Source organism: Triticum urartu, chromosome 5A (genome assembly GCF_056163025.1).
Source record: "Triticum urartu cultivar PI428250 chromosome 5A, HENAU_Tu73, whole genome shotgun sequence".
Classification (NCBI taxonomy): domain Eukaryota; kingdom Viridiplantae; phylum Streptophyta; class Magnoliopsida; order Poales; family Poaceae; genus Triticum; species Triticum urartu.
The window spans coordinates 16658532-16730620 of NC_141877.1; the positions used below are offsets into that span (position 1 = coordinate 16658532).

At 44.4% G+C, this 72089-nt stretch overlaps 2 protein-coding genes and 1 non-coding gene across 3 annotated transcripts in view; 1 reads left to right on the top strand and 2 right to left on the bottom strand.

Annotated features, from left to right (window-relative positions):
* Nucleotides 1-4212: 4212 nt before the first annotated feature.
* LOC147967516 (small nucleolar RNA Z247) lies at nt 4213-4341 on the top strand. The gene has a single exon (XR_015606895.1). It is a non-coding gene; the product is annotated as a small nucleolar RNA Z247 (small nucleolar RNA).
* A 34531-nt stretch (nt 4342-38872) lies between these two features.
* On the bottom strand, nt 38873-40400 carry LOC147967517 (WAT1-related protein At3g30340-like). Its single transcript, XM_087522482.1, has 3 exons — nt 40144-40400; nt 39885-39947; nt 38873-39796 (listed from the first exon to the last, which is right to left on the bottom strand). Exons 1-3 carry the CDS (start codon nt 40311-40313, stop codon nt 39037-39039), a joined length of 993 nt encoding a protein of 330 aa, XP_087378608.1. The 5' UTR covers nt 40314-40400; the 3' UTR covers nt 38873-39036.
* A 31621-nt stretch (nt 40401-72021) lies between these two features.
* Nucleotides 72022-72089, bottom strand: part of LOC125555448 (protein FAR1-RELATED SEQUENCE 5-like) — a 2764-nt gene continuing 2696 nt past the window's right edge. Inside the window, exon 4 of the mRNA XM_087522483.1 lies at nt 72022-72089. This exon is cut by the window's right edge and continues 2146 nt beyond it. Coding sequence (XP_087378609.1) covers nt 72022-72089 — 68 coding nt within the window.

The following is a 72089-nucleotide window of genomic DNA, read 5'->3' on the forward strand; positions in this document are numbered from 1 at the left end:
CCAAGATTTTTCCTCGTTACCGCTAGCTTATTGTATATTTTGCTTTCTATAGATACGCCATTTGTCCCTAATCTGGTTCGCGCTAGCTTATTGTATGTTTATTTTTTCCATTAGGCAGTCGATCATGGGCGATCAAAGACATACCAGAGCGTTGCACATAATAATTGATTTCCTTTTAGACCTGTGAAGAGCAGAGATTGATGAACAGTCATTATGTGTATATATCTTGTATATGTTGATTTCCATAGCTATGCCATTTGTCCCCAAGATTCTTGCTCGTTACAGCTGTATGAGATAATTAATTACTTTTCTAGTTACACATGGAAATCTCTCTCCTGCGACTAGGGCTGCAAGAAAAACTCGAGGCTCGTGAGCCGCTCGAGATTGACTCGTTTTTTGACTCGACTTAAGATCAACTCGAAAATAAACGAGCTGAGTTTGAACACTTTATGTAGATCGACCGAGAAACGAGCCGATCTTAAGACAATGTTGGCTCACTCAATTTTAGCTCGATAGCTCGACAGAATATCATTATGTTTAATGGTCATGCCATATATTAAATGAAAATAAGATAATTCATTACCATATATGATGTCTATAATTTATTTTCCATTTTATTTACCAACGAACATGAAAACTTAATTAAGTGCAGAGAAGATTTAGGACTAATTATGGCATGTGGTCGACTATGTGTTAAATATCCTATATTTTTGATAAAGGTTCCGAGCATATTTGCCTTAATTTTTTTGTTTTCCATCTATATATTTATAATTTTTACCATCTCATTTAGCTCAAAACTAACTCGAGATCGACTCGAGATCGTTATAAGGTGAGCACGAGTCATGTTCTACAACTCGATCTTGAGCTTCATTCAGTTTGAGCTCGCTCGAATTTTCATATGAGTTAAGTTGAGCCAACTCCAACTCACTCGAACTCGACTCGTTTACGGCCCTACGTGCGACAAAAAATTAAGATGGCAAGAGTAAATGGAGCCTAGGTGACCACCACCAACTGGACGTGTTAATTAACCAAGTTGTTTTAGAGCAAGAATAGCGTACGAGTGCTACTGGGCACGCATATACAGTTCATTTTGAGCTCCTTTTTCTAATACTATCTGCATCGACTTTATTACAAGAGTTAATTACACAAAACCACAACTTCAGGTTTTTTTTTGAGGGAAAAACCATAATTTCAGGTTAACTTATAACACTTTACCACAACTTTTGAGTTTTTCTTAATAAAAAACCACAACTTCAAGTCAATTTATAACACTTTACCACAACTTTTGAGTTTCTTTAACACAAAACCACAACTTCTGAACTAATTCTCAACATTGAGCCCAAATCTATCGGTCAACTTCTTTTAATAGCCAATCTGATTGATTGGGTCCACATGTTAGGACCTAAGTCGGAAAAAGGTGGCATGTGCGCATCACCTATGTAGCCTACCATTTCCTCCTCTTGCCATCCCGTACCGGCGCTATCAACTCCACCGATGCATTGAGCAGGGAGCTGGTTGTTGGTGGGGTGGTCGAAATTCTGCCACAGGATGATCACTCCGAGCATCCTTGAAGGCGAGGTTCCTAGTGTCGCAAAGCCGCACCCGTCCGGACTATGGCATGGTCAGGCAGGGCACACGAACTAGACAGAGAGGTCTTGGGGAGCTGCAGGTGAACGCGTCGTCGAGGATACGATGATGTCGTATGCAGACTGCTATGTTACACATATCCAGTCAGCGCCACGTAGGAGGGAACTTGCTACCTAGAGCCTGACATGTGGGCCCAATCATTCAGATTGGTTATTAAAGTGGTTGACCGATAGATTTTGGCTCAATGTTGAGAATTAGTTCAGAAGTTGTGGTTTTGTTTAAAAAACTCAAAAGTTGCAGTAAAGTGTTATAAGTTACCCCGAAGTTGTGGTTTTGTGTTAAAAAAACTCAAATGTTATGGTAAAGTGTTATAAGTTATTCTGAAGTTGTGGTTTTGTGTAATTAACTCTTATTACAATAATAATGGGTGTTGACTAGGTGCGTCATCTTGATTTCAATACATAGTTCAGAAGAGCAATACAGATACTCTGTAAAAAAAAGAAAGAAAATTCATTCTATGTACTATAAAGGACCGAGAAAGCACTTATAGCCGGTGATCTACCAAGGACCGAGCTCTTAAGCAAAGGGATTCTTTGCGCTTGACCAACCAAAAGACAAATACCAACCACCATACCCTTTTTATAAGTAGCACGGCTTCTCCGAGCAAATGGTCAATGACATATTTCTCATTTACCTTTCTATATTCGAGTCACCCAGTATAGAAACTTGCATTACTTGTTCCTCTCCTGCACATTGGAGACATGAACATGGCTGGTACGGAATAGACGGCACCGGGAACTATTGACGGGTCATCAAAACTGCAATGTGCACTCCTGTCTCACGTCACCACAGTTGTTATCACAAAGGAAACACGATGCAGTGATCATAGACAACAAAAAGAGGATAATGGAGCACGAGGAAAGCCTACATGCTATTTTCACCGGTCTGCAAGTACAGTTACGTGAAGCTTAAGTGTAATACAAAATCTGGAACTAGTAGCATGCTGAATCTTGGGGTGCATCTGCCTTGGCCTGGAGTGGCACTACTTAGCACAATAGAAAGAGATGTAGATGAATAAAACTGTTAGGTAATGAGATTCAGCTAAGATGGTGGAGGAGAGCGCACAAATTTCTAAACTTGTTCTCTCGAAATCTATTAGATGGTATCTATGCTCTGTGAAAATATTAAGCAATGCCCCTAGGTCAGATCGAGTATAACCGTCCTTGATTAATTCGGCAGTCTGAGCTCTGTCATGGCCATGATGGTGTGCCGTCCATACATACTCTGTGAGGGAAAATTAATCCATGGTAGGATGTTAAACGCCATGGGTGCAAGAAGGTAGGCAAGCTCGCCACCAGTGAAAATTCTGCTTTTTTTTCGAAAAGGGGATCCCCGGCCTCTGAGTGATAATTCTGCTTTGATCTGCAGTATGCGCAAATGAATGATTGATTGCCTAACTAACCTAGTCTACCTACCAGTGGCTCTAGCTAGCTTCTTATACTTCACTTTTGCAGCTAGGCCTCCTCAATGCATTGAAGGTACACAATATTGCAAAAAATAGTAATATTCCCTCTCAGACTTGTGGACCCACTGGCGGAGCTACAACAAGGCTAAATGGGCCATGGCCCGCCCAATCCAAAGCAAAACAGTAAGGGACAAAGACTTAACTGACCCATGAGAGGAAACATACTGGGTTTTTCTTTGTACTCGCTCGCCATTATTTGGCACTGTAGCTCGCCATTGTGTGAACCACACAAGATTGAGGTGTGTTTGGTTGCCCACCCTCAATTTGTCTACATTGCCTGTGTTGCTCAGTTGGGCCTGGTTAAGGAAAAACAGGGAAAAAAACTAACATCTACATTTCGTTTGGTTGCCCGCGTCTATTAGAATAGTATGTGTACAGGACGTAGAGTCCATGTTGTATACGGGCCTTGAGCCGTTTCCTAGTCTGTATATGATCTCTGTCGTGTCCTATCATGTAACCGATCTCTGACCGATCCATGCAATATAAATATACAGCAAGGTGATCCCAAGGGACATCAAGCCTGAATCAATCGATCTCTTGTTTCTTACATGGTATTAGAGCCTTCTCTTCTTCATCGCATCTAGATGTCTCTCGTTCCCTTCAGCGTATCCTGAGGAGCTTCTTCCTCAACCGCTCAGCCCATGACGACCCTCGGCGACAACTCCCGCGAGAAGCTTGGGCGCGACAACTTCCTTCTTTGGAAGGCGACGGTCCTGCCCCCGATCCGTGCTGCACAGCTAGACGGATATCTCGACGGAACGCTTGAAGCTCCGGCCAAGACTCTTGAAGTCCAGAAGGCCGACAAATCTGGCACCGAGACGGTGCCCAACCCCGAGTACGCTTGCTGGATAGCCCAAGATCAGAAGGTTCTTGGCTCGCTACTGACCTCTCTGTCGCGTGAAGTTTTGACTCAAGTCGTCTCCATGAAGACATCCACGCAGGTCTGGTCAGCCCTTGAGGAGATGTACTCCTCTGTCTCCCGGTCACGAATTATCCAACTTCGGACCCTGTTCGCTGGCACTCGGAAGAACGAGATGACCGCCACCGCGTACTTCACGAAGATGCGGGGCATTGCGGACGAACTTACAGCAGCAGGAAAGAAGATGGAAGATGATGATCTCATCTCTCAAATCCTTGCTGGATTGGATGCAAAATATAATCCTTTTGTCTCATCCATTGCCGCTAGAACCGATGCCTATTCCTTGAGTGAAATTTATGCTTAGTTCATTGCCTTTGAAGCGTGCCTGGAGTCACAAAATTCTGGGTCACAGCAGTATAATTCGTCGGCAAATCTTGCTGCACGAGGAGGACATGGCAAAGGAAATCGTGGAGGCAAAAACAATGGTGGCGGGAACCGCGGTGGCCACGGCAACAACAACCGCGGAGGCTACAACAACAACAACTACGGCAACAACTACAACCACGGGAACAACAACTACCCCCACAATAATCGCGGTGGAGGACGACCAGGACCAGCAGGAGGAGCGAACCTTCCCCGAGGTGAAAGGCCTACTTGCCAGATTTGTGGTAAGGTTGGCCATCCAGCTCATAAGTGCTGGTATCATTTTGACCCAAATTATGTCACTGAAGAGAGATATGGTGGAGCAGCCACTACTTCATATGGAATTGACTCAAATTGGTACTTTGATACCGGAGCAACTGATCATATTACAGGGGAGCTCGACAAGCTGACAACACGTACTCGCTACAACGGTCCTGAACAAGTTCATACAGCTAATGGTGCAGGTATGCCTATTAGTCACATCGGTCATGCAGTCGTTAATTCTTTTGATCATACTCGAAATTTTCATCTTAACGACATACTTCATGTTCCCCAAGCCACCAAAAGCCTAGTTTCTGCTAGTCGTTTTGCTTCTGATAACAATACTATTGTGGAAATTCACCCTCATTCTTTTTTCGTTAAGGACCCAACAACGAAGGAAATTCTTCTGCACGGCCCATGTGAGCGTGGTCTTTATCCATTGAAATCGCCTCGCTCATCTCCTTCCTCCGGTATTCAAGTTTTTGGTGCTTCAAGGCCGTCTCTAACAAGATGGCATGATCGACTTGGTCATCCAGCCTCTCCAATAGTCAAACAAGTCCTTAAGAAGTATAATTTACCATGTTCCGTTGAGTCTACTAGTGAGTCCGTGTGTGATTCTTGTCAAAAGGCTAAAAGTCATCAACTTCCGTATCCTAGGTCTTCAAGTATATCTAGTGCTCCTTTAGAGCTAGTATTTTCTGATGTTTGGGGTCAAGCACCCGAGTCTGTTAGTAGAAATAAGCACTTCTAGGGAAAAGGCTAGCAGCAGCGCAGGTTTTAGACCTATCAGTAGCGCGGGGTGGTGCACTACTGATAAGGCGCTACAGCTAACGAATAGCAGTAGCGTGCCTCCACCCACGCTACGGCTAAATCGAGTTAGTAGCAGCGAGTTCCAGGAGGAGCGCTGCTGGTAATTAGTAGTAGCACTTCTCTCTGCCCGCGCTGCTACTATTATTTCGTATTTTATTTCTTTTTTATTTCATGTTGTATTCGTACACCTTTACATAAATTTTCATACAACAGGAATTTACAAATTATTTTTACATCATCATGAGTTATTACATCACGGGGTGAAAGAACCGTGTGGACTAGTTTCAAGTGGACAGACATTCACTTGAAACTAATCCGCGGTTCTTTCACCCAATAATATAATAAATATCATCATCATATCATTAACAACTTATCATCATCATCATCATATCATTGGTCACTAGTCGTAATCATAAGTACTCCTGACATCTTCAACTCTAACACATTGTATCACATAATAGACATATTGTACCTCATAGGACCTACTACATTCTCTTAGGACCTACTATATTCTCTAAGGTAAAATAGCAAAAAACAAGATAGCCCCTCGCTCTCCATTATGGAGAATGCAGATTATCCTGTCTCCAACTCTTGCCTTTCGCTTAATGTTGCTTCCAAGAACCTCCTTACGAATGTCCAAACATTTTTTTCACTCTTTGATTAGCATGTGTTCACCGGTTTCAGAAATTCGATATGCACAGGTGAGATCCGTAGGATGACCTGGCTGTAGGTTCAGAACTTCAAGGTGACCATTGTAATACATCAGATGAGGCACACAATCCATCGGGATTTTCTGTTGAAAAACATAGTAATAACTTCGTAGTTAGCAATGATGTACTAGTTTTAGAAGTATGCAAAAGATGCACGGATGTCGTAATAGTAAAATATCTTACCAGGGTATCTCCATAGAAGTTATCGTGGTTCAACACGTGCACTAGTGGCACGTATTCACCATAATTTGGAGGAGTTCGATAATAGGTATTGTAATTCTCAAAAAAAGTACAATAAGCAATCAGATGATTTTTCTCCTTATAAGTTAATTCGGAGCCATCAGTGTAGTGGGTTTTGTCTACCATCTTCTGCACATTCTTTGAAGATTCAAAATAAGCTGTCAATGGAAATAAGTTGTCAACTATTTTGAAATAAACAATATAAATTATTTAATAACTATGTTTGAGAAACTCACATTGCGGTAGAATCGGAAGCGTATCAACAAGGACCCAAATGTCCATATTGTCTTGCTCGATGTCAGGATGACCAAGATCTATGGTGACAATCATACCCTCATAAAAACCATACATTTTGCAAAGTGTTTCCCAATTTTGACAACCAAAATGGGTTACGCTCTGAGAATTATACAGATTTACTTCAAAATCGATATCATGATGGGTCCTTAGGTGTATTTTCTTTGTTTGAAAATTTTCATGGTCTTCAAAACCCATCCTCTCCAAGATATAGCGTCTTCCATGGCATGGGATAAGCTAGTCGAATTGTAAAAGATGAAAATTAGACGTTGAAATAGTTGAAGTCATGCTTAATTATGAAAAATAACACTTGTCGTTGTTGCGTACCGTTTCAACATCGAAGGTCTCCTCAAGCTTAATGCTGAAGCGCCGATCTTCGTCCAGCTCAACGAACCTGTCACACATACCTCGATCGTCGTGGCACCAGCTGCACTCCCCCGGAAGACTGTCGTCGTCCAGTACGGCATTTCCTACGTTCATAATTCAAAGATTAAACTTGTACAATTAAATATATGTACTAAAAAACCTAAATTAGATCATTATTTTTCAAAGAAAATCCAGGCCACTCGATATTTCCCACATATTCTAGCACAAGTCATGCCAGAATTCACGAAAAAATCCGGCATGACCTTTGCTAAAAAAGGACATATCGAGCGCCTGAAATTTGCCGGAACGGAAATTAATCAACACTCCGACAAAACATAGGCCACTCGGAGGTGTAACCAAAACATGAAATAATTGCTTAAACTAAAAAATAACACCAAATATGGCATGTTCAACTAGTTCTATTAATTCAACTAGTTCTTACTAAATATAAACTTAGTATAAAAAGAAAAAAAACTAGTTCTTTCTAAAAATAAAGTAGTTCAACTAGTTATTAATTTACTTACTATACTAGTTCAACTAAAACTTAACTAGTTCAACTAAAACTAAACTAGTTCTATTAATTCAACTAGTTCTTACTAAATATAAACTTAGTATAAATAGAAAGAAACTAGCACATCTACTACTACTAATTAATATCTAACTACTACATCTACTACTAATTAACATGTACTACTGCTAATTATACAACTAGTTTACCATCACTACTAGTAATTAATATCCACTACTTCTAAAAATCATTATCTATGAACCCTAAATTAACATCTACTACTACTAAAATCATCTACTAACTAAGCAAAGAGAGAGGGGGTTGGGGAGGGGTGGGGGGCTTACAGAGGGAGAGACGGTGGCGGGGAGGTGCTCGGCGACGGAGGGGCGGCGAGGGCGGGCTTGGGATCGGGAGGGCGGCGGTCCTGGGCGGCGGGCTCAGCGGGCTCGGTCGAGGGCGGCGGCGGTGAGGTCGAGGGCGGCGACAGTGTGGTCGAGAGCGGCGGCGGTAAGGTTGAGGGCGGGCGGCGGCGGCGGCGGTAAGGCCGCAGGCGCGCTCGGGCTCGGGCGGCGGCGACAGGGAGTAGGGGAACAGGCCGGTGGGGGGGAAAGGAGGACTTAGCGAAATTTTGATGCGGGGGTTGGTTAACTCGAACTAGTAGTAGCGCGCGTACAGAAAACGCGCTATAGCTAACTTATCTATAGCGCGTTTTGGGAAAAACCGCTACTGCTAATGGAAGCAGTTATTTCTTTTGCTTAGTAAAAACATCAAAAATATACATTGGTCATCATTGATCTTTTTGTGTATAATCTAAATAGTCAACATGAATCCTCACTGTACCTGTATAGGTACAGGCGAGGATTCATATTGCAACCACAAATCATACACATATAGTTCAATGAAGACCAAGTGCTCGAGATAGGTTGAGAAGCAACATATTTAAGGTGGTAAACACCTTGTTCGCTTAGCAGTATGGGACTAAACTTAATTAGTTACGGTCATACTTACCAGCAGCGAGTTTTGAGCAAAACCGCTGCTATTAAGTTCTTTAGCAGTAGCGCGTCCACGGGAAGGGCGCTACTACTATATCTAGCATGGAGGCAACACCGTGGCAATTATAGTAGTAGCACTCTTTTCACCTAGAGCGCTACTGCTACTCAGTCATTAGCAGCGCTCTTTTCTAAAGCTCGTTGCTGCTAATTAGCAGTAGCGTCTGTTTTTAGACCGCGCTGCTGCTAAGATTCTGTGTATAAGGTTTTCCCTAGTAGTGAAGTATTATGTAAGCTTCATCGATGATTATAGTAAATTTACCTGGATATATCTCTTACGGAACAAGTCCGATGTGTTTCAATGCTTTCATGATTTTCAACATTTAGTTGAGCGACTTTTTAACACCAAAATCATAGCTATGCAAACTGACTGGGGTGGTGAGTATCACAAACTCAACTCCTTTTTTCAACGTATCGGCATTACTCATCATGTTTCATGTCCACATGCACATCAACAAAACGGTTCCGTCGAGAGAAAGCATCGCCATATTGTTGAGGTTGGACTTGCATTGCTTTCTCATGCCTCTATGCCTCTTAAGTTCTGGGATGAAGCATTTCTTTCCGCTTTCTATCTTATTAATCGTGTTCCTAGTCGGGTCATCAATATGCTTTCTCCCCTTGAACGACTCTGTGATGAAAAACCTGATTATTCTTCTCTTCGCGTTTTTGGTTGTGCATGTTGGGCCAATCTTCGACCATATAACACTCGAAAAGTAGCTTTCCGCTCTATTCGGTGTGCTTTCCTAGGCTATAGTAACAAACACAAAGGATACAAGTGTCTTGATATTTCCTCTGGCCGTATATATATCTCCTGTGATGTCGTTTTTGATGAATCTGTTTTCCCTTTTGCCCAACTTCATCCCAATGCCGGAGCCCGTCTTAGAGCCGAGATTCTTCTTTTACCTTCTAACCTTCAAAATCCTACGAGTACTGATCAAGGGGGTGATGATTTGCATGCTCATGTGACTAATCCTACTAATGAACCTGATGGTTGTGTTGACAGTACTCATGAACAGGAAAAACGTCAGCAAAATTTGATGCAAAATGTCTCCGGTGGCAATGATTTTATGTGTAGAGCACATGGCACGGAGAGCGAGGTAGACTGCAGGGGATCACCGGCGAGATCGTGCACGTCTGAACCTACAGCGTCGGGATCGCGCGTGCCTGCAGAACCTGCAGCTGCGGGATCCTATCTCTTTGCAGGCAGGCTGGAAAACCAGGCGCCCATGCCCAGTCACCAGCAGCCGCGTATTGTGCATGGGGCCAGCCCATCCCATGCCCAACCGAGCATGCCCATGCATGAGAATCGTGGGGCAGGTGCATCTCCTGCACGTATGCCCTCGGAATCATGCGCTGATCAGTCCTCCTCAGATGAAGAGGTTGGATCTTCCGTGGCTTCTTCTATCCAGGAAATTGTCCAACCTGTACAACTGCCCTCTGTTTCAGATGGTGCTGTTACACGTTCACGCAACAATATTTTCAGACCCAAGGTAATTACAGATGGACGAGTTAGGTGGTGCAATCTGTGCACGGCAGGTGAACCAAGCAGTATCACCGAAGCTTTTCAGGATAAAAATTGGAAGGAAGCTATGGATGAGGAATATTCGGCATTGATGAAAAATAATACTTGGCACCTTGTTCCTGCTCAGAAGGGTGCAAATATTATAGATTGCAAGTGGGTCTACAAAATAAAAAGGAAAGCTGATGGAGAGATTGACAGATACAAAGCACGACTGGTTGCAAAAGGATTCAAACAAAGATATGGGATTGATTATGAAGACACATTTAGTCCAGTTGTGAAAGCAGCAACAATTCGGTTGATTCTTGCGGTAGCTGTGTCCAACAATTGGAGTCTTCGTCAACTAGATGTGAAGAACGCGTGTCTCCAAGGTGTTCTAGAAGAGACTGTGTATATGAGGCAACCTCCAGGGTATGAAGATCCGACTAGGAGACAATATGTATGTAAATTGGATAAAGCTCTCTATGGCCTGAAATAGGCTCCTCGAGCATGGTTTTCTAGACTCAGCTCAAAACTAATGGCTCTAGGATTTTCCTATTCACGGGCGGACACGTCATTGTTCTTCATAAATCAAGGTGGGATTACAATGTATCTTCTTATTTATGTGGATGACATCATAGTCGCAAGTTCGTCCGATTCTGCAGTTAGCGCCTTGCTCAAAGATCTGCAACGTGATTTTCCTCTTAAAGATTTGGGAAATCTCCATTATTTTCTTGGCATTGAGGTGAAAAGGAAAGATAATGGGATATTGTTGACACAGGAGAAATATGCTAATGACCTTTTGAAGCGAGTTGCGATGCAACACTGCAAGCCATCGGATACACCACTCTCAGTTTCAGAAAAATTATCAACTGAAGATGGTGACCGGCTGAGTGATGATGATGGAACCAGATATAGAAGTATAGTGGGAGCATTGCAGTACTTGACCTTGACAAGACCAGATATTGCTTTAGTTGTGAACAAAGTTTGTCAGTTTCTTCATTCACCCACTAGCGTGTTGGGGAACGTAGTAATTTCAAAAAAAATTCCTACGCACATGCAAGATCATGGTGATGCATAGCAACGAGAGGGGAGAGTGTGATCTACGTACCCTTGTAGACCGACAATGAAAGCGTTAGCACAACGCGGTTGATGTAGTCGTACGTCTTCACGGCCCGACCAATCAAGCACCAGAACTACGGCACCTCCGAGTTTTAGCACACGTTCAGCTCGATGACGATCCCCGGACTCCGATCCAGCAAAGTGTCGGGGAAGAGTTCCGTCAGCACGACGGCGTGGTGACGATCTTGATGTTCTACCGTCGCAGGGCTTCGCGTAAGCACTGCTACAATATTATCGAGGATTATGGTTGAAGGGGGCACCGCACACGGCTAAGAAAACGATCACGTGGATCAACTTGTGTGTCTAGGGGTGCCCCCTGCCCCCGTATATAAAGGAGCAAGGGGAGGAGGCCGGCCGGCCCTATAGGCGCGCCAAGGAGGAGTCCTCCTCCTAGTAGGAGTAGGACTCCTACTAGGAGGGGGAAGGAAGTGGGGAAGGAGAAGGAAAGGGGGGCGCCGCCCCCCCTCTCCTAGTCCAATTCGGACCAGGGGGGAGGAGGCGCGCGGCCCACCCTGGCTGCCCTTCTCTTTCTCCACTAAGGCCCATATGGCCCATTACTTCTCCCGGGGGGGGGGGTCCGGTAACCCTCCGGTACTCCGGTTTTCTCCGAAATCACCCAGAACACTTCCGGTGTCCGAATATAGCCGTCCAATACATCAATCTTTATGTCTTGACCATTTCGAGACTCCTCGTTATGTCCGTGATCACATCCGGGACTCTGAACTAACTTCGGTACATCAAAACTCATAAACTCATAATATAACCGTCATCGAAACCTTAAGCGTGCGGACCCTATGGGTTCGAGAACAATGTAGACATGACCGAGACATGTCTCCGGTCAATAACCAATAGCGGAACCTGGATGCTCATATTGGCTCCTACATATTCTACGAAGATCTTTATCGGTCAGACCGCATAACAACATACGTTGTTCCCTTTGTCATCGGTATGTTACTTGCCCGAGATTCGATCGTCGGTATCTCAATACCTAGTTCAATCTCGTTACCGGCAAGTCTCTTTACTCGTTTCATAATACATCATCTCGCAACTAACTCATTAGTTGCAATGCTTGCAAGGCTTATGTGATGTGCATTACCGAGAGGGCCCAGAGATACCTCTCCGACAATCGGAGTGACAAATCCTAATCTCAAAATACGCCAACCCAACATTTACCTTTGGAGACACCTGTAGAGCTCCTTTATAATCACCCAGTTACGTTGTGACGTTTGGTAGCACACAAAGTGTTCCTCCGGCAAAAGGGAGTTGCATAATCTCATAGTCATAGGAACATGTATAAGTCATGATGAAAGCAATAGCAACATACTAAACGATCGGGTGCTAAGCTAATGGAATGGGTCATGTCAATCACATCATTCTCCTGATAATGTGATCCCGTTAATCAAATGACAACACATGTCTATGGTTAGGAAAACATAACCATCTTTGATTAATGAGCTAGTCAAGTAGAGGCATACTAGTGACGTTTGGTTTGTCTATGTATTCACACAAGTATTATGTTTCCGGATAATACAATTCTAGCATGAATAATAAACATTTATCATGATATAAGGAAATAAAATAATAACATTATTATGGCCTCTAGGGAATATTTCCTTCAGTCTCCCACTTGCACTAGAGTCAATAATCTAGATTACACAGTAATGATTCTAACACCCATGGAGCTTTGGTGCTGATCATGTTTTGCTCGTGGAAGAGGCTTAGTCAACGGGTCTGCAACATTCAGGTCCGTATGTATCTTGCAAATCTCTATGTCTCCCATCTGGACTAGATCCCGGATGGAATTGAAGCGTCTCTTGATGTGCTTGGTTCTCTTGTGAAATCTGGATTCCTTTGCCAGGGCAATTGCACCAGTATTGTCACAAAAGATTTTCATTGGACCCGATGCACTAGGTATGACACCTAGATTGGATATGAACTCCTTCATCCAGACTCCTTCGTTTGCTGCTTCCGAAGCAGCTATGTACTCCGCTTCACATGTAGATCCCGCCACAACGCTTTGTTTAGAATTGCACCAACTGACAGCTCCACCATTTAATGTAAACACGTATCTGGTTTGTGATTTAGAATCGTCCGGATCAGTGTCAAAGCTTGCATCAACGTAACCATTTACTATGAGCTCTTTGTCACCTCCATATATGAGAAACATATCCTTAGTCCTTTTCAGGTATTTCAGGATGTTCTTGACCGCTGTTCAGTGATCCACTCCTGGATTACTTTCGTACCTCCCTGCTAGACTTATAGCAAGACACACATCAGGTCTGGTACACAACATTTCATACATGATAGAGCCTATAGCTGAAGCATAGGGAACATCTTTCATTTTTTCTCTATCTTCTGCATTGGTCGGGCATTGAGTCTTACTCAATTTCACACCTTGTAACACAGGCAAGAATCCTTTCTTTGCTTGATCCATTTTGAACTTCTTCAAAATTTTGTCAAGGTATGTGCTTTGTGAAAGTCCAATTAAGCGTCTTGATGTATCTCTATAGATCTTAATGCCCAATATGTAAGCAGCTTCACCGAGGTCTTTCATTGAAAAACTCTTATTCAAGTATCCCTTTATGCTATTCAGAAATTCTATATCATTTCCGATTAGTAATATGTCATCTACATATAATATCAGAAATGCTACAGAGCTCCCACTCACTTTCTTGTAAATACAGGCTTCTCCAAAAGTCTGTATAAAACCAAATGCTTTGATCACACTATCAAAGCGTTTATTCCAACTCCGAGAAGCTTGCACCAGTCCATAAATGGATCGCTGGAGCTTGCATACTTTGTTAGCTCCCTTTGGATCGACAAAACCTTCCGGTTGCATCATATACAACTCTTCTTCCAGAAATCCATTCAGGAATGCAGTTTTGGCATCCATCTGCCAAATTTCATAATTATAAAATGCGGCAATTGCTAACATGATTCGGACAGACTTAAGCATCGCTGAGAAGGTCTCATCATAGTCAATCCCTTGAACTTGTCGAAAACCTTTTGCGACAAGTCGAGATTTGTAGACAGTAATATTATCGTCAGCGTCAGTCTTCTTCTTGAAGATCCATTTATTCTCAATTGCTTGCCGATCATTGATCAAGTCAACCAAAGTCCATACTTTGTTCTCATACATGGATCCCATCTTAGATTTCATGGCTTCAAGCCATTTTGCGGAATCTGGGCTCACCATCGCTTCTTCATAGTTCGTAGGTTCATCATGATCTAGTAGCATGACTTCCAGAACAGGATTACCGTACCACTCTGGTGCGGATCTTACTCTGGTTGATCTACGAGGTTCAGTAGTATCTTGTTCTGAAGTTTCATGATCATCATCATTAGCTTCCTCACTAATTGGTGTAGGTGTCACAGAAACTGGTTTCTGTGATGTACTATTTTCCAAGAAGGGAGCAGGTACAGTTACCTCGTCAAGTTCTACTTTCCTCCCACTCACTTCTTTCGAGAGAAACTCCTTCTCTAGAAAGTTTCCGAATTTAGCAACAAAAGTCTTGCCTTCGGATCTGTGATAGAAGGTGTATCCAATAGTTTCCTTTGGATATCCTATGAAGACACATTTCTCCGATTTGGATTCGAGCTTATCAGGTTGAAGCTTTTTCACAAAAGCATCGCAGCTCCAAACTTTCAGAAACGACAACTTTGGTTTCTTGCTAAACCACAGTTCATAAGGCGTCGTCTCAACGGATTTTGATGGTGCCCTATTTAACGTGAATGCAGCTGTCTCTAGAGCATATCCCCAAAATGATAGCGGTAAATCAGTAAGAGACATCATAGATCGCACCATATCTAGTAAAGTACGATTACGACGTTCGGACACACCATTACATTGTGGTGTTCCGGGTGGCGTGAGTTGCGAAACTATTCCGCATTGTTTCAAATGTACACCAAACTCGTAACTCAAATATTCTCCTCCACGATCAGATCGTAGGAATTTTATTTTCTTGTTACGATGATTTTCAACTTCACTCTAAAATTCTTTGAACTTTTCAAATGTTTCAGACTTATGTTTCATTAAGTAGATATACCCATATCTGCTTAAGTCATCTGTGAAGGTGAGAAAATAACGATATCCGCCACGAGCCTCAACATTCATCGGACCACATACATCTGTATGTATGATTTCCAACAAATCTGTTGCTCTCTCCATAGTACCGGAGAACAGTGTTTTTGTCATCTTACCCATAAGGCACGGTTCGCAAGTACCAAGTGATTCATAATCAAGTGGTTCCAAAAGTCCATCAGTATGGAGTTTCTTCATGCGCTTTACACTGATATGACCCAAACGGCAGTGCCACAAATAAGTTGCACTATCATTATCAACTCTGCATCTTTTGGCTTCAACATTATGAATATGTGTGTCACTACTATCGAGATTTAATAAGAATAGACCACTCTTTAAGGGTGCATGACCATAAAAGATATTACTCATATAAATAGAACAACCATTATTCTCTGATTTAAATGAATAACCGTCTCGCATCAAACAAGATCCAGATATAATGTTCATGTTTAACGCTGGCACCAAATAACAATTATTTATGTCTAATACTAATCCCAAAGGTAGATGTAGAGGTAGCATGCCGACCGCGATCACATCGACTTTGGAACCATTTCCCACGCGCATCGTCACCTCGTCCTTAGCCAATCTTCGCTTAATCCGTAGTCCCTGTTTCGAGTTGCAAATATTAGCAACAGAACCAGTATCAAATACCCAGGTGCTACTGCGAGCATTAGTAAGGTACACATCAATAACATGTATATCACATATACCTTTGTTCACCTTGCCATCCTTCTTATCCGCCAAATACTTGGGGCAGTTCCGCTTCCAGTGACTAGTCTGCTTGCAGTAGAAGCACTCAGTTTCAGACTTAGGTCCAGGTTTGGGTTTCTTCTCTTGAGTAGCAACTTGCTTGCTGTTCTTTTTGAAGTTTCCCTTCTTCTTCCCTTTGCCCTTTTTTTAAACTAGTGGTCTTATTGATCATCAACACTTGATGCTCCTTCTTGATTTCTACCTCCGCAGCTTTCAGCATTGCGAAGAGCTCGGGAATAGTCTTATTCATCCCTTGTATATTATAGTTCATCACGAAGCTCTTGTATCTTGGTGGCAGTGATTGGAGAATTCTGTCAATGACGCAATCATCTGGAAGATTAACTCCCAATTGAATCAAGTGATTATTATACCCAGACATTTTGAGTATATGCTCACTGACAGAACTGTTCTCCTCCATCTTGCAGCTATAGAACTTATTGGAGACTTCATATCTCTCAATCCGGGCATTTGCTTGAAATATTAACTTCAACTTCTGGAACATCTCATATGCTCCATGACGTTCAAAACGTCGTTGAAGTCCTGATTCTAAGCCGTAAAGCATGGCACACTGAACTATCGAGTAGTCATCAGCTTTGCTCTGTCAGATGTTCATAACATCTGGTGTTGCTCCAGCAGCAGGCCTGGCACCCAGCGGTGCTTCTAGGACGTAATTCTTCTGTGCAGCAATGAGGATAATCCTCAAGTTACGGACCCAGTCCGTGTAATTGCTACCATCATCTTTCAACTTTGCTTTCTCAAGGAATGCATTAAAATTCAACGAAACAACAGCACGGGCCATCTATCTACAATCAAACATAAACAAGCAAGATACTATCAGGTACTAAGTTCATGATAAATTTAGGTTCAATTAATCATATTACTAAAGAACTCCCACTTAGATAGACATCCCTCTAATCCTCTAAGTGATTACGTGATCCAAATCAACTAAACCATGTCCGATCATCACGTGAGATGGAGTAGTTTCATTGGTGAACATCACTATGTTGATCATATCTACTATATGATTCACGCTCGACCTTTCGGTCTCCGTGTTCCGAGGCCATATCTGTATATGCTTGCCTCGTCAAGTATAACCTGAGTATTCCGCGTGTGCAACTGTTTTGCACCCGTTGTATTTGAACGTAGAGCCTATCACACCCGATCATCACGTGGTGTCTCAGCACGAAGAACTTTCGCAACGGTGCATACTCAGGGAGAACACTTCTTGATAATTAGTGAGAGATCATCTTAAAATGCTACCGTCAATCAAAGTAAGATAAGATGCATAAAAGATAAACATCACATGCAATCAATATAAGTGATATGATATGGCCATCATCATCTTGTGCTTGTGATCTTCATCTTCGGAGCACCGTCGTGATCACCATCGTCACCAGCGCGACACCTTGATCACCATCGTAGCATCATTGTCGTCTCGCCAATCTTATGCTTCCACGACTATCTCTACCGCTTAGTGATAAAGTAAAGCATTACAGTGCAATTGCATTGCATACAATAAAGCGACAACCATATGGCTCCTGCCAGTTGCCGATAACTTGGTTACAAAACATGATCATCTCATACAATAAAATTTAGCATCATGTCTTGACCATATCACATCACAACATGCCCTGCAAAAACAAGTTAGACGTCATCTACTTTGTTGTTGCAAGTTTTGCGTGGCTGCTACGGGCTTAAGCAAGAACCAATCTTACCTACGCATCAAAACCACAATGATAGTTTGTCAAGTTGGTGCTGTTTTAACCTTCGCAAAGACCGGGCGTAGCCACACTCGGTTCAACTAAAGTTGGAGAAACTGACACCCGCTAGCCACCTTTGTGCAAAGCACGTCGGGAGAACCGGTCTCGCGTAAGCGTACGCGTAATGTCGGTCCGGGCCACTTCGTCCAACAATACCGCCGAACCAAAGTATGACATGCTGGTAAGCAGTATGACTTATATCGCCCACAACTCACTTGTGTTCTACTCGTGCATATAACATCAACACATAAAACCTAGGCTCGGATGCCACTGTTGGGGAACGTAGTAATTTCAAAAAAATTCCTACGCACACGTAAGATCATGGTGATGCATAGCAACGAGAGGGGAGAGTGTGATCTACGTACCCTTGTAGACCGACAGCGGAAGCGTTAGCACAACGCGGTTGATGTAGTCGTACGTCTTCACGGCCCGACCGATCAAGCACCGAAACTACGGCACCTCCAAGTTTTAGCACACGTTCAGCTCGATGACGATCCCCGGACTCCGATCCAGCAAAGTGTCGGGGAAGAGTTCCGTCCGGACGACGGCGTGGTGACGATCTTGATGTTCTACCGTCGCAGGGCTTCGCCTAAGCACCGCTACAATATTATCGAGGATTATGGTGGAAGGGGGCACCGCACACGGCTAAGAAAACGATCACGTGGATCAACTTGTGTGTCTAGGGGTGCCCCCTGCCCCCGTATATAAAGGAGCAAGGGGAGGAGGCCGGCCGGCCCTATAGGCGCGCCAAGGAGGAGTCCTCCTAGTAGGAGTAGGACTCCTACTAGGAGGGGGAAGGAAGTGGGGAAGGAGAAGGAAAGGGGGGCGCCGCCCCCCCTCTCCTAGTCCAATTCGGACCAGGGGGGAGGAGGCGCGCGGCCCACCCTGGCTGCCCTTCTCTTTCTCCACTAAGGCCCATATGGCCCATTACTTCTCCCGGGGGGGGGGGGGGGGGGTTCCGGTAACCCTCCGGTACTCCGGTTTTCTCCGAAATCACCCGGAACACTTCCGGTGTCCGAATACAGCCGTCCAATACATCAATCTTTATGTGTCGACCATTTCGAGACTCCTCGTTATGTCCGTGATCACATCCGGGACTCCGAACTAACTTCGGTACATCAAAACTCATAAACTCATAATATAACTGTCATCAAAACCTTAAGCGTGCGGACCCTACGGGTTCGAGAACAATGTAGACATGACCGAGACATGTCTCCGGTCAATAACCAATAGCGGAACCTGGATGCTCATATTGGCTCCTACATATTCTACGAAGATCTTTATCGGTCAGACCGCATAACAACATACGTTGTTCCCTTTGTCATCGGTATGTTACTTGCCCGAGATTCGATCGTCGGTATCTCAATACCTAGTTCAATCTCGTTACCGGCAAGTCTCTTTACTCGTTTCGTAATACATCATCTCGCAACTAACTCATTAGTTGCAATGCTTGCAAGGCTTATGTGATGTGCATTACCGAGAGGGCCCAGAGATACCTCTCCGACAATCGGAGTGACAAATCCTAATCTCGAAATACGCCAACCCAACATTTACCTTTGGAGACACCTGTAGAGCTCCTTTATAATCACCCAGTTACGTTGTGACGTTTGGTAGCACACAAAGTGTTCCTCCGGCAAACGGGAGTTGCATAATCTCATAGTCATAGGAACATGTATAAGTCATGAAGAAAGCAATAGCAACATACTAAATGATCGGGTGCTAAGCTAATGGAATGGGTCATGTCAATCACATCATTCTCCTAATAATGTGATCCCGTTGATCAAATGACAACACATGTCTATGGTTAGGAAAACATAACCATCTTTGATTAATGAGCTAGTCAAGTAGAGGCATACTAGTGACGTTTGGTTTGTCTATGTATTCACACAAGTATTATGTTTCCGGATAATACAATTCTAGCATGAATAATAAACATTTATCATGATATAAGGAAATAAAATAATAACATTATTATTGCCTCTAGGGCATATTTCCTTCATAGCGTACATTGGACTGCAGCTAAGAGAATTCTGCGATATGTTAGGGGTACGGTTGGAGTAGGACTAAAAATTACAAATTCCAAGTCTACTCTTGTCAGTGCCTTCTTAGATGCAGACTGGGCTGGTAGTCCTGATGATCGTAGATCCACCGGTGGTTTTGCTGTATATTTTGGTGAAAATCTTGTTTCTTGGAGAGCACGAAAGCAGGCAACGGTGTCAAGGTCAAGCACCGAAGCGGAGTACAAATCCCTAGCCAATGCAACTTCTGAGATCATTTGGATCCAAACACTTCTCAAGGAGCTCAGAGTCAATCAGCCTAGGGCAGCATGTCTGCGGTGTGACAATCTTGGAGCAACATATCTCTCGGCTAACCCAATATTTCATGCTCGGACTAAACATATTGAGGTTGATTATCACTTTGTTAGAGAGAGAGTTGCAGACAAGCTTCTTGAGATCAGATTCATTCCCTCCGGCGACCAGGTAGCGGATGGCTTCATGAAAGCACTTGCTACTAGACAGTTAGAAGTATTCAAGCGCAATATTAACTTAGACAAGTTATGATTGAGGGGGTGTGTTAGAATAGTATGTGTACAGGACGCAGAGTCCATGTTGTATACGGGCCTTGAGCCGTTTCCTAGTTTGTATATGATCTCTGTCGTGTCCTATCATGTAACCGATCTCTGATCGATCCATGCAATATAAATATACGGCAAGGTGATCCCAAGGGACATCAAGCCTGAATCAATCGATTTCTTGTTTCTTACAGCGTCGAGGTTGCATGCATTAGGGGATCGGTTTTGGCATGCTGTTTGGTATCCTTCATTGGCTTAGCTCATGTAACTACACGGTATTTTGCTGCACACAGGCTGCGAGGTGTGCTAACCTTGTACCCTACGTGGTAAACATATCTGCTACACCTTACACACGATCACACCTATGACACCACTAAAACATAACCGCAATCATGACGAACTAGACGATGGCGCTGAAGTTCTTCAACCCAAATTGTCGATCCATCTTGCCAACTTCAACACTTCTGCATGCCAGCTTGAGCACGACCTTGGAGTAAGCATCCTCTGTTGCCTGCCTACTCTTAAACCCTGTGTGACAGATGTGCTTGTAACCCGACACTTGTTCATTGCATGCTTCCCATGAACTGTAAACCCCTGGAACCCTTCCGTGGAACATCACATACCACTTGTCATAGCATTGCACAAGAGCAGTAGTTCAAGCAGCAAGCAATGGAGCACACTAGACATGAAACATAACAAAACATGCATGATCATACAACATAGCAAGTTCAATCTACCACTACTATGGTATCATCCTACCACAATATCCAAAAGAGGGTGTAATCCTACCACCGCAAATTCACCATCAGTGTGAGGGGTTACTATATATCACCTCACAAAATATATAGTCCATCACCAATAGCTACCACAACAATACAATCTCACAGATCAACCCCTACTACATGCTCGCAGATCAAACCCTACCACATGCTCTCAAATCTAATTAGAACAAGTACAAATAAGGGGGTGATTGAACTCACAAAGGTTATCACTGCAGCTCGAGTGAGACACAGAACAAATCGAAGAAGAGGACACAAGCTGCCATTGCCGTGGACCACCGTCGGAAGAAGAAGCGCCGCTTACCTGTCTGTCGGTGTCGATCCGCGTTTGAGGGAAAACTCGAAAGGGGAGAGAATGGTGGCGGGAGTTTTGGCGGTGAGGCGAAGGGGCTATATAGGGCAACCGAATCGGCGGGAAGTAACCCGAAATCCTTCCGCCAATTTTTTGGAGACGCGCGCGAGCTTGCGCCATCTCCATGGTCGCATGAGCTTCGCACCACATTCCCCACCCATGCTTCGACCGAGTTTGCCATGCTAGAAGCTGCTGATTCGGTAGTTCCTAGCGGGCCTAGCTGTGAGGTGCTTTAAACATCGTGCGAAGTAGGTCAAACAGTGAACCCGGATAACCAAACAGCCCAATTTCTTCTTGCGCGGGTCTGGTTAGGCCTCATGCGGGCAACCAAACAAGCCCTTGATGAATTTATTATACACAATATTTGCTTTGTATAGCTAGATATGTCGTTTGTCGAGTTCAGCTTCCACAATGCCTCAATGCCACAAGATACATTTGTCCTTGATTCAACTCTATGAGCTCATTCATTTTCTAGTTAGACAGCTAAATTAGTGTCCCGTGGAAGAGTAAGGGAACCAAGTGACTATCGACCTCGCGTGTTATTTACCGATTGTGCTCCAAAAAGTATCGTGCGGTTCTTCACTTTTGCATTCGTGGATGCTTCTATACTCCATTAATGGCTCTACCTAGCCTGCTCCTTTTTTCATGAACGGAGCGGTAATATTGGGTCCAGTTTCTCCATGAATTTTGTAATGATGAGTGCGTTGGATAGGTGTGTCATCGTAATCTTGGTATCTAGTTTGAAGATAATCAGATGCTTAAAGACTAATAAATTCATCGTTTTTAAATGGATCTATAAAGTGCACATAGTCAGCAACCTACCCAGGGTGCGTATGCGGTGCACGCTCAGGGTCCGCTAGACCGGTTGGTGCTCCTGGCTATAGGGCCGGGCCCACTATTGTGCCAAATGTGCGGCCCGCACAGGGCCCATAATTTTGTAGGGCCCCAAATTTTATATGTAGGCCTAGTATTTAGAAAAAAAAAATCCAGATCAAGGTCGCACTGGGCCGCGAGGCGTTGGAGCTGGGCCTATGTGGTTATATCTTGAGGCCATCGAGCTGCGCTACGCTACTACAGGCTACAGATCGTAAGTAAGATGGAAAAACAGATCGTCCCTAAAAATCTATCGTAAGATAGAAACAGATCGTCCGTAAAGAAAAACGAGATCTTTGTGCTAAGCTACAGGCTACGATCGGGAATCAGGATCGTCTCGAACTCTCGACCAGGCCCTGTTCTCGATCGCGAAACCGTCGCGTCGACAATCCGGCGATGCAACTGGAAACGGGATCCACGGATCGTCTGGTCCCCTTCGCCTCATCGGGCCTTCTTGTTCCTGACTTCCTCTCCCATATTGCATACTCAGCTCATTGCATCGTCGGATCGATCCATGACTGACTCCAGCCTTCAGGTGCTTAGCGAGTCCTTTTTTTCGATTAACTTCGGTTCCTACTCATAATTCCTAATTTCCGAATTAATTTTTGCAGGGATCGTTACTTCATGTCTTCATTAGAGCAGCATGACTGTTTTCCCAATGCAAGTATTGCATATAGAGTTCTGTTGACCATTCCTTTAACAGTTGCATCGGCAGAAAGAAGTTTTTCTAAGTTAAAGCTATTGAAGTCCTATATGCATACTACTATGACACAACAAATACTCAACGATTTGGCCACAATAGCAATTGAGAGTGAAGCGTTGGAGAAGATTGATTACGAGGATATCATTAAAGATCTCATTTCAGAGAATACTAAAAGAATGAAGCTTTTCAAATAAATAGCAACCGGGAGTTTAATAGGTATGATTTTTTATACGCGCAATTGTTATGTAAGACATTATATTATATAGATTATAAAAAAATTCTGCTTCATATATATACATTATAATTGGTCGTTAGTTTATTTTTTTAATGAGATAGGGCCCCATTCTTTAGTTTCGCACAGGGCCCCGGATTTTGTCCGCCCGGCCCTGCCTGGCTAGCTGGCGGGTTGCTTGGTGAGACCACCAGATTTCTTGGTGTGCCTGGGGCGTGGTCAGAACACATCATCAACTTGTAGGTAGGGCGACAATTTTCGCCAGGAAGATGAATTTAGGTTGATTTATGTATTTATTTTGTAAGATCTTCTGAATAATGTGATGAAGATGGATGTATGCATCATTTTGATGCAAAGTCCGGAGGTAATCCTCCTTTAGGAAAAAAATTCAGCAACCTACCCAAGGACCAAGCCCATAATTAACAGATTTTCACTCTTGAGCTACCAGAAAACAGATGGCTTCATACCACTTCCTACCACCAAGTCTTTTATAAGGAGCAAGGCATCCCCAACAATCGACGAATAGTTTAATTCTCTTTTTACTTTTCTACATTGAAATTGTCTAGTCTGATTGTATGCACCGATTGTTACACGTATTCAGACCAATGAAAAAATAGTGTGCTATGATCAAATAACGTGACCCTTAAAATACGCTATTAATGTGCTATATTACGCCATAGCGTGCTATTAGTGAGACATTTTACATCGATTATTTACGAAGACATTGCTCAGAACGCTATAGCGCACTATTTTTTATACTGATTCACATTTTAGAGATACGGATTTGATAGGTAGGGGCATAAAATACATCATGAATTACCGATAGACCAGCAAAATTATGACTTGAACTCCTGCCCCGCATAACCGCTGCTAGTGGCAAGACCATCCACCGACGATAAAGAAAAAATATGTTGGAGTAAAAATATGCCACTACCTTTTTCAGTGCTTGTATGCCATTTTTATTTGACTAGGATGCAACTATGGGTGTCATGGATTAAGAAAGCAAAAACGACTTTGAGTCCTACTGTTCTCTTGGATTGGAGCTGCATTTCCTACTTTTACGAGTGAGTTGCATAAAAACCCTCACATCTGGAACATACCTACAACGTAACCGGCGCTTTGATTAAAAAAAATTCAAAAAAACTACCACTCTAGAGGCAACACGTTATACATAGCACTATGATGATCCCCATTAACACCAGTATGATAGACAAATTAATTATTCAGGCCTGCAAAATAAAATAAAATAAAATAATTCAGACCCGCCATCGAGGCTACTGTGAACAATATAGACAATGAATAAATGTTGATGTGGCACACCTTTTTATCCGTATCCTCCCTCTCCCTCTCTCTGTCTCACACAGCGCCGGCCTACTCGCTGGGATTCTCCACATGTGGCGCCTCTCGCTCATCCTCCTTCGTGCATGCCACTTGACAACCATCACAGATGACATTGACAGTGGTTGGGGCATTGCACGAGCTGGACGAATGGAAATCTTGTTCCCGTGCCGTATGGTGTGCCCCAACCGACATTACTCCAGGATGCCTCGCTTGTTCACCATATACTTTATCAACCCTTTTGTGATTCTCACAATGTACTTTGTCCAAATTGTAACAATGGTATGCCCAAATATATGACATGAATACAAGGTGTATGTGTCATGCGATCTTTTTTCCCATTGAAAAGAGACCACCTAAAATGCATGGAAGTGAATGCACTAAAAAAAGAGGTATTCCAGTTTCTCCATTTAAATAATGTTTTATATTAAAAGGTGTCGTGTGATCATAAATCTTAATTCATGCGCTGTTGTTGTACTTTGATGGCTTGTTCTTTTTCTACGAGGACAGAATAATATCTTGATCATGGTACAGAGTTCAAAACTGAAATAAATTCTTTCTTAAAAATCAGAGACGACCGGTCAGTTCATGTCACTGCCTATCACCCAGCTCTCTTATAGTAAGGAGCAAGGCTCCCCGAGCAAATGATGAATATAGCTTATTTTTCATTTTATAGTACTATCTAAGAATAGTCCAGCCATATCTCGTACATTGTTTCTCATGTCTATGCACTTTTTTTACGGAACCTCGTCAGAGGGCGGGGAGCTCCCGCATTGCATATAGAAGAAAAGAGTTGGTCCGGTAAATAAGGAAAACCGGACCCAAAAACCATACATTGCATCGGTTAATTAAGGGAAACCGGTGAAAACCACACACACCGGACTAGCACTCAAGGGACGTCGTCCGAGCTAGATACAAGGGTGCCGAGGCCCAAGACCATCATCAACACAACATACCCGACCAAGACAACCACTGCAACCTCAAGAACATGCCTGCAACTAGATGTGAACTCGCACCTAACCTTTTGAAAAATGAGATCAACCATTGGGCTCCATCAATGTACGAATTGCCTGGATCGCCATCGGCGTAAGCGGTTTCCTGTACACATCCAAGACTGTGTTCTTGGAGTCCGGAAATTAAGTACATCCAAGACTGTGTCCTTGGAGTCCGCAACAGTCACTCGTGCTCCTGCCAAACACAGGCTGATTCAGTATGGGCAGTTGCTGCAAAAGCTTCCTCGGGCTAGGTGCTAGTCAGAGGGTTCCCGGACCACAGTGCGTGGACTTTCTGCCGCAATTCAGACCAGACCCTCCCAGCGCGTGAAGAAACGATACGCTGAAGACCTCTGCCCCTGTGAGGCATAGTAAATCTGTAGAGGATGTGTGTGGTTATCTTGCAGGTCGGTAGGCTTGCTGTCACCGATCCTTTCGATAACAATACCCTCGGTTCACATATTCACATAAATGCTTTATTTACCTAATCTGGTTCGCGCTAGCTTATTGTATGTTCATTTTTTCCGTTAGGCAGTTGATCATGGGCGTTCAAAGACATACCATGGCGTTGCACATAATAATTTATTTCCTTTTAGACCTGTGAAGAGCAGAGATTGATGAACAGTCATTATGTGTATATATCTTATATATGTTGTTTTCCATAGCTATGCCATTTGTCCCCAAGATTCTTGCTCGTTACAGCTCTACGAGATAATTAATTACTTTTCTAGTTACACATGGAAATCTCTCTCCTGCGACAAAAAATTAAGATGGCGAGAGTAAATGGAGCCTAGGTGACCACCACCAACTGGACGTGTTAATTAACCAAGTTGTTTTAGAGCAAGAAGAGTGTACGAGTGCTACTGGGCACGCATGTAGACTTCATTTTGGGCTCCTTGTTCATTGAGAGTGGAACGATATTATTTGCATCGACTTTATACAATACTAAAGCGTGCTGACTAGGTGCGTCATCTTGACCTACCAAAAGAAAACTCATCGTCTGTTTGAAGGACCGATAAAGCGCTCATAGCTCACGATCTACCCAAGGACTGAGCTCATAAACAAACGGCTTCTTTGCTCTTGGCCTACCAAAAAACATATATCAAGTACCATACTCTTTTATAAGTAGCACGGCTTCTCCGAGCAAATGGTGAGTAACTTGGTTATCATTTACCTTTCTATATTTGAGTTGAATAATTCAATATAGAAACTTGCATTACTTTTCTCTCTGCACATTAGAGACAAGAACATGACTGGTATGGGAATAGAAGACACCGGAAATTATTGACGGATCATCAAAACTGAGACGTGCACGTGCACTCCGGTCTCAGGTCACCACAGTTGTTATCCGAAAGAAAACACAATGTACTGATCATACACAAAGAGAAGAGGATAATGGAGCATGAGGAAAGCCTACATTCCATTTTCACCAGTGTGCAACTACCGCACATTAAAGCTGAAGTGCAATAGAAAATCTGGAACAAGTGGCATGTTGAATCATATTTCCGAGTCATTCACAGTAATAGTGGCGAGAGAGAGGAATAGAGTTGTAGCAACCATCAAGAAAAATATCTTCTGGTGTTGATTTTGTCATCGATTATCAAAGAACCGAAAGAATCATGGGCAAGTATTGTATCTATATTGATGCCCCATTTGGAAAATTTGAGAACCCTTATTTTGATGAGGGGATGGAGTCAATGCAATGAACCTTTAAATTACTTGGCCGTCAAACCATTCAGAATGCCTCTGTCATTGCATATGAGGAAATGACCTTGCCTCTTCGGTGGGTTCGTATTCTGCCTTATATAAGTCATACATGGATGGTACTTTGGTAGCTATCTTCAAGGGATACAATACGGCCAGATGAACTTGCAACTACAAGGAACATATCTCATGTAATTGTAGGATCCCTAAAGCAGGCTTTGGTTCTTATCCCTTGCAATTGTCTACTCAAGCGCATGACTTGCGAGTCCCTAGACATTCGGGATGGTAATATAATCTTGTTGCACCCGTAAGGTATCCTTCAGCGAATGGGTACCCATACTCACCAACAATCCCCCACCAGCACATGAAACGAGGTTGTTGCTTACTTGCTTGCAAAGGGTTAGCGATGGAAAGATCATCCGGTCTACCTCCTGTTCGGAGCCTTTTAGAAGCAAGGCTGCCCCGTCAAATGGTGAATAACTTATTTGACATTTTCCTTTTGTATCTTATAGTTGTAGAGTCCCATTTCATGCATGGTTACTATTTTGCACATTAGGTATATGAATTTGATATTTATGGACATAGAAGGCACCAAGAATTACTAAGAGATTGCCAAAATTACAATGTGCACTCCTGCCCCATGTCACCACTACCGTTGATTGAACAAAAGCCTAAGTGTCTGCCAATAATAAAGAAAAATGAAGGCGTCCAGGGTTAGGGTAGTCCTCGTCTTATTTAGAATGGACTAGATTATTGGTGCTGTTAACAGAAGGATACATGATCGATCATTTAATTTGTTAATCCAAAAATAAGCTCTTAGACAGAATCATATGGTAGCTTGGAAATGGATTAATAAAACCTCTTAGATCTCTAACATAGTTCCCGTTGTACCAGTACTGTAGTCCAGAAAATCAGAACTGCAAGACATAGACTTCCAGGACTAAATTCAAGTGCATTGATCCAAATTGACGTGCATTTACACTCCTAGGCCAGATTTTATGCTTACAAATAAAGATACCCCGATAAGTCCCGAACGTTCGGATGTTGCCCATGGCAAATTGAGCGCTTTTTATGGCAACTTCAGTTGATGAGAGGATGACAAGTTTAGTTGGCAAGCATGGAAATCAAAATTAAACGTTCAGATTTATCATTTCCATAAAGATTCTGGATGGTGGCGGCTTCCTTGTTGATCTCAAGCTTGCAAACTTAACCCAAGAGATAATTTTGCCTCTGGGCAAGACAGCTCTACTTTTGCTGCTACTCTATCATCATATCAGATTACTTCTCACTACTAGGGAAATGCTTATAGGTAGGACATCAGTAGTAGCGCTGGAAAATAACAAGCGCTGCTGCTAATTAGCCGTAGCGCTGGCCTCGGGTTGCGCTACAAGTAAGGTATAGGTATCTCCAGCGCTACTGCTATAGGTATTTCCAGCGCTGTTAGTAGGCTTTCTCCTAGTAGTATCTATCCAAATTGGAGATTCCAAGTCTATGGAAGGATAATTGTCTCACACAAAGCAGAGTAAACACTTGTTGGAACTCTTCTTAAGAATATAATGTAATCTTGGTATCCCCACCCTGCTCCTCGAAAACCATACTAATCCATGTTCATGTTCCAGTGGAGATCCTTTTTCGAGTCATAAAAAGTGTGTACTGGATTAGATTATTGTGTAACTGAATCAGGTACTCCCATGGTATTTTTGCTTAACAAGTTTTATTGAGCTATACTCTGGGGAAATTCGATGATGAGGTACTCCTTGATGGAAATGACACCGAGCAGTGTCTCTCCATCTCTGATTAACGAGGAGAGTCCCCGCATATCTGTTTTCCATTCTTGCACAATGATGAACCTTCAGTTTCTTGCACAGTTTATGTACTGGTATTGCTCAGTAAGCTCCATCGTGAATCCTTTTGTTTCTACTTGGAAAATAAATGCCATGTGCAGAACAAGGATGAGGAAGTTTATAAGTGGTATCTATGTCAGCAACAAGGGCGCCATCAAAGAATTGCAGTTTAACTCCGTCCAGGTCTTCAGAAACTACACAAAAATGGATTGTAGCAATATGGATCAAATAATTTCTGCACGAAAGCATTATCTTGGAAGATTTAGAACATGATTTCAAGCCTAGTACTCCCTCTGATCCAAATTAATGGATGTGTGTGTTGTACTAAGTCAGCGTCCATTAATTTGGATCGGAGGGAGTAGTACAATTCATAGGCAAGATCACTCTTTCATGTGACACATATATTTTGCTGCAAAATTCGTAGTTCCCCTGGGGCATCAACAACTACTTTATGTAGTTTCTGAACTGTAGCGGTGTGTGCGCTTAGCACCTATAACTGTAACTACTTCAGTCACGATGTGTGCCTTGCAATCTTGTGCCTGCTCTGCTTGTTGTTGGAATTCCGCCCACGAATTGATCACTTCAAAATATATGATGAACTCACGCACAAAGAATTATAGCCAAGGGCATGTCTCGCACCCTCTTTTTCCTCTCTTTATTCATTTTCTCCTTTTCTCCACCACCGTACACAAGCAGACTCAAACACAATCTCCACATAGAGCAGACACGTGCTGCTTGCTCACACAGAAGAGCTATTAGGCGGCCTAAATCTTACTACTATTAACCAGGACACCTACCTGTTGGCGCCGCCTCTCCTCGCAGCGCCGCTTCTTCTTCTTCCTCACTCAACTCTCTCCTTTCTTTGTCTTCTCTGAAGAACACACACACACATGATGAAAGCCCACACACACACATTGTTTCCGTTCTAGTAATCAAGCAGCGCATGTGCTTGCTAAATTATGCATTTGTAATAAGACCTCAAACAGCTGGACAGATGAGCCTCTGGGCTGTCTGGTCTCTCGTCTCACAGACGATGTACTTCCTTTCGTTGATTAATAAAGCAAGCCATGATGGCCTTCCCTAAAAAAAGCCCACACACACACGCATACACCAAGGAGAAAACCTCTCGGCAGCTGGTCTTCTCCTTGTGTATGAATGAGTCTTATCAGGATAAGACTCACACACCTCATGCACTTACTCCACTAACGCACTAATCCACCTCCTGGAATCTCCGATGCATGCGACTCGGCCAACATGCAAGGCACACCGGTAGAGTCACAAATCCACTCACGCATGCACCTAGACATATTAACTCATCTAATTCATCTAATTCCACTGCTAACTTGCGTGTACACATATTAACTCATCTTCACATGACTACACACCCGCAGTCTAGTAGCTGGACACGACTACATGCATGGCTCAACAAAAACAAATAATCTACATTAGCACTAATAACAAGATTAGTCCCAACACTACCACTAATAGCCATGTAGACAATTCTACGTCTAATTCAACTAGACTTAAGCACTAACTGATGATTACCTAACACTTGTTATACATGCCATTTTGCAAAATGGTTCTTTGTTGTTCACCACTGCTGAATCGCTTTCGGTTAGCTATGTGTGTGTACCACAAAAATATATATGTAGACTTTTTTTTTTCTTTCAGAAAGGTCGTTGGCGTTTGCATCATCGTAATGCAAACAGTCATTCTTATTAATTATTAAACATAATACATAACAAAGGCAACTGCAACTCAGCCATACAAATATATATTTAGACTGGATGATTAAAGCTGCAAAGGGCATGGCATCAGTAACAAAGATACATGCATGTTCCCAGAATTCAGTGCCTGCAGCATGGAGGCAGATGTGGAGCGCAAGATGACGGCTAATATTAGTGACCCAAATATTGTCATTTCAAGTCCGAAATTCTATAAACTTGCACACAAATAGTAGAGCTAATATGGATCATACGGAAAATATTTCCATCCCCGATGCGTCTTTGTAAATTCATTTTATGCAATTTGGCCTTAATATGGACAATTAAATAAATTTCTAAAATCACTTAGGATTTATAAATTTCCAAATTAATTCCCTAAAAATCTAAAATGCACATACACTGAATGCATATGAATGAAATGTGAATATACAAATTTGAAATTTTGGGATGTGACAATGTGTCCTGCGATTGTTTTCTAAGCAAGGCCACCTCAAATGCACGCAAGTGATCAGTGTGGATACAAAAAGAGGTATGCCATAATCCTAATTTATCGACGCAAACAGTAATTGATATCGAAATGTTCCATGGGGTAAGCTATCTTATATTATATTTGTGTGAGGTTGCTATACTTGATGTCTCGTTCTTTTCTCTGTGAGTATGGAATGACAACCATTAGACTTTATTTTCATGATTTTTATTACAGTGGAATGTCTTTACTAGGTGTGCTATCTTGATCCTGGTACAAGGTTAAAAATTCAAATAAAACCATTTCTTAAAAAAAACACCGCTTAAGGATTTATGAAACCCTCATACCTACCCAAATGTATTTTAACTCTTAGCCTACCAATGTAGGTATGACTTCATGTCACTGCATACCACCCATGTGTTATGTAAGGAGCGAGAGGATCACCCAAGCAAATGGTGCATTGATTTGTTCTCATTTTCCCTTTCTTCCTCCTTAAAAAAATGAGAACATAGGGGAGACTCCCCCCCCCCCCCCCCCCGGTCTTATGGCTAGTGACACCAACCTTTGTGCTGTCCACCACTCCACCCGGAAAAGCCCCTCTCCTCAGTTCCTTAGAACTTCCTAGTGATATATATCTTGTGCACTATTTTTCATGTCAATGCACATCACAGATATGGATTTGATAGACATGAGAACAGGAGCACCCGGAGTAAAGCATATCCAAGGAATTCCGCTCTGGCTTGTCGAAAGGAGTATCCCTGTAGGAGTCTGTTTTTCCTCGAAAGCTAGCAAATCACACACTGTTAGAACATCTACAGCAAGACATAGCAAATCCGGGCTCTCAAATACTCGCAGACGCACCCGGGGGCGTCGGGCGCCTTGACCAGGCAATCCTCAAAACTTGTACTCTACATCCGCATATCTCATAGTTCGAACCCTAAAACCATACAACCCATGCAAAAGAATGATCTATGTACTAGGTAGATCAATAGAAACCTACACCACCCTACTCGTTATCGATCTCCGTGCCAGGCTCCGGGTACATGGGCGGCAGCTGTAACTCCCCCGCCTGCTCCGGCTCCTCCACGTCAGCCTTTGACCCCCCCCCCCCAACCTCCTGTCCCAAGAAAAGCACGTAGGTCTCCGCCCTCTACTGTTGGATAAAACGCCGGTTCGCCTCAACGGCGGCCTCATCTTGGATGGACTCTAATATGGCGGTCTGCTCCGCCATCTCTGCTGCTTGGGAGGCCTCATACTCCGCCATGGCGAAGCCCGCAACCGCCTCTGGCTCCGCCCACTCCATGGGCTCCAGCTGCTGCTCTTCCTCATCCTTCGGCTCCGACGAGTCCGGAGGCAAGCCAGCTGTAATGTGGCCGGCGCACCTCGCCCGGATCTCCTCCAGCATCTGGAATCACTGCTCTGACATTAGCATAAGTGGTCTGTTCTGCTAGGCCATGACAGAGGCGGGCAACAAGGCAAGAGGGAGGCTGAGAGGGAGAAAAGTGGATGAGTTCGGGTTGGCGGCACGAAGAGGGAGGAAGCAGATGTGGCTGGGGCTGGGGGATGCCGGCCTGTTTAAGTAATCAGACTATGGCCCTCGAGCGATGATCTGGAGCGATGCCACATGCGTTCACACCCGCACCGGAGGAGATGCCCGTCGGACCGTTCGGCTTTGGACGACTTCCTGTGGGACTCGGTCGTCAGTCCGACATGGTGGACATGCCCGGGCCGCCCCATATTCACCTTAGATTTGGGCTGGATATGAAGGGTGCCAGTCAGCCCGGACGTTCGAAGCCGGTTTGAGGCACCCGGGTGGGTCGTTTTTTGACCAGTAACTGACCGGGCTGCCCGTCCGGGCGTTTGAGACCGGTTAGAGGCGTCCGGCTATAGATGCTCTTTACTTTGATTCAGTCGTGTGATTATGATGTTATTCTACCTATGGTTTTTGAAATAAAACTTTATACTAAATGGGTGACAGTTAATATGGATCAAAGGGATTAAATTCCACCACTTTTTTTAACCCCTAGGATAGACAAGGTCTGCGATGATCTCACACGACTGGTACATATTTTTTGTTGGGGGTTCAAAGCAGGGTAAAAGAAAGCCACATTGGATGTCTTGGGACGAGATTATTGAGCCAAAGTAAGGACGCGATTGCTGGGGTTTCGCAATTTTCCAGTTATTTAACCAAGCCTTGCTGGCCCGACAAGCTTGGAGGTTGCTAACTAGGCCGGATCGTTGTGTGTGCAGATTCTTAAAGCAAAAATACTACACTAATGGTACACTTGAGGATAATGTATCCGCAGGTAATGCTTGCTCGAGGTGGCATGCAATCCAAATGGACTTGACCTTCTAGGTGGCATGCTTGCTCGAGGTAATGCTTGCTCGAGTCTGGCCTGTTGAGACTTGAGAATGATGAAAGTATTAGGATCTAGAGGGATCCATGACTATCTCGACCAACATCCCCCAGACCAATTACATCCCGAGATAACTATCGCTTCCAAAGGGTGCCCGAGCTCCTGCTGACTTTAGTCTGATGGACATATAGCCCAAAGTAGTGCGCATATCTCTATCCGAATATGTCTCACAATATTTGATTCCACTCCGGTTAGCCAGGCCCAAAATAACGTGTCGATACTAATTGGAGGGCTAATGTTGAAGGCTATATGTATCTTTAGATAAAGTAGTTAGTCTAAAGGACAATCGAGAAAGGGGTGTTTTATGGTATCATTCTGGTCACAAAAATAACACCATGAACTATGCATCCATCTTCGCTTTGTCAAGTTATCCTTGGTTAAAATCACTTCCTTATGTATAAACCACATGAAGATTTTGATTCTTAACGAAACTTTAACGTTCCATATGTGAAGTGATTTTGTTATTGGCCTAGAGTTAATTAAGTCTAAGTACATAAATTTCACCGTGAACCTACTGTTCGTGGATAATTTCCATTGGATGGTATCTGGCTGGTGAGAGGGTTGAATATCCATCAACCTACGCATCAGATGAAGCCAAGAGAGCCAACGTTCCCCAACTAAAACCCTCCTGAACTGAATGTTTAGTGGAACCGACTATAATACTGTAGCTACGTAAGCCTCCTTACGTCATAAAATATTATATAGCGTGGGATATTATAAGGCTAAAGGCATCTTCTCTAACCATGCGTCTTCCCAGAATCTAGCGATAATGCTAGACCTATGAAACCTTTTACGTAATGTTGCGTAATTTCCTTAACCACCCTCCCCCCCCCCCCCCCCCCCCCCCCCTATTCTCACGGGATGGGCCTGGGCCTTTTCTTCCTTCCAACCAAAACAGGCCAAGTCAGCTTTTTCATAAGTTACGTAGCTTTTACGTAGGTGTAGCAAAGCCACAGAATCTAGTACCATTGCCATTACCAACGTTAAACTTCACCCTCTGAATTATTATGCTCGACGTGGCATGCAATCTAATATGGACTTGACCTTCTTAAGAAGGGCCCCGTCTGGCGAGAGTGGACGATCTGCACATGGGGGCATCTGCACCCACTTTTTAAAAATGTACTTTTTACGCGTTTTGTAATATTAAAAAATTCTAAGAAAAAACTATGCATACATGTTGGCAAAGGTATGTCCATGGCACAAAGTTTTGTGTAAAAAAGTATTTTTGTTTTGTCTCAGTAAAAAAGATAAATTTGATTGTTTCTAAATAGCGTTTCATGGCACAAAACATTGTCTTTTTTGCACAGCCTACGACAAAAGTTGTTTTTCTGTGAAACTTTCTGCACACACATAAAATATGAAGATGTCCGCACGCACTTTTTTCAGAATTGTTTGACATTGCAAAATGTGTTTTTCAAAGTGGGTTCATATGTACATGGGTTCATCCATGCACTTCTCCTCGTCTAGCGTGTTGAGAATGATGAAAGTATTAGGATCTAGAGATATCCATGACTACCTCGTCCAACATCCCCCGGACCGATTACATCCCGAGGTAAGAGCATCTCCAGCCGTTCGGCCCCCCAGGGCGCCGAAAAAGAGCAGCCTGGGGGCGAACCGGCGCTAGATTGGCACCTGGGGGCGACCTAGCTCCCAGCCGCCCACGAGGCGCCGCCCCTAAGCCGGGGCAAATTCAAACATAGTCATTCTCGCACACAGAATAAGCTACAAGTCCGGCGATCACAGCGGCCCAGTTCGGCGGTCATCACCTCGTCACAGTTCGGCGATCGAATGAAAAAGTTCGGTGTACAAAAAAGGACGCGCATGCAACGCATCACATGGCGGGGTTGGCCTCCGGCGTCGGCGGAGTCGGCGTGCGCAGGCTTGGCGGTGCTGGAGCTTCTTCTGTGCTGGGCGGTGTCGGCGTAGCTTCTGTGCTGCTGGGCGTCGTGGAGGCATCATCGCTCGGGCTTGGCGGCGTCGTCAGCGTGGGCGTGTGAGTTGGTGGCGCCGTCGACGGCAGCTGGTTCAGGATGAGACCGCGCTCCGCCATGTACCATGCCTTGACTTGCTCGTCGTTGCTCTGGAGCATGTCCGCCCCGCCCAGCAGGAAAGCCAGGTCAGTGTTCCTCTTCTTCGCGGCGATGTTGGTCCGGATTAGGTCGAGCTTGACGGCGCTGCTCGTCATCAACGCCGACCACCGCGCCTCGGTCTTCTCTTCACGCAGGGCGGCCCGGGCCTGTGCGTCGGCGAGGCAATGCTCGATGGACTCCTGCACACGCGTGGTAGCCGAGTCAGCGTGTTTCCCCTTCTTGGCCCTTTGTTGCCTTCGGGGCGCCCGTTGCCCGAGCCCGGCGTCGGCGCGCCCGGCTTGTAGGTCTCCTTGGCCTTGGCAAGGGTGCGCCGGACATCCGCCCACTTCTCGCACTTGAATTCTTTGTCGCTGCTGTCCTGGCGATACATGGCGAACATCTGCAGCAGCTGCGCCGAGGAACAAACGGTGTTGGCGAGCGCGCACGGCTAAAAGGAGAGGGAGACCGGCGTGCCATACCTGATCCTCAATGCTGGCGCCACTCTCCGGGCGAGCCGCGATCTCCTCGACAATCCCATGCCATTTGCTGCACGCCGACTGGATGAGCCCCCAATGGTTCGCCATTGCCTTCGACCCATGTTGCATGTAGACGCCTTTGAAGTAGGGGTCGACGAGCTTACACTTGTCGAACTCGGCCTTGATGTGCTCTCAATACGTCTTGATTCTCTGGTTCGTGCCTGTGATCGGATTGAGACAGACGACTTTCCATGCTTTGGCGAGAGATTCCTGCTCCTTGGACGCCCACTTGATGCGCGGCTCGCCGGTCCTGGCCGCCCCCTTCTTCTTCTTGCGTCTCCTTACCGGAACCTGTGCCGGCTCCTCCTCCTCCACATCCTCCTCCTCCTGCTCGTCCGGCTCCTCCTGGACGTACTCGAGATCGCCGTCCATGTTGCCGTCGAGGCCCACCGTCTCATCCTGGTAGCGAACCCGGGGGACGCGGCGGCGGCGGCCAAGCCTACCATGATGATGTCGTCCATGTCGGCTTCGATCGCGTCGGTGTCGCCGAGGTGCGACGTGGACGCTTGTGAGAAGTGCAACGCGCCATGGCAGAGAGAGGCGTCAGGGAGGACACGTAGGCCGGCGGTGAGTAGTTGTATGGCGGATGCTGGGCCGGATGACCATGGGGAAAGGTGATGTTGGGATTGAACCCACCGTGCGCGTCCCCGTCGGCATAGCCCGGCGAAGGCATGCATCCCCAGGGTTGCGGCGACGACGAGAAGCCGGCCGGTGAGCCGACACTTTGCTGGCTCCAGGGCGCGTACCCGGCGTGGCCGCCGGGTGGATTCATCATCCCCACGCGGGCCGCCTCGGCTTGTTTAGCCGAGCGCTCCGCTTGATCCGCCACAGCCGCAGCCGCGAGCGTCGCGCTGTCCAGGGCCTTCTTGGCGTTTGCCCTGTTCCGCCGGTCGGTGGTGACAGTCTCCCGACGCTGAACTTCCGCCCTCCAGTCGGCGTTGGACATGCCCGGTGACTTGGACGGCGGCGCCGTCGGCTTCCTCTGCTTCGGCTGGGTGACGGCGGCGCGGGGGAGCACGTACTTCTTCAGCGGCATGACGGCCGGCTAGGAGGGGAGGAGGAGGAAGATTGGCGGGATGAATGAAGCGAATGAGAGGGAAGCCGGGGGAAAAGGCTCTCAACTCGTCGACAGAGCGGCCCCACGCCCCATTACGCTTGTGCCGGCGCCCCCAGCACGCTGGGTTCGCCTCGGGTACGCCGACCGTTATTTCGACCTAACCCGGCGAAAAACGGACTCATGAGGACGCGACTGGGTCGATTTTCGTCTGCGGGCGCTAAAAAAACGTCTTGGAGGGGAGAGGGGGCTCTTGGGGACGTGGCTGGAGATGCTTAACTGTCGCTTCCGAAGGATGTCCGAGCTCCTGCTGACTTTAGTCCGATGGACATGGCAACCATCTTGCTGATTCCACGAAGGTCATGGCATGCACACAACGAAGTGACCCACGACAAGCCGGCGCCTCCGGTTGCTGCTTCGCGACGCTTCCTTAGCAGCTACATCGTCTCTCTGCTGTGCATGAAGCAGCACCCGGAAGCTGACATGGAAAAAGGGGAAATGGTCTTGACGGAGGGCCACGAGATACGCAAGGGAGCGACCAAGACGACGACCCCGATTCCTGCCAAACCGAGTAACAAGTGGTGCGGGCCACAAACAGGATGGAACAAGCTCAACGTCGATGGCGCTTTCAAGGAGCAAGATGGCACGTGTGGCACAGGTATGATTCTTCGAGGCAACACATGCGCCATTGTCGTTGCCTCCTGTCGGTTCTTACCGAGATGTTCAAGCGCCATGGAAGCGGAAAGTGTAGCATGCGCTGAAGGTATTTCTCTTGCTCTGGAGTGGAGCGCTGAACCTATCATCCTCGAGATCGACTGTGCGGTTGCCGCTAGCATGATCCGTGATGATGCAGTAAACAGATCACCAGTGGCTGCCACGGTTGTGGAAATTGAAGCCCTTCTTCAGTCCGGCCGTGAGCATGCTATTTCACATGTGTGTGTAGAGGGCAGAACATAGTTGCTCACGCTCTTAGCCAATTAATGAGAAGGATAAACACCTGTACTGCGGTTTGGATCCGTCATGGTCCGGACGTGATTCGCAAACTATCCCAGGATAACTGTAACACTGTTCCATAATTAATGAAGCTCTTTCTTTTGCACTAAGAAAATTAGCTTGCGTATCGATTCTTGAAAGGAGTGTCCCTAGGTTCAGTGCAACATTAGATCAGCCGTACAATGGTATGCGTTTGTCACTTAAAGTTTCATGAGAATCTCTCTGAATGCTTGCACCGATCAACTCATTCGAAAGTCTGAATTGATGGAGAAAGGCGGGAAGTAGATTTCAACGTAGTCTCTCGGTATGCTATGCGATACCTGTTTTTTTTCTTGCTATCAGATACCTAGCTAGCTCACTGGTGTGCGTGTGCTCTTATGGTACTGTACTTATATATATTGTGCTGAAAAGCGAAAACACTTGAAAAGAAATGCTCATCGTTTAATTAATTCCGTCCCATGCCGATTCACGGTCATGATTGCGTGGTACTAGTACTACTCCAACACCAGTACCCCAACCTTGCCTAGCTCCGCCACTGGGTGCGGTCACGCAGGGAGTTTGGATCCGATGCTCGCCTCGTTGCTCTTTCCCCACAGGACCAAGTAGAGCCCCACGACCACGACCGCCGACCCGACAACGCTCCCGAGGTGGAGCTGCTCATGGAGGACGGTGACATCGAGCCCGGCCGTGACGATCTGGATTAGCGGCATGAAGGCGGTGGTGAACACAGGCCCTCGCCGCTCCACACACCATGACATGACCAGGAACCCCAGCCCGGACGACCCCACGCCAGCAAATACCACGGTCACAGCCTGGAGCGCCGTGCGTGGGACCCAGATCTGCAAGTTCATCTTCTCGGTGGCAGCCCCGACTGTGGCCATCTGGATGAAGCTGAGCACGAACATCCACGCTGTGCCGGAGTAGAGCGCCGGGTACTTTGTCCCGATCTTGGACTGTAGGATGAACCACAACGACCAGCTCGCCGAGAAGCCCAGCAGCGCCACCGAGCCCACCGCCCACCTCCGCGCACCGCCGTGGGTGGCTGTGGAGTCCATGTGGTCCCCCGACGGCGCTCCCATCAGGGTCGGGCCATGGTAGAGTGCCAGCACCGTCGCTCCGGCCAGCCCCACGGCCGTGCCGGTGAGCTTCGCTGCGCCGGAGCGGCTGGCAACATCGATCTTCTCAACCTTGAAGGCGAGTGCGAGGAGGAAAGTGAACATGGGGGTCGTGTTGTTGAAGGCGCTCGCGAACGTGGCGGTCGTGTACCGCAGGCCAAGGAAGAAGAGCCACTGGATCAGAGAGGCTCTGTGCAATTGCGATGCATGCATCAATTAGCATATGAAATTACAAATAATTCAAGACTTCCTATAATTATGCAAAAGAGATTAATTACCCGAGCAAGGCACTGAAGAAGAGGTAGACGAATATCTCCATGGTCAGCTTAGGTCTACTCTTCCTACATATATACATGGAAACCATATACAGAAATTAGCTAACTTTAGAACAGAAATCAGTGGCCACGATTTTTCATTTTAAAACCGTCAAAATAAAATCTTTCGTTACCCATGCTTCTTCATCAGTGATGCATATGGCCCAAGCAATCGAGATACAATTAAACTTTTGTAAGGACATCAGTTAGTGCTGATACAAACCTCTCTTTGAAGTATGCGATCGGGGAGAGGAAGAGCGCGGCGACGAGCAGGCGGAGGACGATGAAGACAGTGGTGTGCATCCCTTCATTGAAAGCCATCTTCGTGAGCACATTCAACACCGCATACATGATCACCACCGCTATCATCATCACCGTAGGTTTCCAGTCCATCCTACACTCTTGATCAACACAGTCAAGTGAACTAGCAAGAACTATATGGCGAGGGAGGCTTTGCCTTCCTTTCGAAAAAAGCTTTATGGTGAGTGTGATATTAATTAACTCAGGAATGCTTGTGGCAGAGCTATTTATAGCCTCCACTAACACATTAGTTAAATCAGCACTACGACACTATTTGCTTTAAGTTGTGTGCACTGACGGAAGATGCCATTAAGTTCGGCCATCCATCTACAACACTACTTGCGTAGTGGCGTAGTGGCATTAGTTGTCTAGACCAACCATCTGAAAGAGAAAATATACGTTGCAAACCAAGTTACGGTAAAAAACACATTTGAAAGTTCTAAAAAAAACATCGTATAATGAACAAGTGAAATCTGAAGTTCAAGCTCATTCATTTGTGAGGTGAAAAAAATATGCGTGTATAATGATGTTTAATGTTTGTCACTATTCATTGTTGAATTGGTTTTTTCACACATTTGTAGTGAATTTGATTTTGATTTTAAAATTTTACATCCTTTATAGAACATCGCCTTACCAACATACTTGATTTTATTTAGAAATTTTAGAATTATTAAAATACTTGGTTTCCACATGATATTTTCTCTCAAAAGTAATGACATTATCATCTCCCAAAAGTTAATCGAAGCATTTTTGCATCTAGCTAGCTTTATTCGAGAATGGACGAGTGAAGTGTACACTAAGCCAAGATGCTTAATCATGAGTATCTGTCAAAGCAAATCACTGGTAGAAAAAGGGCCTGTTGTCCCGGTTCGTAAGGGCCTTTTGTCCCGGTTCTGGAACCGGGACTAAAGGGTCGGTACTAATGCCCTGTCTCTTTAGTCCCGGTTCAATCCAGAACCGGAACAGATGGGCCTCCACGTGGCCTGTGCGCGGAGCCCACGCAGGAGACCCTTTGGTCCCGGTTGGTGGCACCAACCGGGACCAATAGGCATCCACGCGTCAGCATTTCTGTGGCTGGGATTTTTATTTTTATTTTGAAAGGGGGGGGGGGGAGTTGAGGGTTTTGGGGGGTTAATTTAGGTGTTTCATATATTGTGTTAGCTAGCTATAATTAATAGAGAGAAGTGTCCTCTCTTATGTCCATGCTTGGTTGACGCTACGTACTATACATATGTATAGAGAGGACTAGACACGCTAGCTAGCTAGTAAGCAAACGAAGGAAACAGAAGATCGTCATGAACATATATGCATGCAGAGAGAAGTGATATCGACCACCTCTCTTTCTCCGAAAGATTGGTCGAACAACAAGTTCTCGTATATCTATCCAACACTACTGGCTACATATATACAATAATTATCTCTTACAAATATAATCATACAGACTCAGGGTCCACATAGTATTCTTCGTCTTCAGCGATCACGTGGTCAAGAAAGAATGCCGCCAATTCCTCTTGAATTGCTCGCATGCGAGCTGGTGCTAGGAGTTCATCCCGCTTCCGAAACATCTAATTTAAAGAAGGGGGTCAATACATATATATATATGAATGAATGAAACTCAACACAAATGATGGTAATAAAATAAAATTGTGAATGTTGTTATTTACGTACTTCATATTGTTCGTCAGTGTAGCCCCGCTCACAGGTCGTGTGGCGGATGGACTCGCAAACGTAGTATCCACAGAAATCATTCCCTTGCTCCTGCCACAACCACTTTACAAGAAATAGATGTCAATCAAACTGATAAGCAAGAATGCCAAATGGTATTGATGAAACTAGCGCTTGAATCACTAATAGATGCGCGGAACATGCTACTATAGTACTTACTTTTGGGTGTCTAAATTGCAGCTCCTTCGGCAGTCCCGGAGCTTTTCTGGTGAATTTTCTCCAAACCCTGCCGGACAAAGAAAACAATTACTTGATATATCAGGAAATGAACAAAGTTGCTGATATGGTGGATAATGATCGATTTAACTTACTTCTCGAGTATTTGAGTCATGTCTGCATAGTCCTGGGGATCTTTTCGTCTTGAGTCTAAGACGGTTACTAGTCCCTGCTCAAGCTTAATCTCTAGGAGAATATAGTGGAAACTGCACACGCATGCATAACTCATCAATTACATTACTATAACCTTGACTAATATATAAGGGAAACCGAATACGCACAAGACAGTAACACTCACTTGAAGTTGTAAGGAAATAGTATTATATCTTTGTTTTCATTTATTACCAACGATCGTACAAGTTGGCCTCCGTAGCTGTGGCATGAAATTTAACCTGAGTTGCATCTATGAGATATGTGTTAATGAACCCAATATCACCGACTTGTCTTTTCTTCAATTCGGCGATCTTCAATCTGCATAATATAGTGAGGATGATTATAAATACATGCAATGAAAGAGCTGAGCTATATAGAGAGACTTAATGACAGAAGTAGTACTACTTACATACAGTAGCATGCGACCATTGTTTTATCGAGGGCCAATTGATTGAAAAACTGAAAGAACTCCTCAAATGGAACAGGCAACAGTTCAATTCCAACGAGGTCATGCTCCTTTTTAACTTTCACATACAAAGTACTCCCCCAGAGTCTCTGTAGATTTTCAAGTACCAATCATGCAATCTTCGCATCATCGTTGATAGAGATCTTTCATCTTTGACGAGAGGCTTCCCGTACTCGTATCTTTGTATCTGCACCTCCATGGGTTCATAATGTACATCGTCGAGCAGGTAATCGGCAAGATTGCTATAACCGGGCACCATCCTCGGATCATTAGCGACCTTGTCGCTAGGCACCTTGAGCGGGGGGCACGATTGCTTCGCTTGTTCGCCGAGCTGGGCAATTTGTTTCCCAGCTCGTCGTTCTTTCAGCCTTTGATCACTGACAGTACTTCCCGACCGCTCCGCTTCGGCAAATTCCTTTCCAATAATGCGCTCATAGTTTCCTTTCGGCGGAGACTTGGGTGGTTTTGTCAGGGCAGCCAGAGTGCGCTTCGCTTTCACCGGATCTACCTTCTCCTCCGGAAGTGGATGTCTCTTTGCTTTCAACCCTTGAAACCAGTCATCCACTTCGGTTCGTGCGATCTCGGCGTTCTCCTCCGGGGTCCTCTCGTATGGTAACTTCTCTGGAGTCTTCAAAGAAGGACCGAATCTGTATGTCCTCCCGCCTCTGGCTGTACTGCTAGACGCCGGCCAAGCAGACGGAGCGGTTGTCTTCTTTACTTGCTTACGAGGCGAAGGAGAAGGACTACGACGCGCCGGAGCAGCCGGAGCGGCGGCAGGTCTCTTCCGCCCTTGCTGACGAGGCGGAGAAGGAGGAGGCTGGCTGCTCGGGCGCGTCGGCGCAGGCGGAGAAGGAGGCGGAGTGCCGCCACGCGCTGGAGAAGGAGCCGGTCGAGTGCCCTGATCGTCACTCGCCGGAGGAGGAGGCGGTGGAGGAGGCGGAGTGCCCTGACTCGCCGGAGGAGGAGGCGGTGGAGGAGGCGGAGTGCCCCGACTTGCCGTAGGAGGAGGAGGAGGCGGAGGCGTCCAGTTCGGAGGGTTGATGAGCTCCTTCCGCCATAGGCATGGAGTCTTCAGAGCAGATCCCAGCCTAGTCTCCCCTTCACCGGTAGGGTGGTCAAGCTGGAGGTCCTCAAATCCCTCCGTTATTTCATCCACCATCACCCTAGCATATCCTTCTGGAATCGGCTGGCAGTGAAAAGTTGCTCCGGGTTCAGTACGATAAACAGAGCCAACAGCCGCCTTGACCTTCAAATTCATCCATTGCGTCATAAGGTGGCAATTTTGAGACTCCGTGATAGCATCCACGGGATAGCTGCCAGGAGCCGTCAAGGCATGCTCCGGCTGAAGCAGCTCGGTGGAAGCCACGCTACTTCTCCGCTGAGATGGCGGGGTAGCTTCGGGGGAAGCTTTGGCAGTACGTTTACTGCGATTTGCTTCTCGTTCCTCTATCGCTTGTACCCTTGCTTGCAGCGCCTGCATTTGGGTCTGCTGCACTTTTTTCCTCCTCTCATGGGATTTGTAACCGCCTGCGTCCGGAAATCCAACCTTCCACGGAATGGAGCCTGGCGTGCCTCGTGTCCGTCCAGGCTGCTCAGGATTCCCGAGGGCCATTGTGAGCTCGTCGTTCTCTCTGTATGGAAAGAACGTCCCTTGCTGCGCTGCTTCGATATAGTGCTGAAGCTTCCTGACTGGTATGTCCATTTGATCGTTCGTCCAAATGCACTTCCCTGTTACAGGGTCCAAGGTTCCGCCAGCCCCGAAGAACCAAGTTCGGCAACGGTCTGGCCAGTTAATTGTCTCTGGTTCGATCCCTTTATCAACCAGATCATTCTCAGTCTTGGCCCACTTAGGCCGGGCTACGAGGTAGCCACCTGACCCCGTGCGATGGTGATGCTTCTTCTTCGCAGCATTTTGCTTGTTTGTTGCCGACATCTTCTTACTCTTTTCCGATGTCTTGTGGGCCACAAATGCGGGCCAGTGATCTCCGATCTTCTCATATCTGCCCTTGAATTCTGGTGTCTCATTATTTTCGACAAACTTATTCAGCTCTTTCTTCCACCTCCTGAATAGTTCTGCCATCCTCTTAAGAGCAAAAGACTTGATTAATTGCTCTTTAACTGGCTTCTCTGGATTATCCTCTGGCGATAGGGTGAAATTTGACTTCAGATCAGTCCAAAGATCATTTTTCTGCATATCATTGACATAAGACACCTCAGGGTCTTCTGTAGCCGGCTTAAACCATTGCTGGATGCTGATCGGGATCTTGTCCCTAACCAAAACCCCGCACTGAGCAACAAATGCGCTCTTTGTCCGGAGGGGTTCAATCGGTTGGCCGTCGGGCGCGATTGCTATGATCTCAAACTTTTCATCCAAGCTCAACTTTTTCTTCGGGCCTCGTCTCTTTACCGAAGTTGTGCTCGATCCGGAGGGCTAGAAAAAAGAACAAAGACTTAATTAATATGTGTACATACCAAAACAATGAATGCATCAATTAGCTAGTCAGCAGAAGCTTAACTAATATATATATATATACCTGGCCGGACTCGGTTTCGGTCACCGGAGACGTCATCACAGTCTCCTTCTTGCATCGGCATTGGGTCACCGGAGCCGTCCTCACGGTCTCCTTCTTGCACCGGCATTAGGTCACCGGAGCCATCATAATCATAGCCAGCTGCTTCCAGACCATCGGTGTCGTTGAGAAACAACGAGTAGATGGCATCACTTCCTCGTGCGATTATGTCCCCCAACAACTCTTCTTGTACTTCGTCTCGGGCGGTGTCCATAGTTTCTACAAATATTGTCAACATGGCAATTATTATTCAAACATGACAGATGGATATATTAGTGGCAAAAACGTAGAACTAATATTAATTAGTGGCCTCGACGTTGCTTCTCTAGGGTTTGGGGTGGCCTCGACGCTGCTTCTCTAGGGTTTGGGGTGGCCTCGACAACGCTTCAAGGATAAAAAAAGAAGAGGAAGAAGAAAAAAAAAGAGGAGAAGAAAGAATAGAGGAGTAAGAACTCCTCTATTCTTTCTTCTCCTCTTTTTTTCTTCTTCTTCCTCTTTTTTTTATCGGGAACGAGGGTCGTCGAGGGTCACCGAGCGATAGAGGAAACCCTAAATAGCAAGTATCGTGGGTGTGAGATACATGTGGCCGTCGGTGTCGGACACTACATCCACGTCCCACAGGTGACATGGGCGTCGAAGCCCGCGCCACTTGTGGGACGTGGATGTAGTGTCCGACACCGACGGCCACATGTATCTCACACCCACGATACTTGCTATTTAGGGTTTCCTCTACCATTAACCTCTTTTTTTCTTCTTCTTCTTCTCTTCTTCTCTTTTTTCTTCTTCTTCTTCCTCTTTATTTTGTCAGAAATGAGGGTCGTCGAGGGTCAGGGTCGCCGAACGGTAGAGGAAACCCTAAATAGCAGGTATCGTCGGTGTGAGATACATGTGGCCGTCGGTGTCGGACACTACATCCATGCCCCACAAGTGATGTGGGCGTCGAAGCCCGCGCCACTTGTGGGACGTGGATGTAGTGTCCGACACCGACGGTACATGTATCTCACACCGACTATACTTTCTATTTAGGGTTTCTCCTCTACCGCTCGGCGACCCTCGACGATCCTCGTTCCCGATAAAAAAAAGAGGAAGAAGAAGAAAAAAAAGAGGAGAAGAAAGAATAGAGGAGTTCTTTCTTCTCCTCTTTTTTTTCGTCTTCCTCTTCTTTTTTTATCCTCTTCTTCCTCTCATGTTCGAGAGGATCGCCGAGGGATCGGGAGGTTGCCTAGTGTCAAAGGATTCAACGAAACCATGTCTTCATCATTAGGCGAAAGTAACAGGTGCATGATGGTACGAAGCTCTCCAAAGTTATTTTGGAATGGAGTCCCAGATAAGATAATTCGCTTTTTGGTACAAAGTTCAGCAAGAACCTTCCAAATATCATTATTTGGAAGGCCTTTGCTGAAATTCATACAAAAAGGCAAATTATCCTATCCGGGACACCATTCCAAAATAACTTTGGAGGACTTCGTCATGCCCTGGTTACTTTCGGCTAATGATGAAGCCATGGATTTCTTCAATACTTTGACACTAGGAAACCTCTCTCGACCCCTCGGCGATCCTCAACCCCTCGAACCCTCGACGACCCTGGAACCCTCGACCCCTAGACAACCCTGGAACCCTCGACCCTCGATCCCTCGACCCTATAGAACCCTCGAAGAAAGGAATAGCTAGAGGAGAAGATCGAAGAAAAAAAAGAGGAGAAGAAGAAAGGAATAGTGGAGAAGATTCTCTTCTTCTCCACTATTCCTTTCTTCTTCTCCTCTTCTTTTTCTTGTTTTTTCTTCTTCTTATTTATTTCTCCTTTTCTTCCTCTCCTCTTGTTCTTTCTTTCCTCTTCTTATTTTCTTCTTTCCTATTCTTCTTTTCCTTCCTTTCTTAATATCACTTAGCAAATGCACTAACCTAAAATGCAACAAACATAAAATGCACTAAATCGATCAACTAACCTAAAATCAGTGATAAAATGCACTAACCTAAAATTGATATCTACTAACAACTTAAAAAAATTAATACATATATGAAAAAATGCATATATGAAAAAAACATCATCATATCATCAACCGAAAAAATAGTATTTTTTTTCTAAAAATCTATCTTTTCAGCACATACATATACTCATACATCATCATATACTCATACATATACTCATACATATACATATAATCTGCAGGAAAAAAACATATATGTGTTTGCAAAAAAAAGGGGGAAGAGGGGGGCGGTGCCGGCCCAGACCACAGCGAGGCAGAGGCGACGGCGGCGCGGGGCAGCTGGGGCGTGGCGAGGCAGAGGCGGGGCATCGACGGTGTCAGGGCGCGACGCGGGGAGGCGACGGCGTCGGGGCGGCGCGGAGAGACCGCGACGGCGTGGGTGGCGCGCGGCGACGGCGTCGGGGCGACGCGGGACGGCGTCGGAGGCAAGGCGACAACGGCGACGGCGAGGCGCAGAGGGGCAGCCTGGCGGCGTCGTCGGGGCGCGATGGAAGAACTGAACGAAATTTTTCACAAGTCTTGCTTATATAGACGGCGCATTGGTCACGGTTCGTGGCACCAACCGTGACCAATGCCCCCCTTTGGTCCCGGTTGGTGCCACCAACCGGGACCAAAGGGGGGCATTGGTCACGGTTGGTGCCATGAACCGTGACCAATGCCCCTTTAGTCCCAACCGTGACCAATGCCCCCTTTAGTCCCGGTTGGTGCCACCAACCGGGACCAAAGGCCTTGTGCTGCCCCGCGCCCAAATGTTTAGTCCCACCTCGGTAGTTGAGAGGGAGCTGCACCTGTTTATAAGGTGCGGTGCGCCTTCCCTCTCGAGCTCCTCTCTAAAGCAGGCTTTCGGGCCTAAGCGTGCAATGTGTGCCTGTGGGCCTACTGGGCCTCCTGCGGGCCTGAATCCTGGCCCATGATAGGGTTTCTAGTCGTATTCAGGCCGTGGGTGCCCAGTAGGTGGCATTTTTTTTGTTTTTTTGTTTCTACTTACAACAAAATACTTATTGTTGCCATATTTAATTTTTTCCAGTTTTTTTGTTTTGTTTTCTGCATTATTTATTTTCCTTTGTTTTTTGCTTTATTTTTTAATTCTTTTTGCTTATAGTTTTAGAAAAATTTATAAACTTTCTGTTAGTGCCATTAGTTTTCAAATTTGAAAACACTTTTTTTGTTTTTTTGTTTTCTTTGTTGCTTTATTTATTTTACTTTGTTTCTACTTACAACAAAATACTTATTGTTGCTATTTTCATTTTTTTCCAGTTTTTTGTTTTGTTTTCTGTATTATTATTTTTTGTTTTTTTCTTTATTTTTTAATTCTTTTTTGCTTTTAGGTCAGCAAAATTATAAACTTTCGGTTGCTTTATTTATTTTATTTTGTTTCTACTTACAACAAAATACTTATTGTTGCTATTTTTTTCAGTTTTTTTGTTTTGTTTTCTGCATTATTTATTTTCTTTTGTTTTTTGCTTTAATTTTTAATTCTGTTTGCTTTTAGGTTAGCAAAATTATAAACTTTCTGTTAGTGCCATTAGTTTTATAAAAATTATAAACTTTCTGTTAGTGCCATTAGTTTTCAAATTTGAATAGTTAAAATTTGAATCACATGTTTGTGATTAACTTACTAAAAAAATGAGAAAAGATGCGCTTATAGAGAAAATTCAACCTAAATTCCTAGTAAATTTCTAAGAATTTCAGAGAAATTCACTATGAATTTAGGTTAAACTTTTCTCTATTAGGGCATCTATTTTCACTTTGAGAGGAGCTCAACAAGGCAGAGAGGGAAGGGCTTATAAACCGGTGTGAGCCCCCTTCGGTTGGCGAGGTGGGACTAAACTCTGCCCGCAACGAGGACCAACCCTTTAGTCCCGATTTGTGCACAAACCGGGACTAATGGTCATGGGCCAGGGGCAAGGAGCAAAATTATAAACTTTCTGTTAGTGCCATTAGTTTTAGAAAGTTGAAAGTTGAAAGTTGGCATGGGCCAGGGACTAATGGTCATGGTATTACGAGGGCCGAACCATAAGACATGAAAGCATTTCAAATGAACTCTGAAAAAGTTGAAAGTTGGCATGGTATCATAATTTCACCCACATAGCATGTGCATGTACAAAACGGACAATGGTAGCATGTTCGTGTGTTACAAAGTTGGCATGCTATCATCATAATAGTTGCGGGAGAAAGTCTTCACTTTTTCTTCGCTTGTGTCATTTGCTTATTGCGCCGTAACCATGGATAATCTTCATTGTTTATCAGGATGCTTGGGTCAGCCTTGACATTGAAGGGAGGAATTTTATGAAACTTTTCATAATCTTCAGACATGTCTGTCTTGCCGTCCACTCCCAAGATGTCCCTTTTTCCTGAAAGAACTATGTGGCGCTTTGGCTCATCGTATGATGTATTCGCTTCCTTATCTTTTTTTTCTCGGTTTGGTAGACATGTCCTTCACATAGATAACCTGTGCCACATCATTGGCTAGGACGAACAGTTCGTCAGTGTACCCAAGATTTTTCAGATCCACTGTTGTCATTCTGTATTGTGGGTCTACCTGTACCCCGCCACCTAACAGATTGACCCATTTGCACTTAAACAAAGGGACCTTAAAATCAGGTCCGTAGTCAAGTTCCCATATGTCCACTATGTAACCATAATATGTGTCCTTTCCGCTCTCGGTTGCTGCATCAAAGCGGACACCGCTGTTTTGGTTAGTGCTCTTTTGATCTTGGGCGATCGTGTAAAATGCATTCCCATTTATCTCGTATCCTTTATAAGTCAATACAGTCAAAGATGGTCCCTTGGACAACATGTACAACTCATCACAAACAGTGTTGTCACCTCTGAGACGTGTTTCCAACCAACTGCTGAAAGTCCTGATGCGTTCACATGTAATCCAGTCGTCACACTGCTCCGGGTGTTTGGAGCGCAGACTGTTCTTGTGTTCATCGACATACGGGGTCATCAAGGTAGAGTTCTGTAGAACTGTGTAGTTTGCTTGAGACCAAGAATATCCGTCCCTGCATATTATTGAGTCTCTTCCGAGAGTGCCTTTTCCAGTCAGTCTCCCCTCATACCGCAATTTAGGGAGACCTATCTTCTTAAGGCCAGGAATGAAGTCAACACAAAACCCGATAACATCCTCTGTTTGATGGCCCATGGAGATGCTTCCTTCTGGCCTAGCGCGGTTATGGACATATTTCTTTAGGACTCCCATGAACCTCTCAAAGGGGAACACATTGTGTAGAAATACGGGCCCCAGGATGACAATCTCGTCGACTAGATGAACTAGGACGTGCGTCATGATATTGAAGAAGGATGGTGGGAACACCAGCTCGAAACTGACAAGACATTGCGCCACATCACTCCTTAGCCTTGGTACGATTTCTGGATCGATCACCTTCTGAGAGATTGCATCGAGGAATGCACATAGCTTCACAATGGCTAATCGGACGTTTTCCGGTAGAAGCCCCCTCAATGCAACCGGAAGCAGTTGCGCCATAATCATGTGGCAGTCATGAGACTTTAGGTTCTGAAACTTTTTCTCTGGCATATTTATTATTCCCTTTATATTCGATGAGAAGCCAGTCGTGACCTTCATACTGAGCAGGCATTCAAAGAAGATTTCTTTCTCTTCTTTCATAAGAGCGTAGCTGGCTGGACCTTTATACTGCTTCGGAGGCATGCCGTCTTTTTCGTGCAAACGTTGCAGGTCCTCCCGTGCCTCAGGTGTATCTTTTTTCTTCCCATACATGCCCAAGAAGCCTAGCAGGTTCACGCAAAGGTTCTTCGTCATGTGCATCACAATGATTGAGGAGCGGACCTCTAGGTCTTTCCAGTAGGATAGGTCCCAAAATATAGATTTCTTCTTCCACATGGGTGCGTGTCCCTCAGCGTCATTCAGAATAGCTAGTCCACCGGGACCCTTTCCAAAGATTACGTAGTGTAAATCATTGACCATAGCAAGCACGTGATCACCGGTGCGCATGGCGGGCTTCTTCTGGTGATCTGCCTCGCCTTTGAAATGCTTGCCTTTCTTTCGACATTGATGGTTGGTCGAAAGAAATCGACGATGGCCCAGGTACTCATTCTTCCTGCATTTGTCCAGGTATATACTTTCAGTGTCATCTAAACAGTGCGTGCACGCGTGGTATCCTTTGTTTGTCTGTCCTGAAAGGTTACTGAGAGCGGGCCAATCGTTGATGGTCACGAACAACAACGCCTTAAGGTTAAATTCCTCCTGTCTGTGCTCATCCCACGTACGTACACCATTTCCATTCCACAGCTGTAAAAGTTCTTCAACTAATGGCCTTAGGTACACATCAATTTCGTTGCCGGGTAGCTTAGGGCCTTGGATGAGAACTGGCATCATAATGAACTTCCGCTTCATGCACATCCAAGGAGGAAGGTTATAAATACATAGAGTCACGGGCCAGGTGCTGTGATTGCTGCTCTGCTCCCCGAAAGGATTAATGCCATCCGCGCTTAAAGCAAACCATACATTCCTTGGGTCCTTTGCAAACTCATCCCAATACTTTCTCTCGATTTTTCTCCACTTCGACCCGTCAGCGGGTGCTCTCAACTTCCCATCTTTCTTTCGGTTCTCACTGTGCCATCGCATCAACCTGGCATGCTCTTCGTTTCTGAACAGACGTTTCAACCGTGGTATTATAGGAGCATACCACATCACCTTCGTAGGAACCCTCTTCCTGGGGGGCTCGCCGTCAACATCACCAGGGTCATCTCGTCTGATCTTATACTGCAATGCACCGCATACCGGGCATGCGTTCAGATCCTTGTATGCACCGCGGTAGAGGATGCAGTCATTAGGGCATGCATGTATCTTCTCCACCTCCAATCCTAGAGGGCATACGACCTTCTTTGCTGTGTATGTACTGTCGGGCAATTCGTTATCCTTTGGAAGCTTCTTCTTTAATATTTTCAGTAGCTTCTCAAATCCTTTGTCAGCCATAGCATTCTCTACCTTCCGCTGCAGCAATTCCAGTACAGTAACGAGCTTTGTGTTGCCATCTTCGCAATTGGGGTATAACCCTTTTTGTGATCCTCTAACATGCGATCGAACTTTAGCTTCTCCTTTTGACTTTCGCATTGCGTCCTTGCATCGACAATGACCCGGCGGAGATCATCATCATCGGGCACATCGTCTGGTTCCTCTTGATCTTCAGCAGCTTCACCTGTTGCAGCATCATTGGGCACATCGTCTGGTTCCTCTTGATCTTCACCAGCTCCCCCCGTTGCAGCATCACCGTATTCAGGGGGCACATAGTTGTCATCGTACTCTTCTTCTTCGCCGTCTTCCATCATAACCCCTATTTCTCCGTGCCTCATCCAAACATTATAGTGTGGCATGAAACCCTTGTAAAGCAGGTGGGAGTGAAGGATTTTCCAGTTAGAGTAAGACCTCGTATTCCCACATTCAGTGCATAGACAACACATAAAACCATTCTGCTTGTTTGCCTCAGCCGCATCGAGAAACTCATGCACGCCCTTAATGTACTCGCGGGTGTGTCTGTCACCGTACATCCATTGCCGGTTCATCTGCGTGCATTATATATAATTAAGTGTCCAAATTAATAGAAGTTCATCATCACATTAAAACCAAAGTGCATACATAGTTCTCATCTAACAACATATAGCTCTCCAGAGCATCTAATTAATTAAACCATACATTGAAACTATGTAAAACATTTCAATGCGAAAACAAATGCGATCATAATCGCAACCAAGGTAACAATTGATCCAACGGCATAATGATACCAAGCCTCGGTATGAATGGCATATTTTCTAATCTTTCTAATCTTCAAGCGCATTGCATCCATCTTGATCTTGTGATCATCGACGACATCCGCAACATGCAACTCCAATATCATCTTCTCCTCCTCAATTTTTTTTTATTTTTTCCTTCAACAAATTGTTTTCTTCTTCAACTAAATTTAACCTCTCGACAATAGGGTCGGTTGGCATTTCCGATTCACATACATCCTACATAAATAAAATATATGTCACGTTGGTCGGCATAATTTTCATAAACAATAAATGAACTAATAGTTATAAAGATAATATATATACCACATCCGAATCATAGACAGGACGAGGCCCGACGGGGGCGGATACCAAAACCATCGCACTATATAAGATGCAATAATAAAAGTAAGAACATAATACAAGTATCTATGTAAACATACAAGTAAGAATATTTTTCCTTTTAGAAAGAAGATAAGAACAAGAGGCTCACCACGGTGGTGCCGGCTATGAGCTCGGCGCGGGTGATTGACGGCGGTGAAGACGGGGACGGGGCGTGACGGACCGCTAAACCTAGACAAATATTATGGAAAATGGAACTTGGAGGTCGAGCTTGGAGAGGAGAAAGCTTAAGTAGTGTGGCTCGGGCATTCCATCGAACACCTTGTGTGCATAGGAGGTGAGCTAGAGCACCACCAAGCCCTCTCCCCCTCGGCCAGAGAAAAACAGAGCACTGGGGTGCTCTGCTCGCGAGCGAGGGGTATATATAGGCACCTCATTGGTCCCGGTTGGTGACATGAGCCGGGACTAAAGGGGAGCCTTTGGTCCCGGTTCAAGCCACCAACCGGGACCAATAGTGGTGGGCCAGGAGCGAGGCCCATTGGTCCCGGTTCATCCCACCAACCGGGACCAAAAGGTTCAGATGAATCGGGACCAATGGCCCACGTGGCCCGGCCGGCCCCCTGGGCTCACGAACCGGGACCAATGCCCACATTGGTCCCGGTTCTGGACTGAACCGGGACTAATGGGCTAACCCGGCCTGGACCAAAGCCCTGTTTTCTACTAGTGAATACACAGAAGTTTTTTTTCCTGGGGCAAATCATTTAGATTTATATGCACTATTAGTTTAGTAGTTCCAAGGAAAAGAAATGCCCAATCCCTCGGTTTCAAAATAAGTTGTCCTTTATTTTCTTAAAACTAGACTTTGACCAACACCTACATTATTAATATTCTTACTATGGTAGAAAATTATTGTCATTAGATTCTTCCTAAGTAGTGACCCATGCTTGTGTTTTTGAAAAAAAAAACAGATTTTATTTGTAGAATCTGTTGTCAAAGGTTTGTCTCAATGAATCAAATTATATCTTAAGTTTTGGAACAAACGATTAGTGAACTCCACCAACGATGATGTATTTCACAAAGAGAAAGCTTGTTTTGAGGCATGACCTATGTATTAGGGTTTTATGATTCAGGGTTATTTGCCTCATGCGTCTGCTGCTCCACTGATGAGACTATCGAGCACCTCATCTTAAGTTTTGTGCATGGCCAGGCAATATGTATCATTCCTAGTGGGATGCCTAATTAAGACAATTGTTCATAAACTTTGTCAAATTTAGAGAAGTTTGACTTAGTTGGACGAATCAAAATGAGACTTGTAAGTCCGTACACAGAGTACTAGGACAATCATTAGTAGCTCAGTCATTTTGTTGAACCACAACCTATCCACACTATAATCTCCCACCTAATTTCCCTTTTTAATTGTGCTCAAGCATGTCATCTAGCATAGAGGATGTCAGTGCTTGTATTAACGCTACCCATCAACCACAGTTGGGCGTTGTAGTTGCAAGACGAAATTCAAATATTACGCTGCATGCAGCAGTCAAAATGCTACAACTGCCCCAGCAATATAGATTGAATAGCTAGCCTTGATATCGCACACAGACTTGTTCATACTCTACCCACTAAAACATATGAGCTGGTCACAAAATAGGGCAAAACATCACCAAAGTACCGTAAGTGTGTTAGATTGGATTATTGCAGACTACTACTTAGCCTATAAGAGAAAAATCTTCATTACGGTATATCTGAAACAGAAAGCACAAGCTTTAAAATGTATGATTCATAACTGGAGAAAGTGTGACACAACACGCTCCATCATAAAGACATGGAAATTCATTCCATTATACAATAAGACTACACAAAATCAAGTACTATTTATTTAAGAAAAGTGGTCGAAATGAAGATGCTAACGATATTGCTAATGATATTATCATTGTTATTTCTATTACTCTAAAGATATGGAGCAAACGAGGAACTGATGCTTGTACCAGGTGCTGGACAACAGATTGAATTGCTTGCAAGTCAAGCAACGCAAAGGCGTCGCACGCGGGCATTAATTCGATCCTACTTGTCTATTTGAGTTCGATACGGGAGGGATGGATGGATGGACAAGAAATTTTACTTAGCAGTGCTCTTTTGTGTTTCTTTCTGGCCGCATAGGATTACGTATCCAGGAAAGAATCAGAGTACACCGACAGTACTGTTTGAGATCGTAGGTGAATGGAGCATAGCATCGGACGCACTGTTCACGGAATGTGCACTTTATGCTCAGCTTCGTGGGTGCAAATCTGCCCAGTAGTTAACACCGAGCTGCTAAGAGTTTCTTCTGATAAATGAAAACTTGAATCGAAGTACACCGACAGTACTATTTTCTTGCAAGACTAAAGCAAGCTGCCGTGCATGGTCACCAGAGAGATTGCAACCGTCACACGTGCTCCTATTTTTATCTACTCCGGATATTAGCTTTGACCGAAGTTAAACTTATAAGGTTTGAAAACAAAAATAAGGGATGGGGTAGTATGTATACTCTTGAGCCCGGTCACTTTGCCCATCTCCCACCTCAAACGTTTCTGCTCCGGTGCTCCCCCCTAGGCTGAACGCGGGGTGGAAAAACACATCGACGGCCAGGATGAACCAAAAACGGTTCATAACGAGGGGCACGATCGTCTTTGTTGCCCTCGCGTATAGCCGTCGAGGAGCCCTGGGAGGCCCGTACGGGCCCGGTTAGATCGTATGCCCGTCCGTATACGTATTTGTTTGTATACGGCGGCCTTTCGTGCACGCGTGAAGCCGCCCGCGCGTGGGACAGCACGTGTCACGGGTAGTTGCCAAAACTGTCGCATCATATAAATGTGGACGGCAACCACCTCCGGCCGCATCGTCTCCCTCTCTCCACTCTCCACTCCCCACTCCCTCTCTTCTCCAACCTCCTCGTCTCCCTCACCGCATCCTCTCCATCGCCATGGCGGACGCAGGAGGCGAGCGCCCCGATTGGGGCGCAGATCTGGTGGAGCAGGCGCGGCAGGTCGCTGCGGGCACCTTTGTGAGGGGGCGTGTCAGCGTCCAGCGCGGTGTTCCCTCCGCTGGAGATCTGGAGAAGGCGGGGGCGGGCCGCAACGGCGCAGTCCAGCCAGATGCGCCCGCTCTGGCGAACTCCGGCGATGCGCAGAAGGTGGAGGCGGGCTCTGGCGGGGCGCAGAAGGTGGGGGCGGGCTCTGGCGAGGCGCACGAGGTGGAGAAGGTGGAGGCCGGCTCCGGCGAGGAGGAAGCGGAGCAGAAGGTATCTGCGGCTAACTTTTAGTTGGTAGTTTTTGGATTGTAGGGTTTGTGGCCAGAACTTTGTTTAGTTAGATTTGTTGGAGGTAGGGTTTTCTCTGCATTAGGGTTTTTCTGTATTTGATTCATGCAAGAATGGTGGACCACATATGATTATTAAATTAGGTTAGAAGTAGCCAGATTGAGGGATGGGGTTTTTTCAGATGCTTATTAGATTAGTAGTGGATTTTTTGCAATTCTTTAGGTGTTTGGAGTCAAATATATGCTTCTGTATTGGTTTGGGTTGGTGCCTGCTTTAGTTCTTTGACTTGATGATTAATTAAATGGATGCTTAGTTTTAGGGATTATGGCTGTCATAGTTGTAATTCTTAGATGCTTGATTGATGCATGTTGTCATAGTTGCAGTTATTTGATGCTTGATTGATGCCTGTCAGGCAAAGGCTATGAGATGAGTTGTGCATGGCCATGTGTTTTTGGAAATTGTCTACGTGAGGTGATTAGATGGTGCATTAGTTTGGTTGTAAATATAGTGAAGGATGTGCTCATGTGCTGGGTGTTGTCATGTTAATCAAAAAGAGCTTCTCAAGGGCTGGATTTTTTTGTGCTAGACTGGGGCTTCTGAAGGAGAGGGGAAGCGTGGTCGAGGGGAAGGGGCAGTCTATGCTTATTTACTTTGGGTTAGTAGTGGAATTTTGTCGTTGCTTCAGAGATATTGACAGCATTGAACATCCTCTACAATGCCGTTGCTTCAGAGATAAAAGCATCTTGGGGTTTTTTCAGATGCTTATTAGATTAGTAGTTGAATTTTTGCTTGTTAGAATTTAATTAGTATGAGGATGAATACCTTATTTAAGGGGGAATTTAAGGTCAGATAGATGTCATATGATTATTAGATCTGTAGTTCAATGCTGCTGACATTTATGATTATTTGATTTGATCTGTGGTTCAATGATACTGGATGGAAACATATTTGATTTGGAATGCATTAATTAAGATGTGTCAATGAATTGATTTAGATGATACAAGATTCATCTATAGTATAATTTGTTGTTGTTTAGGTAAGTAATGAAATTTTAGATGTTTGTTGGAGATGTATGCATTTATAGTTGAAGTTGTACCTAATTAACTACTGCATTATGTTAATATGTGTAGGAGCTTTGCTGCATTATCTCAAAAACAGTAATTTGTGCATATTAAAATTTGTAGTTGGCTTCTGTAATTAGTATATACTATATGTAAAGTGTGAAGTAAACATTCCAAGGCAGGATCCTAGCAACAAAATATACTGTATGTTTCCATTAAGTAGTGTGTGTGTGGGGGGGGGGGGGGGGAATTCCCTCAAAAGAAAAATGTTGGGTTAATCCAGGGAATGTCAAGAATCCAGCTTGCATTTTCATTAGCATTTATGAAGGACATCATTTATCTGTTGATTAATTGCTTAGATTCTGTATTTATAAGGAAAGCATTTGGTCACTTGCAACATACCTATGTGGTTCACATTCACAATTTTGTTTGTAATGACATTCTGTGAACTGCAATTCAATTCATTTTAATTGATGTGCTTGTTTGACAATATAGCAGCAGCAGGAGGATCTTCTGGGCAACAAGAGGAAGTGGGACAAGACTGGGTTCTACCCATATGAGTCTGATGAAGATGAGCCGTACGAGGTAAGGCCTAGTTGAAATGTTATTTCTGCATTGAGTTAGTATTATGTGTTTATAGTTTTTGAATGCATAATGTATTAATGTCAATCATTAATGTGTGCAGTATGAATCTGGAGATGATGTGGTCGAGGGGAACGTCGAGTCCTTTAAAGAGAAGGAGGTGTTGAAGATCAGGGTCCAAGGACCTGCTAAGTACTACAACTGGAGGAATGAAAAGTACCGGTGCCCCTACTGCAGCAAGCCCAAGCCCAGGTCTGGGTTATTGGAGCATCTGATGGAACATTGCCGGGCTACATCGATCTCCAGTCATGACTACAAGATCATTGGTCAGCATTCTGCCCTCCTGAAGGTCCTGAGAAACCCCGACCTCTATTCGTACATCATGCTGATCATCGGAAGCTGGAAGCCGTACTCATCATCAGTATATTTGATGATGTTTTACTTTTGGAAAGCTGCATCTAGGTCTGAACTGCTTGAAAACTTGCTATATCAATGTAATGTAATGTAATGTATTGTGTGTTTGAACTGGATCTGTTGTGAACTGCCTGCTACCTATGGTGGTAACCTAGAATGCTATCTATATATGTGTGGCCTTAACTTTATTGGTGGTGAATGCTTCCTTCATGTTTAGTTGTTGTTTCGATGGTGCAATGATCACAAATGGCGCTTCAGTGTTGCTTGAGACATGCTGCAACACTTGTCTATGCTGTGGGCAAGTGCAACATGCTGTGCCCATGTGCCAATTATACCAAATATTGAATGTGGCAATGTTCCAAAATGGCTGTCATGAATTATAATACATGGGGTTTAGTAAAGTTACTGATAATTGTTCATCCTCACACATTCCATCAACGCATAATTTGAATAAGCAAAAAGATCAAATGTTTCATCATTTGAACCTATGTTGCAATTAGAGAGCAAATATTCCATCATCAAAGTGTGAAGGAATTAAATGTAAATTTAGAAGAGTAATGTAATACTAGTTAAAAATAATGTGTGCAAAAAAGGAATTTGAAATAAGATCTACTTTATTTTGTAATAAAGTTATATTACCCTACTTATTAGAATTTTGAAAATGTCACTTATTTATAAGAAAAGAAAATATAAATATTCAAAAAGATGTGTTTGATAAAAATACCTTTTGAATTTTTGGTATGTTATTATTTGAGGGGTCATGTAATCTTTATGTTATTTTTGGACTGCTCACGTAATTTTTATGTAAAGTGAAGGAAAAGGAAAAAAATAAACAAAAGGAAAAGCATGGGCCATCCTAGCCATCTTGGAAACCTAGCTTTATAAATAAAAAATTCAAAAAATAAGAGGGTATTAAAAAACTAAACAAATATAAGAGGGCATTATAAATTCAAAAAATTTCAAAAATATAGAAAGAATATTTTGCAATGCCCCCCTGAGGTATAGACCGATGTTTTGACCAGTCAGTCTAGAGGGCATTATAAATTAATAAAAATTCAAAAAATATAAAATCTTGGAAACCCACCTTTGTTTGTGCAATAGATCATGTGTGCCAAAGTTGAGGTCATTTGGAGGTGGTCGAAAAAATGACCGCATTCCGGAGGGGCCATTTGGTCTAACTTAAGCCAGTTTTTGAAAAAATGTGATTTTTCCCACCACCTCCAAATCACACAAACTTTCTTGAACATGGTGACCCACATGTGCCAATCATGGCTATGAAAGAAAATTTTGAAAAAGAATATTTTACAATGCCCCCCTGAGGTATAGACCGATGTTTTGACCAGTTAGTCTAGAAGGCATTATAAATTAATAAAAAATTCAAACAAATTCAAAAAAATTTATTAGATGACTTGAAGGTCAAAACATTAACTTGTCATATATGCAAAAAAATATGTGTATTGAACGCAAGTGAGCATGTGTATAATTTAGCGTGTGATTTCAAGATCAAATCAATACACAATGGCAATATGCCAAAAAAAGTGCCCACCTACCAGAGCAGGAGAATTCATACTCCACGGCCTGCATACGACTAGGAACCCTGCGGTGCATGGGCCAGGATGCAGCAGAATATCTCTGCTGCTAGTAGGCCCCACGGGGCAAAGGGGACAAGAGTTAGGCAATGTACTGCGTGCAATAGATAGGAGCTTGGGAGGGGAGTCGCAGCAGGGTATATAAACCGGTGCGGCGCTCCCTCGCTTGGCGAGGTGGGACTAAACTCCCACCACCCAACGGCTATGCGCTGCGATGTGCCCTGCGCGGCTCCGCCTTGGGCCCAATTCGGGCGGGCTGGCCCAGGGCAGCCTTACTCCGCTCGCTGATACGTTTTATATTTTCTTTGTTTCTTTTCTTGTTTATATTTCTAATATTTAAAATCAAGTCTCTTTTTTCTATATTATTTCTAACAGTGTTTACTAAAATTTTAAAAAATATGCCAAATTCTGTTGTGTTTTATTTCATTTGTTCGTACTCTTTTGTATATTGATAATATTTACGAAATATGAACTAAAATGTTGTGTTTTAATTCAATTCTTCATTCCAATATTTCTTATCTTTATTATTTTTTAAATATTTTTAGTTTGTAAGATAAAATGTTCTGTTTTATTTCACTTCTTCATTCTAATATTTGTTCTCTTCTTTATATTTGAAATATTTCCAAAATGTAAATAATATGTTGTGTTTTATTGCACTTATTCATTCAAATTTTTTCTTCTGTTTTCTATATTCTCCTCTTTTCTTTGTTCTGACAGTTATAAATTTAAATAATGTATGATATAATGTTCTCTCATATTTCACTTTTCATGGTTGTCTTTCCTAATTATAAATTTTATTTTCTGTTTCATACTTGAAATATTATTAAATCAAATATAGTTGGGACAATTGCATGTATGCCTCCACTTGCACCATGTACTACAAGCAGGTTCTTCTTCTTGGTCTCACCAATTGATACCAAACTTTTATGCACACCCTATGATGACATAGCAAGCATGCCTGGCAACTACCGTTCATTTCCGACACTCTATGCATCTTGTAGGCGTTTTGTGGTGATAAAACCCTACAAACATTGCCGCGGCGTGACGCAACGTGTGTTTTGTGTCCGAACTCGTGCACACCTTGCCTGGGGGGCACATTGGCTATGCTCACATGCTCCCAAAAGTTGGGGTCATCTCATGCATGCCCCCACATGCACCATGTACAAGCCGGACCATTCGGGTCTGCCGGAGGGCAAGTTTGGAAGAGGTTTTCCTTGACGGTCCCACGAAAAGATCCCAAACTTTTTGCACACCGTACCATGACCATGGCATGCATGTGGTAGTAGAATTCATACACCACGGCCTCATTTTTGTTGAAATCCAATTAATATCCATGTGTATTACATGTAAGTGAGCATGTGCAAAATTTATTAGATGACTTGAAGGTCAAAACATTAACTTGTCATGTATTTCCCCAAAAAATTGTGTATTGAATGCAAGTAAGCATGTGTATAATTTAGTTTGTGCTTTGAAGATCAATACACATGGCAATATGCCAAAAAAAAGTGCCCACCTACCAGAGCAGGAGAATTCATACTCCACGACCTGCATACGACTAGGAACCCTGCGGTGCATGGGCCAGGATGCAGGCCCGTGGTGCAGAATATCTCTACTGTTAGTAGGCCCCACGGGGCAGAGGGGACGAGAGTTAGGCAATGTACTGCCTGCAATTGATAGGAGCTTGTGAGGGGAGTCGCAGCCGGGTATATAAACCGGTGCGGCGCTCCCTTGCTTGGCGAGGTGGGCCTAAACTCCCACCATCCAATGGCTGTGCGCTGCGATGTGCCCTGCGCGGCTCCGCCTTGGGCTCAATTCGGGCGGGCTGGCCTAGGGCAGCCTTACCCGCGCGCTGATATGTTTTATATTTTCTTGTTTATATTTCTAATATTTAAAATCAAATCTCTTTTTTCTATATTATTTCTAAAAGTGTTTACTAAAATTTAAAAAATATGCCAAATTCTGTTGTGTTTTATTTCATTTGTTTGTTCTCTTTTGTATATTGATAATATTTACGAAATATAAACTAAAATGGTCTGTTTTATTTTAATTGTTAATTCTAATATTTCTTATCTTTATTATTTTTGAAATATTTTTAGTTCGTAAGATAAAATGTTCTGTTTTATTTCACTTCTTCATTCTAATATTTGTTCTCTTCTTTATATTCGAAATATTTCCAAAATGTAAGATAATATGTTATGTTCTATTGCACTTCTTCATTATTTCAATTCTTCATTCCAAATAATAAATTTTATTTTCTGTTTGATACTTAAAATATTATTAAATCAAATGTAGTTGGGACAGTCGCATACATACCTCCACATGCACCATGTACTAGGAGAAGGTTTATCTTCTCGGTCTCACCAATTCAGACCAAACTGTATGCACACCCTAGGATGACCATGGCAAGCATGCATGACGAGTATCGTTCATTTCCAAAACTCGATGCATTTTCTAGGGTTTTTTCCGGCGACAAAACCCTACAACACTGCCCCCACGTGACGCAACGTGTGTTTTGTGTCCGAACTCGTGCACACCTTGCCTAGGGGGGGCACATTGGCCATGCTCACATGCTCGCAAAAGTTGGGGTCATCTCATGCATGCCCCCACATGCACTATGTACAAGCAGGACCATTCGGGTCTGCCGGAGATCAGGTCTAAAATTGGTTTTCCTTGACGGTCCCACCATATGGTCCCAAACTTCATGCATACCCTACGATGACCATGGCATGCATGCGTGACAAGTACTGTTCATTTGCGACACTCGATGCATTTTCTAGGGTTTTCCGACGACAAAACCCTACAACACTACCCCCACGTGACGCAACGTGCGTTTTGTGTCCGAATTTGTGCACACCTTGCCTGGGGGACCACATTGGCCAAGCCTACAAGCTCCCAAAAGTTGGAGTCATCTCATGCATGCTTCCACATGCACCATGTACAAGCAGGACCATTCGGGTTTGCCGGAGGTCAGGTCTGAAATTTGTTTTCCTTGACGGTCCCACCAAATGGTCCCAAACTTCATGCATACCCTACGATGACCATGGCTTGCATCGTGACAAGTATCATTCATTTGCGACACTCGATGCAATTTCTAGGGTTTTCTGGCGACAAAACCCTACAACACTGCCCCCACGTGACGCAATGTGCGTTTTGTGTCCGAATTCGTGCACACCTTGCCTGGGGGACCACATTGGCCAAGCCCACAAGCTCCCAAAAGTTGGAGTCATCTCATGCATGCTTCCACATGTACCATGTACAAGCAGGACCATTCGGGTCTGCCGGAGGTCAGGTCTGAAATTTATTTTCCTTGACGGTCCCACCAAATGATCCCAAACTTCATGCATACCCTACGATGACCATGGCTTGCATCGTGACAAGTATCATTCATTTGCGACACTCGATGCAATTTCTAGGGTTTTCTGGCGACAAAACCCTACAACACTGCCCCCACGTGATGCAACATGCGTTTTGTGTCCGAATTCATGCACACCTTGCCTGGGGGACCACATTGGCCAAGCCCACAAGCTCCCAAAAGTTGGGGTCATCTCATGCATGCTTCCACATGCACCATGTACAAGCAGGACCATTCGGGTCTGCCGGAGGGCAGGTCTGAAAGTGGTTTATGCGTAACCTACGATCTCACGAAATGATCCCAAACTTAATCCGTAACCTACGATGATCATGGCATGCATGCATGACAAGTATCGTTCATTTCCGACACTCGATGCATGTATAATATTGTAGAAATGATAGAGATACTATAAATATTGTTGAACATATACAAGTATACAATAACTAATACGTGTCACAAAGAGTTTTTTTAGGGATGAACCAATGATATTTATTTTGAGGGAATAAACAATAAAGGTAGGTGGGCCGGCCCAGACCGCAAATAAGTGTCGGATCCATATTGTGGAGCCCACAACACTGCGCTTTCCATGCACGTCGATCACACGCACGTCGATCACGGGAGTAGTTGCCGTTCTGTTACACAATTCTGGGATCGTGCTAATCCATATGTTCCTAATCCTACGATTGAGGAGCACGTTCAGCCTCGCTTCAACAGAGGAAAATATAGATCGCGAGATTGGCCACAGGGAAGTTACGACGACCTAGGCGTCAACCTCGTATATAATCTCCTCCTCCTCGCACATGTCGTCGACTAGATCGACTCCTGCCGGCGAGGCGTCGACAGCTTCGTCCGCCGCATCCCACACGCCACAAAAACCCCGAGAAGATCAAGGTCGTCCGCACATGCAGGCCGACCTCGACGAACTACGTCGAGAACGCATCGCCGACTTCTTTCATCTTCGTCGACCGATCAAGTAAATTGTCCTCCTTCCCTCGCGCCTTCATAGCAAGCTACTTCCTCCGTCTCGTTGCTTTGATGGACTTAGGTTTACCACATATTTTCAACTAGTATGAACTCGACTAGATGCGTTCTGACCAGATGGCGTAGATGAAAACATTCTTTGGTTCTTTCATAGCATGGTAGAATAAGATGTTGTTTCTCGAGAAGCATGATGCAATATATTTTTTTGTCACAAGATCCAATTATATTTTTGTCACACGATCCAATTATATTGTTGTGCACATAGAACATTAAAGAGTTATTAACATTAGATGTTGATGAACCTCAAATAGGTACCATTGGTATAGACTCTAGTTTATTTACAGCTGAACAATTTGTCACCCTGTTAGTAAGACAACCAGACGAATTAGTAACAGCTTACCATATTAAATTTATTGATTATATAATTTATATGATACTCAAAGAACTTGATCAGATGCAAGTAAATTAAATTACCAATTGTAGTTATTTTTTTATTACCTCATGTCAGCACACACTTGGTTGCATGTTGCAGTATACATGGTGATAGTTTTGTATTTCCATTAGTGTTATTTTTGCATTAGTGTTAGCTACTGCCAGAAAGTTTTATATTTATGCATGCCTATTGTTATTTTTGCTTTAGTGTTAGCTAATGTCACGAAGTTATATATTTTCTTTCAACAAGATGGACGAGCTGAATGGAGAAATAGTATGCGCAGTTGAGAAATGGTGCAAGCTTGTTGCAGATCTATCGAGCGGTCAACGCGCTAGAGTGGTTGATACATCATTGCGCAGCATGCTGCAGATACCATCTATTAAGATGCGTACCCTGCTGATTAGGTATATGATTGAGAATTTTCAGGCCAGCATGGGCAGGTTCATTATACAAGAGCAGGTTGGGGAGGTGACTCTCGGTGCGGTCGACGTCGAGTGCATCTTTAACCTCGAGAACCAAGGACTGTCTGCTTCGGACATTCTGACTGAAGAAGGCGAGGACATGAAGGAGCGGGTGCCGCACAATTTCTCAGTAAGACATCAGAAAACATAGTGATAGATAATCTCATTGAGGACATAATTAAAAGTAAAGCCACCAACGACGATTTCCTTCGCAAAGTAGTGCTTGTCCTGTTAGGAACAATTATTGCTCCCATGTCGAGCAAGATTGTGCCAAAGCAGTACTACGCTTTGGTCGAAGATGTGAAACGTATTTCAAAGATTAACTGGAATGCCTTCACCATGCGTGTTCTCCTTGATTGCCTTCGCATAGTGAAGAAAGGCAAACACCCCCGCCAATGGCCGAAAGGCAATTTGGCTCTCTTGCAGGTACACATATGAGACCTGTTGCATAATGTCAATTATCATATCATTGCAATTTTATGTGATGTATTACTAACTCTAAATCCTTATATTTTTTTGTAGTACTTGTACTGGGAGAAGGTGCAACCGGTCGAAGGCGAATGTGCCTATAATCCCAACTTGTCCATACAACGTCTTATGAGGAACTGGACAGAAGGTGCAGCCACTAGGAGAGATAGGTTCGACTATGATAATGGGCGCGGCCGTGGTAATGTAAGGGTAAGTCATTGTGTTTCGTCTTTCTTAAATGTTTTGTAACTTAATACTATTTATTTTTTATTCATCACATGTACTTCAATATCGCATGCAGATCGAAAATAATATCACCCAGGAGTATAGGGCTCAGGAGCCCAACATCCCAAATAATGCGCCTACCATGAAGCCAAAAACCAAGCCTGTAACTGGAAACGCAAAGAAGTCGACGACAGCCGCATTGTCAGAAGATTTGATGGAGCTTCTAATGAAGCGGTGCATGGACTTCACACACACCCAGATGAGGCAAATCCCTGATCAAGTTGCTGAAGTATCACACCCAAACTTTATAGTTTACAGTATTTTTGCTGTTTTAAACCATGCTACCATTACTAAGTTTATATTTCTATTGCAGAGGTTGTTGGAGAAGTTGAACAAAGCAGGTGTCATGTACAAGCCGGCTGCTGCCGTGCCATCCGCGGAGAATGATCCAGACGAAGTGGATTCGTTCGAGAATGGTCCATATGAAAAGAAGGAATTCGTGTACAAGGAAGACATGGACAGTGATGGACAGCCGATCATTGACATGACGCAGCCTGATATAGTGCTTCCCGACCATAAAACCGTTCCTGAGGTACTATGTATTTATCTTTCTGTCTATAATTTTCTCCTTTAATTTTTTTACGTCCAGAAATGTTCACACGATTTAGTTTGCCAAACAGAAAACCCCACCGAAGATGAATGGACACAAGGAAGCTTCACCTGTTAAGCATAATGATGTATGTGGGGGTACACCGGAAAACCCTTGGGTGGTTGGTACTTCTACTCTAGCACCTTCATCGGACATAGACATTTGTCCATCTTCTGTCAGCAAGTTCATGGCTAAGGCGAATGGAAAAAAGGGTGTAACAATCGATAAGGACGAGGATGTTATGTCCGGTAAGCGGAAGCGGACCGTTCCCAAGAAATTTGAATCCCCCTACGCACTTGACAAGCCTGGCAGGCGTACCAGCCGTGGTCAGAGAACCTCTGGTACTAGTACTGCTACTAGATGTATCGTAACTAACATTCTTAATTTTTTTTTATTTACTACCAATGCATATGATCACCATTGTTGACGTTCATATTATTTCATGCAGCTCTATTTTCAAACAATAATGTGCCGGAGGTTGTGGCAGATGAGTTGACGCCGGAAATAATTGATGCAGCTATTTCATTTGTCGAGTTAGCTGCTAGCACTGAGAAGAACAAGAACAAAAAAAATTACTACAGTGAAGGGCATGGCATAACTCTGACTTCCGAAAGGATTCTACCGGTACTAGCTCATAGATGGCTGTCGGATGATGTAAGTACTACTTGCATGTCTTGTTTTTAAAATGCTCAATAATCTATGTCTCAACTTTCAACATGTAATGCGCTGATATTCTATGCAGGTTATTGATGCTTATATGGGACATTTGGAGCTGCGTGTTGGTCATGATCGTTACCTCTGTCCAGCGTGGAGGTCCAAATTCCTTGTAGATCGTGCTATCGCACATGACGATCCATTGCCATCGAGCTGCAACATGGATAGTGCTCTGACCAAAGCTGGAGCAGTTAATAGAGTCACGAAAGAGTATACTGTGCGTGATAAGGTACGTAATGTTTGTGATTCATCACTACATGATAGTTCATCAAGTATTTCTTTTGATCCGTAATGGTTTTTTGCACTGTAGACGTATATCGTGTTGAATATCGACAATAGCCACTGGATGACCGTGGTCATGCACATGATAAGTTCTCGATTCGCTCTATCCTCTGGACCTGATTGCAAGGACTGTTAAAGCACTGGTAATGTAACCAACATTTGTACCATTGCTCTTACATATTGTTTATGATTGTTCTTTAACACTATCCTCTTTATAGCGAATGGCTATAGCAAACAATATGCGTCAGGCAAATCTTATTACACCAGGGAAATATCCGGATGTAAGTAAGTGGCCTATCAAGGAGTATGACATACCCCAGCAAGAGGATGGGTGAGTTAATAGGACATCATCCACAATCAAAAAACAACACACATGTTTGTATTGCCCACCGCTAATGTTTGCATATGTACTAGGAACTCTTGTGGCCTTTTTGTCACAGAATGTCTAGAACATTGGGACGGGGACCGAATCACCCGCCAATTTACACAGGTATGCTGCTATTTTCGTTTGTAGACTAGCTACTATGGTGGTGTAGCAACTTCGGTTCATGTAACCTTTATGTCATTTTTTGCAGGCCACCGTTGACGCAAGGAGAAGACGTTTCGTCGCAGAGTTGATTATGTCACCTTCAAACTCGATGGAGTGTGTGAAGAACAAAATTCGCGAAATCGCAAGGAAAAGGCGCCTGAAGAATTCATGCGGCATGCAAGATTGAAGTTTTAGTGGTTTGGATTTAGTCCAGTCGAAGGTTTCGACGGCATGATTATCTTAGGGGTTCTATAATTTTTATGTAATAAACAAGGCACATGCATGTGTATGTGTCTGTCAGACAATTCGCTCGTACAAGACAATTCGGTCATAAAATTTGCTCGGAGAAGACAATTTGGTCATACCAATAAAGTTTTGGCTTCACTTATCAATTGTTCTTGCTTAATATTTTTCTCGTTCTCCAATTTTTTATAATTGTATTTTTCACGGCTTCACTTATCAAATGTTCTTGCTTAATATTTTTCTCCTTCTCCAATTTTTTATAATAGTCTATTTTTCTCTTCAACTGCTCTCGTAAGTTTCATATTAAAATTTTCACAATCTTAACTTTTTTTAAACTCTACCAAGCTTAGCATTCTGCCTTAGCTATCTGCATGTCATCATCTTGCATAATCTCCTAGTAATTCCCCCTCATCACATTATTATGAAAAGTAGTCATGGTAGATAAGTAAATATATCGAGCCAAAATGTAATATTACACTCATCAAAATTAGTCATGTCAGCTCGTTGGCTCTATCGCGTGTTATCAGGCATCATGTTTTTCTAGTTTGTTTTACAAACCCGTCGTTTTTTTATTATATGTATAATTAACTTTTTCTGTACTCACCATAATGCCAGGCACGGCCCATCTAACCACGTGAGGGGCCCCACAGGTGGGCTATCTTCCCGGCGGCGCTACACCAGCCCATTTTGCCAGGTTCACATCGATCTTTCCCCTTTTCTCGTCTCCCTTTCCAAATCCCTAGCCCTCCCTCTCTATTTGCGCCTCCAAATCTCGACGGCGAAAGCATGACAGTGAGCTGGGCGTCGGGCGACGGCGGCTGCGGCGAGAAGAGCGGTGGCGAGCACAAGTTAGGTCGAACCCTGGGTCCTGCAAGCAGGTGGGCCGAATTCAGTGGTACAGGAGGCAGCGGCGGCGGATCTAGTGGAACAGGGGACGGGGGTTTCATGGGCGGCGGCGGGCCGGGAGAACCCACGGCTAGGGTTTCTTCAGTCCTACACTTTGGTGGCAAAAAGGTAAGTTCTTTACCGTTGTTCTTTACATCCCAGCATTATCGCCCATAATTCATCACCTGTGGCCATGACAAGCTCCATCTATGTGGTCATCAGGAAACTCCTAGTGGCCGTGTCTGAATAGATGCAGACAATTTTGGCAGCGCACTCGGGGGATGTGTGTTTGAGGTTAGTCTACTGAGCATGATCTTCAAACTAGTACTGCTATTGCGGTCAAGCTGCAAAAAAGTTCAGTGTTTAACGCTTGCAGCGACAAGTTCAGTTATAAAATGACTTGAATTGCTCATGATTTATTTAGGATGATATCACTTCTGAGTATGTTGAATGGGTTGATGGGGAGTGGGATAGCAAAGCAAAGTCAGTCATTAAGTATCTTTCCATGAAGAACAAGAAACTGGAGACTAAGATTACAGAATATGAAGCTGAAATTAAAAGAAATGAGAAAGAAAAGAGGGCAATGGTTAAGATGCACAAGGAGATATTGCTCTATAGGGATAGGATTTTAGGATTTGGAGGTCTTCTGTATCTTGGCCTGCTTGCCATTATGATTGCTGTCATAGTTAGCAAGTAGATTGTTCATAAAGTTATTGACATCATTGTAATTGACATGATGAAATGATGCTAAATTATTTGCTATTCAGTTTATGGGCAAAGTGTAACAGAGATTGCAGCATAAATAACATGGGGCCATCATGATTGGTAGACAGTGCACTTTTGGCATGTTCTATATTTGGCAGACAATGCACTTTTGGCATGTCCTGTATTTGACAGACAATGCAATTTTGGCATGTTTTATATTTGGTATGTGATGCACATTGGCACATCACCTAGCAACACTACTGATTTATGTAGCAGACTAGTTCATTGTCTTGTTGCAACATAGGAGCAACATCTAGCAGCTTCCGATGTTGGCACTTAGGGTGAGCAGTAGATATTCAGTTCTTCAGCCACAAAGAACCCGATCAAACCGTACCGATTGCATAACTTATATGCTTACATATAAAAGCATACATAACCAACATCAAACCCAAAATAATGTTAACTTATATGCTGAAACATATAATAGCATACCTAACTTAAGATAATCAGCAGCTTCCTCCCCCTTCAGCAACTGTGCCCATCTTCACTTCTTCAGAAATTTGAGGCGGCGTGAGCGGCGCACCACACACGGAGAAGCCTTTTTCTTGACCACCGTTCTGTTGGACAGCTGCGCCACCTGATCCTGAGCCACCTCCTCTTCTTCCACCTTCACTATGCCAGGGAGGAGGGGAAGGAGCTCGACGTCGATGGGCATTGTCTTGCCACCCTCGACGGCGACCGGCGCTACCATCTGCACAACGTCCTCCTCGCCCTCCTCATGGTCCAACGGCAGCACTGGCTTCGACACATGGCGGACCTGGTAGTCCGGGCTGACGGGCGTAGGGACAGCGAGCTCGACGTCGACGCGGTCCGCCCTCGACGCGACGCGTGCTGAATCTGGCCGTAGCGTCATGGTGGTGGAGCGGTACATCCACCACCTTGCGTGCTGAATAGGGGAGTCGCTCAGCGTGGCCTCTCGCATTGCCCACACGAGTAGGACAGCCGGCGGGACGCCGCGGCCATAGGGGAAGGCGCGCTTCCTCTCGGCGTTGATGAGGACTTTGACGAGGCCACGCGCGTGGTTGACCAACATCTCCGTGCTGGGGAACCAGCCGCACACGTCCGTCAACTGCGCGCGCCACCCCTCATCATCGCCGGCGAGGTCCATCACCGCTCTCTGCCAGCCGAGGCTTCTCTCCATGGAGGCGGCTGCAGCGGTCGCCGGCGAGGGTATTCTCGATCTACTGTAGGTGGGGATAAGAGGGGAGTTCGAACCGGCGCCCGTGGGAGGTGGGTGAGTGTGTGGTGGGGAGGAGAGTGGTACAGTTACTTATTTAATGGCATTTAGGAAGTGGGCAGGGGAAATGTACAATAATATTCTTTCTACCTCCCGCGCCGGTCATTACACAGCCCCAGTCATTACACAGTAAAGAATTTTTTTGATTTTTGTTTACAGGGAAACATCTTACTTTATTTAAACAAAGACTGGGATCTCGTCTACTAATACACTAAGGATACAATCACGGGGCCAAAGCCTCCAAACCAAAGAAACACAAGCGCCTACAGCTACCTTAGCCGAAGTATGAGCCGGCCGATTAACACAGTAAATAATTGAAGCAAGTGTTCTACTCTTGTTCCTTCTCCACTTTTCTGCACCTGATAGAAGACAAGCTAAGTTAATGAATGATACAAACTTTAATAATCCACAATGCATACAAACACTTACTTCTGATTTTGTTTGCATTTCTTGCTACGTCTAGTGTGTCCTACCAATTTGCAAGCGCCGCACC

What these genes read in the sequence shown, in the direction of transcription:
- LOC147967517 (XM_087522482.1), bottom strand. Translation starts at nt 40,313, where the DNA reads ATGGACTGGAAACCTACGGTGATGATGATAGCGGTGGTGATCATGTAT. An exon ending in ATCGCATACTTCAAAGAGAG is followed by an intron (nt 39,948 to 40,143) that starts GTTTGTATCAGC and finishes GTATATATGTAG; the next exon opens with GAAGAGTAGACCTAAGCTGA. An exon ending in TTCTTCAGTGCCTTGCTCGG is followed by an intron (nt 39,797 to 39,884) that starts GTAATTAATCTC and finishes GCAATTGCACAG; the next exon opens with AGCCTCTCTGATCCAGTGGC.